Source organism: Punica granatum, chromosome 1 (genome assembly GCF_007655135.1).
Source record: "Punica granatum isolate Tunisia-2019 chromosome 1, ASM765513v2, whole genome shotgun sequence".
In the NCBI taxonomy this organism is placed as follows: Eukaryota; Viridiplantae; Streptophyta; class Magnoliopsida; order Myrtales; family Lythraceae; genus Punica; species Punica granatum.
This window is the reverse complement of record NC_045127.1, coordinates 37673740-37745828: the sequence shown is the minus strand read 5'-3', so window position 1 is coordinate 37745828 and position 72089 is coordinate 37673740. Positions and strand designations below refer to the sequence as shown.

At 43.0% G+C, this 72089-nt stretch overlaps 2 protein-coding genes across 2 annotated transcripts; one reads left to right on the top strand and one right to left on the bottom strand.

The window, feature by feature from the left end:
- Window positions 1-28496: 28496 nt before the first annotated feature.
- LOC116205681 lies at window positions 28497-50505 on the top strand. Its single transcript, XM_031538317.1, has 7 exons — window positions 28497-29032; window positions 29642-29892; window positions 30025-30471; window positions 30667-30970; window positions 31235-31505; window positions 31578-33291; window positions 50408-50505. Exons 1-7 carry the CDS (start codon window positions 28497-28499, stop codon window positions 50503-50505), a joined length of 3621 nt encoding a protein of 1206 aa, XP_031394177.1.
- Window positions 50506-54927: 4422 nt separating this feature from the next.
- Window positions 54928-55941, bottom strand: LOC116205673 (pollen-specific leucine-rich repeat extensin-like protein 3). The gene has a single exon (XM_031538304.1). The coding sequence runs from the start codon at window positions 55939-55941 to the stop codon at window positions 54928-54930; it is 1014 nt and encodes a 337-aa protein (XP_031394164.1).
- Window positions 55942-72089: the final 16148 nt, after the last annotated feature.

The following is a 72089-nucleotide window of genomic DNA, read 5'->3' as shown; positions in this document are numbered from 1 at the left end:
AAATTGAAAGGGATATTGCAGTCTGATTTGCCCAGTTGCGTATTTCTACTGGGGTTTTCAGGGTAATATATGGCTAATTTCGTTTGCCAATGTTCTGTCAGACCAGTTTTCGGATATGACTTTCCGTTGAAAGGTATGCTTGTTCTGTCGCTTGGGAGTCATTTGAGGAGTCATTCGATGCTCAAGTTATGGTGTGAATCGCTGTTGATAGGCGTTGCTTGAACTAGTGAGCCAAAATGGGGTGCTGACAGCTTGTCCCTCTTTGAGTGAGTGCTCGGGTAGATGATGCAGTCAAAGATTTTCAGAAGCACCCTAGTTTGATCGCAGTGACCAACATGGCACGCCTCCAATGGCCATCTTCTTCTCCTTTCTTTGGATATGTAGGGAATGTTATACCTTATACGAAGTAAATGGATAAGAAATGCGTAAGTTTACTTGCAAGAGAAAATAAATGCAAAATCGACAGGGATGACCTTTAGATGTAAGGTAAGAACGTCCATTGAATCAAAAGGGCAAGGCCCGGAGAAAGAAATTTCGCAGGATTACGAAACAGAGTGATGGCGGTAAGGAGAGAAGAGAGGATCAAGCCCCCAAAATAACGAACGAACGACCCGAAGAACCTTAGGAATTCACCTAAATTATTTGAAGTCAGAGAAGAGCAACTCAAAGAATGAGTTACTCTAGAATATAAATTGATTGCTTTGAAGATGACTTGCCCATATCCTTACACGATCATCCTATTTATAGAACAAGGACACAAGGACTTTTTAGCTTCCCAAGACATCTCATTAACTTTAATTCTATCTTCTCGGATTTTTTCTGGACACAACTCACGAAAATGACAATAACTTTTCCTAGACAATTCCAAATTACGAACAGTTTGATTCATTGGAAACTAGACTTCTAGGGCTTTCCAATGATATCTTATTTGACCCTATTTAGTGTAGAAAAGACTCAGAAAACTAAGCACGAAATGACTCTTCGGTTTCAGTCCAATAGCCTTTAATTATATTCTAGAATCATCATATGGTCTTCTCGTTTTCTCCATCATTCTCCCCCGGTTGGAAGAGACTTGTCCCCAAGTCGGACCCTTTGTCTTCTCCAGCATAGGGCAATAGGTCAAAGACATTGAAAGTCGCAGAAATTCCATAGTCTCCTGGTAGCTCAACCTTATATGCGTTTTCACCCACTCTCTTCAAAATACGAAAAGGTCCATCAGCTCTAGGCTTGAGCTTACCAAAGCGACCTTGGGGAAACCGCTCTTTGCGAAGATGAATCCATACCAAGTCTCCTTCCTTGAAAGTTGCCAGCTTCCTGAACTTGTCGGCTTGCTCCTTGTAATTCTCATTTTGCCGGATGATCTTCTTGCGAACCTCTTCATGCATACTCCGAATTTGCTTCACTCTCTCTTAAGCATCACTATTGAAAGAGTGATTAATTAGAAGAGGGACCAAATCCAACGGACCAATAGGATTAGATCAATAAACAACCTCGAATGGGCTCTTACCGGTAGACTTGCTTTGAGACCGGTTATAAGCAAACTTCGCTTGAGGTAGCACCATGTCCCATTGACTAATATTTCCTTTCAAGCACTCCGTGATAGGAGCGACAAGAGTGCTAAACCCCGCAATGAACCTCCGATAGAAAGAAGCTAGCCCATGGAAACTCCGGACCTCTTGGAGAGATCTTGGAGTCGGCCAATTTACGATCGCCTCCACTTTACTTGGATCCATGCGAATGCCTTCTTGAGAGACAATATAACCCAAGAAATTGACACTATTTGTGAGGAAGTGACACTTCTTGAGGTTGGCATATAGGCGTTGCTCTCGAAGCATCTTAAAGAGCTCTTGAAGATGCTCCAAGTGCTCCTCCACGCTAGTACTATAGATCAAAATATCGTCAAAGTAGACGACCAAGAACTTGCTGATGAAAGCTTTCAACACATGGTTCATGAGGCGCATGAAAGTACTCGGGGCATTAGAGAGGCCAAATGGCATAACTAGCCACTCGTAGAGACCATCTCTCGTCTTGAATGCCGTCTTCCACTCGTCTTCGGGACGCATTCGAATTTGATGATATCCGCTCCTAAGGTTGATTTTGGAAAAGACCGAAACTCCATGAAGTTGATCAAGCAAATCATCAAGTCGCGATATTGGAAAGCGATACTTGATGGTGATCTTATTCACAGCCCGACTATCAATGCACTTCCTCCAAGATCCATCCTTCTTTGGCATGAGAAGAGCGGGAACCGCACAAGGGCTCAAACTTTCCCGAATCAACCGCTTATGCAAAAGTTCGTCAACTTGGCGTTGAAGCTCCTCATGTTCCTTTGGACTCATTCAATACGTCGCCTTACTTGGGATAGCAGCCCCGGGCACCAAATCAATATGATGTTGGATATCCCGCATGGGAGGAAGTCCCGACGGAATCTCATCGGGCACCACATCCCGCAATTCTTCGAGCAAAGACTTCACTACGGGTGGAATATCCCCTCGTTCTTCATTCTCCTCCAAGAGCACGAGTGCATAAGCCTTCGAAGAACGATCCATGACTTGGAGAAATTGAGATTTGGAGAGATAAGAGCTCCCTTCTCCCGTGACGACCTTAGACTTGTTCTCCATTCTACAAGGTGCTAGAATAATCTTGATACCTTCCTTTACAAAGGAGTAGGTGTTTTTAAAACCATCATAAATCACCCATCGATCATATAACCACGGCCGTCCAAGAAGTAAATGACACGCATCCATGGGAACCACATCGCACATAATCTCATCCTTATAATGCCTGCCAATAGAGAATTGCACCAAGCAACGTTTATTGACATGAACGTCGTTACCTTTCTTGAGCCAAGAGAGCTTGTACGGATCCAAATGAGGCTCCACCTTGAGATGCAACTTTTCCACCATGGTAGTGGAAATGACATTCTCACAACTCCCACTATCGATAATGACCGTGCACACTTTGCCATGGGAAGTGCATCGGGTGTGGAAGATGTTATGCCGCAACCACTTATCGTCCTTAACATGTGCGGACTTCAAGATGCGTTGAACGACGAGAGCCTTTCCTTGATCACCATTAGTGACCTCTTCTTGCTCAACCTCATTCTCCTCATCGTCGTAAGTGTCGTACACCGGCTCATCATTAGCTTCCTCCACTAAGGAAATAATCTTCCGATTCAGGCACTCAGAAGCGATGTGACCAAATCCTCGACACTTAAAGCATTGTTTTGATATCGTGCTTGAAGTGTTGCGAGAAGTGCCACCTTGTGCGGGTGTAGCCTTGGAAGAAGAAGCCTTACCAGTCGATGATGACTACGGAGTCGGAGCACTCCCCCGGTTAGAGACCCCGTCTCTTCCCAAGGTCTTATGAGTACTCTTCTCCTTCGATTGCTTCTCCACACAAACGACCAGCTTGCAAACATCCTCGAAAGTCCAATAAGGTTGCAATTGGACCACGTTACGAATCTCGGATCGAAGACCGCCAAGGTATCGAGCAATGGTTTGTTCCTCGGGCTCTACGAGATCGCACTTCATCATGTGGTGCTCAAACTCCGCGGTGTATTCCTCTATAGTCAACTCCTCTTGCTTGAAGTTGTAGAGCCGAGAGAAAATATCTTGCTTGTAGCTTGCAGGAACAAACTTCTTCTTGAGCTCCCGTTTCATCTTTTCTCACGTCACAATCCTCCGTTTTCCTTCATGTTCTCGACGCCTCTTCAAGTTCTCCCACCAAACTGAAGCATTTTTTTTCAATTTGATGGCGACTAACTTCACCTTCTTTTCTTCGAAAATGTTCTTGAAGTCGAAGACTCGTTCAACGGTAGCCAACCAATCAATGAAATCTTTTGGGTGCATTTGACCTTCAAAGTCGGGAATGTCGACTTTGATGCCATAATCCTCAAAACGATTCCTCCTGCCAAGTCGAGAAGAAGCCCTTTCGGTGGACGAATCAGAATCTTCGTCATGGAAAGGGTTAACCTCCCCAACCTCGCCAATATCCAAACCATGACATGTCTCGTCACGGTTTCTAGCTTGGAGATGCTCAAGTTGCTGTTGGAGTTGTTGCACTTGCCTCCTCAGCTCATCCATCTCGACATCACGAAGGTCACACTCCGTGGGAGCCACGTTGACGTTAGGTACTCTACGTCAACTGTTCGCCATGGAAAGAACCGTGGCTCTGATACCAATCTGATGGCGGTAAGGAGAGAAGAGAGGACCAAGCCCCCAAAACAACGAGCAAACGACCCGAAAAACCTTAGGAATCTACCTAAGTTATTCGAAGTCAGAGAAGAACAACTCTTCGAAGATGACTTGCCCATATCCTTACACGATCATCCTATTTATAGAACAAGAACACAAGGACTTTTTAACTTCTTAGGACACCTCATTAACTCTAATTCTATCTCCTTGGATTTTTCTGGATACAACTCACGAAAATGACAATAACTTTTCCTAGACAATTCCAAATTACGAACAGTTTGATTCATTGGAAACTACACTTCTAGGGCTTTCCAATGACATCTTATTTGACCCTATTTAGTGCAGAAACGACTTAGAAAACTAAGCATGAAAGGACTCTTCGGTTTCAGTCAAACAGCCTTTAATTATATTCTAGAACCATCATATGGTCTTCTCGTTTTCTCCATCCCAGAGCCGAAACAAGCATTTAAAATCAGGACGATCCCGGAGCAGAAATTTAAAAGTCGGGAAGGACTCGGAGGACGGACCCCTAATAGGAATATTAAAAGTCGGGACGGACCCAGAACAAAGATTTGAAGTTGGGACGGACCCAGGGGACGGTCCCTTGACAGGAATTTAAAAGTCGGGATGGATCCGGAGGACAGACCCCTGACAAGAATTTAAAAGTTGGGACGGACCCCTTACAAGAATTTAAAAGTCGGGACGAACCCTTGACGGGAATTTTAAAAGTCGAGACGAACTTGGAACAAAGATTTGAAGTCGGGATGAACCCCTAACAGGAATTTAAAAGTCGGGACGGACCCGGGGGATGGACCCTTGACAAGAATTAAAAGTCAGGACGGACCCCTTACAAGAATTTAAAAGTCGGGACGGACCCCTTGCAGAATTTAAAAGTCGGGACGAACCCGTGGGAAGGACCCCTGACAGGAATTTAAAAGTCGGGACGAACCCAGGGGATGGACCCCTGACGGGAATTTTAAAAGTCGGGACGAACCTGGGGGACGGACCCCTGACAGGAATTTAAAAGTCGGGACGGATCCGGCGGACTGACTCCTGACAAGAATTTAAAAGTCGGGAAGGACTCAGGAGATGGACCCCTTACAAGAATTTAAAAGTCGGGACGGACCCCTAACAGAATTTAAAAGTCGGGACGGACCCGGGAGACGAACCCTTGAACATAATTTAAAAGTCGGGATGGACTCCCGACATGAATTTAAAAGTTAGGACGGACCCCTGAACATGATTTAAAAGTCAGGACGGACCCGGGAGATGGACCCCTGAGCAGGAATTTAAAAGTCGGGATGGACCCCTGAACAGAAAGATAAGTCGGGATGGACCCCTAAACATGAATTTAAAAGTCGGGACAGACCCGGGGGACGAACCCCTGAACAGAATTTAAAAGTTGGGACGAACCCCTTAATAGAATTTAAAAGTCGGATGGACCAAGGGGACGGACCCCTGAACAGGATTTAAAAGTCGGGACGGACCCCTAAACAAGATTTATAAGTCGAGACGGACCCGCGAGACGGATCCCTGAACAGGATTTAAAAGTCGGGACAAATCCCTGAACAAAAATTTAAAAGTCGAGATGGACCCCTGAGCAGAAAGATAAGTACTAGGGAGTTGCGCAAAGCGCAGAACAGGAGTGGTTTGGTTTGCTGCTCATCGCATGACTAGGGCACATGCCGAATGGCTTGCATTGCATGCTTGACGAGGCTGCCCATATTGTTGTGTTAACTGGGGATGCCCCAGTTGCTTGTGAATGTCGCTTGTAGGGCTGCGGTGTTGTGGTCGTGTGGGACAGATGCTTGTTGGTTTTTAGGAAACCGGTCTCGTCGTTGGGGCGATTTTGAATTGCTGAGGGCCGGCATCTTGCGCTGTGGGACTCGAGCTCTGGGGAAGGAGCGCCTACGTATCCCTTGGGACCAAAAATCAGAGTCTGCCATAGTTTTTGCCTCGTGAAATACATGTGATCCTGACATTACTAGTAAATTGTGTGAGAAATACTAACGTAAGATAAGCACAGTTAAGCACTAAAAGAGGGTCGTTGTGACGCGCAAATCTTCAGTTTTGGGTCGTCTAAGCGACCCATGAAGAATTTTGTTTTGACAGTGTAGGTGGGGTCCCATTCTCGGAGGCCTAGTTGCAAGGCCTGCAGGGACTTTCGTTGACCACGCATGGGCATGTCAAGACATCCCCGACGATTCCTTAAAGTTCTATCTGTTGATCGGCACGACCGTCAGCTTTAGATCCTTATCATCAGGATACCGTATGGTGGTTGTGCTTGCAGCTTGCGGGGAGATTCTGTCTAGAATTGGTCAGACCTCGGTTTAATCATTTCCAGAGTGCTATGACTAGTCCCCGGAAAGGAATGTTTGGGATTTTGGATTTGTGGTAGTCGATTGAAGGGTGGCTATGACCCATTTGGAGTTATGAATTTGACAAAGAGAAAAGAAAAAGCTTGGGGAGCACGTTGCCCCAAGTTAAAAGGATACACGGGTTCACGTCTGCAGCAAGAGGTAAGCCCCTTCCCCTCTGTCTTTCTGTTGTGTAGGCTATCTTGAACTGCTCGGAAGGCATGCTCAATTGCCTATTGTGCTTGAGGAAGGCTCTGCTTTGGACGGTTGGGTAATGCCGGAGAGCCGATCGAGGATCGTGTTAGAGTAAATAACATGGCCACTACCCTTGGGAATCTTTTACCCGCACGATGTGTGAGGGACTAGGGGGTCAATTTTATCTATCTCTCGCTTTGCTCTCCTTTTGCTACGGTCACCCACCTCGGGGCTGCACCTGTCAACCTAAAAAGGATGAGCTCTTCTTTTACCATGATCGCCCACAAAGGGTTTTTGGTCGTGCCTCTCTTTTCACCATAGCTTTTGTCTAGGCCGCCCCCTTTAAAGGGGTTTTCAACCTAGTAGGCTCAACTCTTTTATCTCTCGAATTTGCAAGGGCGAAGGGTTCAAAGGCCTCGACCTCCAAGTGCATTGTGTTTTGTCTCTGTCAAGGAGTTTTGTCTACTGCTTCCCCTTTTTGTTGGGGTTTGTTGATTTCTTTGGATTGGCGGCACAAGTGCTTTTGGTGAACATCGACATTGCCTTGCTTCGCTTGTTGGCGGGTTTTTCCCGCTTCTTTTCTCTCTCTCTTCATTGGCATGTTTTTTCCAGTTCTTTTCTCTCTGTTTTTTCTTGCAGCTGGGGTTTGTTTTGTGCCCCTTGGATTTGCTTGAAAGTCTTCGGCTTTGCATCGCCGAGATTGCTTTGGTATGCTTCTCCTCGTGGAGACTTGTTGCGTGTTGCTTTCCCAGCCCTATTTTTTGAGGGCCGGCTTTCTTGGAAGTCTGACTCTTATGCACTTGGAAGCCGAACTTTGTGTCATTCGTTATTGTAAACTTTACAAATGAATTCCTCTATCGTTTAGAAAAAGAAAATGCAAAACTGCCCTAGGGAAACTGTGGCCGGGGTTGTCGTGGTGCTTGTTGTGGAAGAGGCCTAGTCTTGACGGAAATGACCCGGAGCATTCCAACATCGCTTGCTGGAGTGACCCACTATAGCAACCTCGGGACGAACTTCAACCAAGGAGACCCTAGTGTACATCACTTGGAAATGCTCATCATGTATGAATGATGTCCGAGGTGGTCTCGGTGCAAGCGTTGAACGCGAATGCCCCGGTCTTCATTGTCAATGTGACCCGTGATGGGCGGTTTATGCAATCATCGCCCCTGACCTTCTTGTGTCGTCAATGTCAACTGAAATGGTTGCGTTGATGGCATATGACTCGTTCACTTGCTTTTGTCTTTAGCTTCGTAGGGGGTACCTCGATGCCGAGCCCCTTCCTTGTCAAAGTATAAGGGAAGAGGCTCGAGAAGAATTCTCGGAAAGGCGTGAGCCCGTGCATCGCTCTTCGCCTGTGGCAAGCGTGTCCCTGTGAAATATGACAAAAAAGATTATGTATTAGGCGATTATGTGGTGGAATATGCAGTAAAAAATATGGGGTGGACCCATGGAAAAATCCTTTTATGTCCGGCGCGTGACCCATGAGGTGTCACGTGTGGATGACATTTGTTTATGGGAATCTGGTCATCATCACCCTGTAATTGTTAGATTGTGGCTGGGGACCACCTAAGCATATTTTCTGGTTGTGAGTAGACATACGCAGCCATCCTAGGGGGGGACTTGACGAGCCGGGTCCCCCGAGGACAGTTGAGTCGAACAGACCCGACAGAACTAATAGGGGCGTCCTTAGGACTGTCCTAGTACCCCTCAAGAATTTGCTCATGCTGGAAGCTTGCTCAAGAATGCATTTGAATGAAAGTAACAGAGAGTTTAAAGAAGAGTGCGCGGGTTGCTCCAATGTTTAGTTGGCGGCCACAGCGGAAGGCGGGTGGGACCCATTCTTTTGGCCCGAGGCACGATTGTTTCCGTCTTCTGCGATCGAGGATTTGGTCATGCTCTGCTTGTGTAGCTGTCACTTTCAGTTTTCGTAGTAGAAGGATTGGATTTATCCTTTGCAGTATCACATGGATGAATTCGAGTCTAAGTCAATTTTGGATTTAAGATGATCCTAGAAATAAAAAGTGTTTTACTTCAGAATGCGGAAATGTTGTGAGAAAAATTAAGGATAGTAGGAATTCAAAATATGTGCAAGGGATTTTATTAAAGTCAGTATTACAACAAAACGATCCATCTTCCGCCGTGTGGCTTATAACTTCACCAAGACGCAGGGAACACTTATATACATAGGTAGCCTCATGGAGAGGGTAGCTACTCTTCCTCGATCTATTTCTTCCCGAGGAAGTAGGCACCGATCATGTTGACGGTCGGGCCGGAGCTGGAGCCGTGGTCAGGCAGAGGATTGGCCTGGACGGTTGGTGGTTTCACCGCATTGAACGAGATTTCATTCTTCTCGATCATGTCTTGGATCTTCTCCCTCAACTTCCAGCAGTTGTCGGTGGTGTGGTCCGGAGCACCTTGGTGGTACTCATAATGCAAGTTCTGATTCTGCGTCACCGGATTGAAGTTGGAAGCAGGTGCCACTAGTGTGATTTTCCTGCTTGTAATGAGCTGTTGGTATGCCTAGGAGAGCATAACTGACAGGGAAGTGAACTGTCTGCGCTATTGGGGTTGTGTTGTATCTCCCTACTGTTGCTGGGTCAGGGCCTACTGCGTCGGCTGAGGAGCTCTTGAAGCTGGCGGATGGTTTTGTTGTATCTGAGGAGGAACAAGAGCATTATGTTATGTGGTCGGCGGCAAGATCGAGTAATAAATCGGCTGCTGATACTGCCCTGGAGGCGGGGTGTGCACCTGAGCGATTGGTAGCGCGGGCATGAAATTTATCGGGTATGTTGGGTGCCTTGACGTCCTGGATTGACGGCATTGATAGATGCCTCTTTACCCTTTTTACCATCGGCGGAAGATGTATTCTCCCGAGCTTGATGCCCATGTCCACTTGCTTCCCTGCCATGATCATCTCAGAGAACGTGGCCTTGTGGCCCATGAGATGCGAATAATAAGCACCCTTGAACGTCCTGTGAAACGTTTGTATCTGCTGAGCTTTGTAGATAGGGGGAAAGTGCTTCGCCGCTTGAGTTCGCCAGTGAGTGGCATATTCCTCAAACTTCTGCTCTTATGCCATTTCCATGGTGCTTAATTCAAGGAAAGATGGAGGTGTCTCTGTGTTGTACTGATATTGTTCTATGAATTTCTTAGACAGCTCAGTCCAAGAAGGAATGTCCTCCACTCGGAGCGACATGAACCAGTTCAGGGCTGGTTCGGATAGACTCTCCTGGAAAGTGGCAATGACGAATTGCTCATACTCCCAGTATTGGCGCATCCTTCCCTGATAATGTCGAAGATGGTGCCGCAAGTTTGATGTTCTGTCATACTTCTTGAAGTCGGGAACTTTGATCTTTGGAGGCAGCGCGACATGTCGGGGAAGAGGTTTAGGTCCAAATAGCTGGTGCTGTGATGAGAGTTACCAGCCTAGAGGGCCTTCACAATCTCCTCTATCTTCTTGAACCTCTGCTCCTGTTCAGTCTCCGCCTCTATGGGGAAATTTGCTGGTAAAGCTGCAGGGGCTGCATGAGTTGGCATGCTCGGTTCAAGGAAGAGCATATTTAAGAGCGGTGGGGCTTGGTATGGAAGGCTTGTATTTGGTTGTGAAGTTTGGAAGATGAAAGGCTCTGTTGGGTGAGCAAGAGCAAAGGCACTTGATGCCGGGAAGATCCTTGGCGAAGGGACTGTGTAGACCGGAGGCGAAACCGGCATTGACAGTGATAGTGGCGCATACCTGGTCGGGTCTGACATTAAGAAAGCCACTGGTGGGGGAGGGACGTCTGTTGGGGCAGGCAGTGGCGGCAAAGGGTCGTTGATCGGTTGGACCATTGACGCACGTGTTGGAGGAGGAATGGGTACCAATTGGAGTATTGGTACGGGGGCAGTCACATTGTCGCTCTCTTGCATATGGGTCGGCGAGATCCAGAGAACGGGATCAACCATTGACCCGTACGCAGGGGGCGGAGTGGAGCTCGAGGCGGCACGGTTTGGACACCTGAGCAAAGACATCATCTCAGCCATGTTAGTGGCCACCTGTCGATCGTGCTCTAGAGTGAGGTGACATTGCCTTCGAGCGCAACCACACGAGTAACATCTTGGATAGGCAGTGGTGCTAGAGCTGCCAATGATTAAGAATGAATCGGCAGTGGCGAATTAATTTCTTCAGAGATTTCAGGCTGATTCTCTCCGGCCATCCTTATGCAGAAACGAGTGGGGTATTGATGAGGATTAGCTAGCTGCGGTTACCTGTACCAATGAGTGTGTTACTGCTGTTGCAAAATGCAGCTGAAAAGTTAAAGTGCTGATCCAACGACAAGTAAAATGCATGAGATGCATGAATTTCAAAACGCTAATGCCATTGCATCGATTTGATTTAAGTTTCTTAATTTACAAAGATAGTTAGTTTGAAAAATAAAAGAAACTTAAACATTAAACCGACAAAATATTACGCTCGGTAGCCAAGTGAGCTCTATGTAGATCCGAACGTCACAAAGACGCTGCCGGCAAACTACGCCTAAGGATGGGAAAACTGTCCGTTTTTGCCTGCGCTCAGTTCCAGCGTGACGCTCAAGTGCGCCGTCTTCCTATCTGAGCTCTCCTCACACGTGCACGTGCCTGAGCTATCTCCCGCTAAAGTTCTCTATGTTCTGTAAGCTCTATTCCGACCTCAGCGATCTCTTGGTGGAGTCGGTCCATCTCCCCCTGAAGAGACTGTAACTTCATATGCTTAGCTGCTTGGTTGGAGCTCTCGGCTTCAGGAGGGGCTATTGGGGCTTGAGGAATGGATTTAGGGTCTTGTCGGTGAAACTGGGCCACTTATGCTGAAGTGGCGCTGTATGCTCGCTCTTCGTCTGTAGGGTGCTCCGGAAAGTAAAGATCCTGCATGAGGCAAGTATCCCAGAGTTGACGAATCACCCTAATTCTCAAGAACCTTTCTGAAGCTGAAGGTGCGGATTCTGTCCATACAATCTGGTAATGAGTACGGTTCCTCTCACCGAGAATGTCCTGCAAGCCACCAAGCTGTCTGATCACTCGGTTGAGGAAGACAAGCGTGCAGCCGTAATGGCTGATGAGGGGAAGCCCTGTGATCGCTGGACATCTAATGGCCATGGGACCGTCAGGGTTCCATGGAGCGCTCCACGAAAATTGTTTTGGTGTAAATTGCTGCATGAACCTTCTCCAATCAAATTCATTGCGCTTATTGTAATCTTCAAACATATGAGCATCGACAAGATTCAAGAATGGACGGTACAAGCTGAATGGTCGGATATGCTCTAGGAGCCACATTTGTAGGTGATGCGGGGATCCTATCATTGTACCGCGTCAATTCGCTTGAACGTAATCAAGAGACCTTATGGTTTCAGCCACAAGGGCTTCCACATAACTACGACCTTCTACCACTTGAAGGACAACGTGGCCGAGTGCCCCGTCTATTAGAGTCGACATGTTGGGAAACAATACGATCCCGAAGACAAGGAGGAGAAACCCATGACAAGCATCGCGTTGATAAGTGTGTCCTCTGGCGTTAAGTGCACAGACATGTGTCCAGTCAAGGAGCCAATTAATCCAGATGTTATGTTCCCACCCATGGAGGAGCTCTTGTTAAATTTCCTCGATTTTAATGCCTAAGAGGACAGATAACCGGTTGGATGTTGTGGCAAACGGATTCGGTACCACGATGTCTTGAGTGGCACCGGGCCTTTCAATGAGGGCTGTGTATTCCTCAATAGTAGGGGTCAACTCAGTCCCATGAAAGTTGAACACCGCATGCTGGGGATCCCAGAACCCTGCAGCGTCCTTAAGGAGGTTCCAATTGATGGGCATTTTGGAGTACTCGTGTATCTCCCCAAGATATCAGAGATGTAAGCTTGGTCGATTGGGCGAAGAGCATCCCAGATGCGCCTGATCTGTCGACCTGGTGGATCGAAGCGGTAAAGCCTAGGATGGGAAACCGAGTGATCCATCTTTACCTAGACGGAGAATATGTCGGTTTAATGTTTAAAATCAAACTGATGAAATGTTCAAAGTTATTTGAAAACATGCATGCAGGTGCAGAAAAATAAACTATAATCGTGTCTGTTACCGCTTAAAAAAATGACTAAAGGCCGACTCAAAGACTCGACTTTGGGTCGGTTGACGGCATGAAGGCAATTTTGGTCCAGCATGATGGTCCATGTTTATTCATGGTTTCAGTGCTATTGGGAAAACCGCTAGCTAGGGATGAGGACTCCCGATTCAAGGGTGTGAATTTCTTGAATTCGCCAAACTTGTATTTTGACAATAGATTTGGAACCTAGAGTTCCACCTAACCATTATCTAGTGTTTAGTTAGGTCGAGTGAAAGGTTAATCAGCATTTTGCATGTTTTGTGACAGAGATAACCATTCTAGTTAACTGAGTTTACAATAGGATGATAAAAACTCATCAGTTAAATAAGAAAAGGCTTTGCAGATGAACCTACACCTGAATAAGTAGCCTATTCTTATCATAATACCGTAGCGTTTTTGTCAAGCTAACCCTAGGGGTGTCTCTAAATTGTAAAAAGACGATTTTACCATTTACTTGAAAATTGTTTCCAAAAAAGGGAAACATCGCAGTGCGGGCCACATCGGCCTGTAACCGGTGTCGACTAATTCCCTGGATCGTCCAGGGTTATGCAAGAACACCAAAAAAGCCAAAGAACTAGTCGATCTAATCGGAAGTGATCTAGAAAGATCTTCTGTATCCCGACCTGAGTTACTTAAAATCAGGTAAAAACTCAAGTTGAGACACATAAGTCCTTTCTAAACGTCCGTGCTATATCGAACCGCTCCTTTCGAGATTTGAAATACACAAGTTTTGAAAGGGCGTTAACGTCAAATGACAACTCACTGATGCGAGTTATTAGTTAATTGTCAATTCATGCGAACTTATCAGTGCCAAGTGGGTTTAATCATGTGAGTGTCCCGATCAACCTGTTTGTGGATTTATTGTTTTTAAATTATTGCCGAATGTAATAAATATGCAGGTTACAGACAATCAGACAGATCATGAATTGATCAACTAAATGAAGTCTGAGTACCCAAAAAGTTTAATTTAATGAAAACAATTCGTGAATCGGCGACCAAGACGGTTCCAGAAAGGTCAAGGATAATTTGGTAAAAATGACCAAAATGCCCACGAGACCCAAATGGCTCTGAAAGAGTCATCAACTTCTGAGTCCATGCATTTTGCTTAAAAAAAACAACGTTTTGAAGGCATTTTAATGCGGGATTTGCGAAGATATTGAAATTGTAATTTGCACAAAATCCGAGAAATAGATTTCATTGAGGTCAAAGAACTCTCGGCTCTTTCCGCTTAGGGATAGCCGTGAGCTCTCTTGGCCCGTTTTAGGTTTCAAGCGGTCTCTTTAACCCAATTTTGATTATTTATCGCATGCTTAAACATTAAACACGATGAATAACATGATTTTGCACAAACCGATATCGCCATGACTTAGAAAACACATTTAACATGCAAACATGCACAAATAAATTATTTAGGGAATTGATAAAATGATACCGGTTTCATTGATGCGGGAAAAACATAAAGAAATTCAAGAAATGACTTAAATCGAGGCAAGGAAACCGGTTATAACCCGAAAAACCAAAAAAGGCTCATGGTCACCTTTACTCAAAGGGAAACCGTGAGCTCCCTTGGTCGTTCCGATTAAAAACGGTTTCCCCGACTTCGATTTAAATATTTCCCGATATGCTAGCACGTCACACGATGATAAATATGCATGATATAACGTAAAAATGCATAAAAATATGAACTTTGCATGCAAACCGGTCTAGGACCGCCTTATAACCCCACAAAACGTAAAGAAAATGTAAAAGTCCTAACTCCTCTAAGTCGGAAATTGTTATACCTAGTCTTGGGATACGGGATGAGATTATTGGAAGTTGAGTCTGGTGAATAGGAGTCGGGTTGAGGTCGGATTTGGGCTAGTTTTGTGGAACAGACCCAAATGGAGCTGGACAGACCCGATCGGATGCTGGCAGACTCAACTGGCATCCGGGAGAAAACAAGTATGTTCGAGCGACTCGAGTGGCTTCTCGGAGAGTGCTCGGAGGTTCCAGAAAGCCAAGAGTATGCTTAACATCTCTGTAGTAGTTTCGGGAGGAGAGCACGCGTAGATTTTTTGAAAATCAATAGTAAAGTTAGGTTAGCAAAACAAAAGCAGACTGGATTGGATCAAAACAGACCCGACTGGCAGTCCGGAAAGAATCGGCTCTCCCGGAGGCTCCTTATGGTATTTTGTTGCAAGGTCGGTGGCTCTTGACTCCTAAGAGACCCCCGGAGGTGACTGTGGTGGTCGTTTGGTTCCACAGTTGTCGGGTTGACCCGTATAGTTCTACAAAGATCACGGAAAACAGAGCACCACCAGGAAATAGACCCGATTGGGCAGTTTTCGGGTCGGATGTCACCAGGGTGGTTCCCGATGGAATTTTGATGCAAGGCCAATGGCTGCCGACTCCTAAGAGACCCTCGGAGGTGACCGTGGTGGTCTTTCGAAGAAAAGAGTCTCGGATCGATCTGATCTGCAAAGAAAATGCAAAGATAGTCAGAAAATCCGACCAAACTTGGCAATCAGGCTATTTCTTCTTGCTGGACCAAAACTAGCGGGTTTTTCCGGGATCTCTTGACTTCTGGACACCCTTAGGTCATGTAGGGAGGTGGTTGATGGGTTTTGGTAGCTCAAACCAACCCGAAAGGCCTTGAAACCCGGGTTGTCAATTTTGACCTGAGAAGGACCAAAAGAGGATTCGGTTCTGTGGTGGGCTGGTTCTATGGTTTAGAGGCTTCAAACTTAAAATCTAACTTCGGAAATGGACTGAGAGGGTCGAAAAAATGTGGGATATAGGGTTTGGTCAAGTTTGGATTTAAGCCGGGATGGTGATCGCCATGATTCCGACTTAAGTTCTTGAGGGTTTTGGTTGGTTTTCTCCTTGCTGAATCTTGCTGCGGTTTTCTTCAAGTTCTTGAGAGCATTTGAAGAGTGAGAAAGCTTGAGAGAGAGTGCTTGAAGGTGTGTCTTTAAGTTAATGACTTAAACGATATATATAGGTGAAGAGGATGGGGGTGAAGACTTCTTCAAAATGCATTGATGAAGAAGAGCCAAATGCATTGATGAAGGTGGAGTGTTGAAGAAGATAAGGCAAGTTGCTTGGAAGAAGAAGCCAAAGGGACGAAGTTTGGGTCTTAATTGATTGCGCGTTCGAGGTTCATGGCTCAAACGAACATCGAATTGTCAATGGGCACGCGAAAACTGTTCAAACGAGCCCAAAATTGTCGATTTTGCCTAAAAGAATGCTCGTGTGGTGTTTAGGCTCGGAAGCCGATTTTTACTCATTTCAGGCGACCAAAGAAAAGTTAGCCATTTCTGAGAATGTATCTCATGTCTGCATTTTGACGTGCATTGTCAATCAGACCAAATAATTGACCAATAAGCCGGTATTGCCAATGTGAGGTCGAAGGCGTCCCAGGAGTCCGAAGCCGGATTTGTCAGAATGCTTTCTGAATTGCTTGGATGATCCGGAGATCGCTACGATCTTTGTTCGTTGAGAACAGGCCTCGAAGGATTGAAAAATTGCATCTGAAACCCTAAAAGCACTGTTCTGAGGGCCTAAATGGATTGTAGAATTCCATCTGAGGATTTCACATTGAGCCCTGGGATAAGCGGCACTGGGTTGGCCAACCATCCGTTGTCCAGTTTTCGCGAAAAGGATATTCAGTTATGAATTTACGTTGAAAATAGTCTTTTCTGCTCTTCAGAGGTCAGTCGGGAAACTAAAAGGATATTGCAGTATGATTTGCCTAATTGTGTATGTCTGCTGGGGTTTTCAGGGCAATACATGGCTAACTTCGTTTGTCGATGTTTTGTCAGACTAATCTTCGGATATGGTTTTCCGCTGAAAGGTATGGTTGTGTTGTCGCTCGAGAGTCATTCAAGGAGTCTGTGTGATTTCCGAGAGACAATTTGAAGCAATGCTTGTGATCTGTATAATTGTTGGATGTGACTGTATCTGACATCGGACATTAACTTTTCTCTGACGAACTGGCGCTTTTGGACTCCCACTGAAAAGTTGTCTGTATTCAAAAAATTACTCTGTATAGAGCAGATGATCTGCGAAATGTGATTGAAGACACTTTTCATCTGTTTGGCACCGTAAGGATTTTTTGAGTCCAATATTGAATATCTTTTGATGGTCGAGCAAACTAGCGGAAAATAGCGATATCAATGTTGTATCATGAAAACACTGATTTGGATGTTGTCTGAGCTACCTGTTTGCTCTGTATGTTACGGGATGATTCTGTAAGTTCTTCTGTCGTGTGCTTGAATCATCTGCCTATTTCTATTGACATGAGAATGAATAGCAATTTGTTGCTCTTTTGAGCCTTCTTCTGTATCGATGCTCAAGTCATGGTGTGAATTGCCGTTGATAGGCATTACCTGAACTGGTGAGCCAAAGTGGGGTGCTGACATCCCTGACTTGGCACCGAAGGTACACTTTGTCGAATTAAGCCAAATCTAGTATTTCTTGAGGCAGTTGACGAGACGCTTCAGATTGACGAGGTGATCTTCTCCTTATTTCGACTTGGCGATCATGTCGTCAACGTAGACCTCAATCTCCTTGTGCATCATGTCGTGAAAGAGCGTGACCATAGCCCTCTGATAGGTTGTCCAAACGTTTTTGAGATCGAAGGGTATGACCTGATAACAAAAGGTGCCCTACATTGTGATGAAAGTTGTCTTGGTCTTGTCCTCTTTGGCCATCCGGATCTTATTATACCCAGAGAAACCGTTCATGAAAGAGAACTGCGTGTGGCGTGCGGTTTTGTCGACCAAGACGTCGATGTGGGGTAGTGAGAAATTATCCTTAGGGCTGGCCTTGTTGAGATCTCAGTAGTCGACGCATACTCTAACTCTTCCATCCTTTTTCTCTACAGGCACAATGTTCGCCACCCATTCAGAGTAGTTGCAGACCTCCAAGAAACCCGCATTAATCTAGTTGACGACCTCCTCTTTGATGCGGAGGAGAAGGCTGGCTCACTGCCGTTGCAAGTGTTGCCGTTTGGACGAGAATTTTTTCATGTTGAGCAGGAGGAAGTGCTTGACTATTCAGGGGTCTAGGCCTGACATGTCGGCATAGGACCAGGCGAAGACCTCTTGGTACTCCTTGAGAAAGTTGATCATTGATCCGCTGCGAATATATATAAAGATAAACGCGAATTCTACCAGCAAGTGCACTGGGTCTGATCAAGTAATATAGTAATGAATAGAGTGTCAATTCTATGAGGATTAATTAAGTACTAAACCTATATTAGATTCTATTATTATTTAGGCAATCAAATTGAGAGAATTAACTAATTAACTACTAATCAACCTAAATCGTCACAAAGAGCAGAAATATAATTGTATGAAAATATATCAATTGAAAGTGGAAAAAATAGAATCCACCCTAGTTTCACTAATCAGATTGCCATCATGTTATATAGATTAATAGCTATGTGGTTATTCAAGTGAGTTTATCAAGCCTTTAAAATTAAAGTCTTAAACCCCTAATTAATCAATCAGCCCCTGCATCTCTAATTACTAGTAGACTCTAAATTACAATCATACACCTTCTAGTGCTATGATTGTCTAATGCCCTAAATTAATTATCCCTAATGTGTTAGCGAATAACTAACTAGAAACATTGCATTAATCCCTGAATAATCTCTAATTAAACTAATTAACGCAGCTTCCGCATTTAACTAATTAGTCTAATCAAGAATTCCTAACAAACCCTATATCAACTCCCGTATCAATAGTGTTTCTAACAATTATAACCAATTAAGAATTAAAATTGAAATTATAGGAATTGCAATTATGAATCATCCACAAATCTATTAATCATATAACATGGCGACAATCATCATATTAGCTACCTAGGGTTTCATCATATTCCCACAAGAGAAGCTTAGAACATCATGGAATTGAAAACACAATTATAATTCAAAAGAGTCATTGCAATAGAATTCATATTCAGCAGTAAACTCAAGATACTGAATCCTAAAACAAAAACCTAACAATTCATTCAAGTAGTCTCTTCCACAATGCTTTGCTTCCAATCAATTGATCAAGGTGACGGCTTAAGAACAAGACTTTCTCCCCCCGGACTCTCTCCAGGACTCTCTAGGTTAAAAGAATGGTAAAATATAGCTAAAAATAATGGTCCTTTCAAAAATTGTCATCAGGAATATTTTATATCCAAAACAAAGAAAGATTTTCGAAAGGTATAGGCTAGCTCCAAATTGCGCAAAACTCCTCAATATTGCTCGTAATTCCATCCAAGTCCTCAAAGACCTACAATATCAAACTACACATAATTAAGTACCAACTTCTTATAATTTCTATCAAATTAATAATAATTTAACATGAATTGCACGATAAAATATGAATATAATATGCCATTATCAACTTCCCCACACTTGAACTTTTGCTTGTCCTCAAGCAAAATAAATAAGACCAAAGAAAGAAATCTATCATAGAAAGTACAAATTTTCATATTCACTGATTCAAGCATTTGATTTTCACAATTTATGACTCGCTATTTTGTGGCGCCCACTGCTCAAACCAAACTGGAAGCATGTGATCAGAGTACTACAGTTGAAATTAACCAGCTATTATAGAGAAAATAAATTTTAATCCAAGCGTTTAACCTAAGATTTCTATTTCAAAAGTAGATACTCAGTCCTAGAATGAAAAATACACATTTAAACTTCACAGCTGTTAGCAGGCATATGATCCCTCTAATTATCCCTCTAAGCAAGTCAACAAGGTAGTGAAAGCATATGTATCTTCTTCATCCCTAGGTTTTCTTCCTTTTTATTACAAGTCTTAATTCATTTTTTTGTTTTTGCATTCAATTTTTCCTTTCTGTTTCTCAAGCAATTTTTTTTTTCAAGTCCAATTTTTGTTTGAACTTTTGCCTTTTCGCCCTTCTGGTTATAGTGAGTTCATTGAGTTGGCACATCCCGAGCTCATTACCGAAGTGACCGGGTTTTAAAGGGACCCCTACGAACTCTTCCTCCCTCTAACATTCAAGTTAGGATACTCATAACTCAACTCTTGAGTCATTGGAGTAAAGGCTATGCTTGCTTGTTTTTTTTTTTTTTTGAATGCTCACTAAACTTTTCAGACTTCTTTTATAGGAATCGCTAAGTACAAAACTTTTTCTACCTCTTTCACTAAATGTTAAAGTGCTATTAGAACAATTAAAAAGAGGATATACTAACTAACTTTTCCTAGAAGTAGACCTGTTTATTTTTCACTTAAGGACTTGACCGGCTCTTAAACTTCAAACTCTAGGGCTAAAAACTAGGTAAATTTGATTTCTAAAGATTTGACTAATTAATTTTAACTAGGTACAAAAATCACAACAGTGGTGAGTAGGGCGGGCGTCTAAGTGAGTCAATTTTTTCTAACAATTCCTAAACAAATGCTATCAACAGTATTCTTTGTACAATCTCTAGGTTTCAATAAAAAGATTTGAAAAAAATTTGGCCTAACAATTGCCATATAAGTTAAGGACAATTACAGTTCAAGGTGACATGGAAGTATAACCATTTATCAACAAAGACAGACATCATATGTCATGAGTAACAAATTAAATCACAGAATTCTGACATCAACACTATACTCAATTTCATACTCCATCTATTTAGTATCTCCCTTCCCCACACTTAGATTAAACAGTGCCATCCTGTTCCTAATGTAGCTCCAGTAAAATGAAAATAAAAATAAAGAACATAAGAGAAAAAGAGATACTAGTACTTCCCCGGTTTTGAAAAATTAAGCTGAAGCAATTGGAGTTCCAACCGATATAGCAATAGAGAGAGTTAGCAGTTTTTATCCACCCTGGCTTCAAAAACAAAAAGAAAACAACAAAAAGAACAAAAATAGCAGATAATACATCTTAACTAAAATAGTCAAACAACAAATATCCCAAGTCTACCCAATGAGTGGGTGCTTGATAAAGTACAGACCAACAACAAAGCAAAATAAAACAAAAGAAGCAAAAGAATTGAGAGCCAACGGGGACTTTAGCTCTCAGACATGGGCTGCCTCCCATGAAGCGCTTAGTTTATAGTCACTAGTTCGACTTTTCCAATTCTTCAACCGGATTTGCTAGATCTACCATGTTTTCCCCTTCAAAGTAATGCTTGATAAGATGACCGTTTACTTTAAAAGTGCAGTCGTCTTCTGACTTCAGCTCAACTACACCATAGGGAAAAACATTAGAAATAACAAATGGTCCAGACCATCGAGATTTTAACTTACCTGGGAACAACTTCATGCGAGAGTTGTATAATAGGACTTTTTGACTAGGCAAAAACTCTCACTTTAGGATGTTCCTATCATGCCATCGCTTGGCTCGCTCCTTGTATATCCTAGCATTTTCATATGCTTCCTCTCAGTCATCTGATTCAACTGGAGCAATCTCTTTTCACCTGCAGCTTGTAAATCAAAGTTAAGGTATTTTATGGCCCCATATGCTTTTTGCTCAAGCTCTACTAGTAGGTGACGTGATTTACCATAGACAATCTTGTATGGGGACATTCCTATAGGGGTTTTGAAAGCTGTCCTGTAAGCCCACAATGCATCATCATGTTTTAAAGACCAATCTTTTCTAGATGCATTGACTGTTTTCTTTAAGATACGCTTTATTTCCCTATTGGACACCTCAACCTGTCCACAAGTCTGTGGATGAGTAAATCCATATTTTGATAATAATTTTTCAAACTGCCGATTGCAAAAATGCGATCCCCCATCACTTATAATGGCTCTAGATACCTAAAATCTTGAAAAGATATTCTTTTTCAAAAATCTGATTACAACTCTGGCATCATTACTTTGTAGAGCAACTACTTCTACCCATTTTGAAACATAATCAATAGCCACAAGGATATATTTATTTGAAAAAGAAGAAGGAAAATGACCCATAAAGTCTATTCCCCACACATCAAAAAGCTCAATTACAAGAATGTTGTTTTGTGGTAATTCATGTCTCCTAGAAATATTGCCAATCCTTTGGCATTGAGCACAAGACATAATGTAATTCCTGTAATCATGAAATACTCTAGGCCAATAAAATCCACAAGATAAGATCTTAGTTGCAGTTCTTTCCACACTAAAGTGGCCTCCTGCTTCCTTAGAATGACAGTGCTGTATTATACTAAGTTGTTCAGTTTCAGGCACACAACGTCTAATTACTTGGTCAGCACAACATTTAAACAGATATAGTTCGTCCCAAAAATAGTATTTCACATCATGCAAAAATTTCTTTTTCTGTTGAGATGACAAACCATATGGTGTGATTTTGCTGACCATGTAATTGACTATATCAGCATACTAGGGTAATCCTTGGATTTCTACTGCATGCAATTGTTCATCGAGGAACTTTTCATTAATGGGTGGATCTAAACAATCAGATTCCAAACGGGATAAATGATCAGCCACTACATTTTCAGTTCCCTTTGTATCTCTAATTTCCAGATCAAATTCTTGCAGTAGTAGAATCCAACGAATTAGCCTAGGTTTAGCATCAGCTTTAGCAAACAAATATTTTAGGGTAGCAAGGTCTGTGTATACTATGATCTTAGAACCTATCAGATAAGGCTGGAACTTGTCACATGCAAATATGACTGCTAAAAGCTCTTTTCCAGTTGTGGCATAGTTTCTCTGGGCCTCATTTAAAGTTCTATTAGCATAATATATTACATGAAATACCTGACCTCTCCTTTGTCCAAGTACTACTCCTACAACATAGTCTCTGCCATCACACATAAGCTCAAACGGAAGCTCCCAATTAGGTGCAACGATCACTGGTGCAAAAGTGAGTTTCTCCTTCAATAAATTGAATGCCTGCAAACAACTGTCATAAAAAACAAAAGCAGAATCCTTTTCAAGTAAATTACAAAGAGGTCTAGAGATTTTAGAAAAGTCCTTGATAAATCTCTTGTAGAAACCAACATGTCCTAAGAAGCTCCTGACTTTTGCTGAAGTGGGTAGTGGCAACTTCTCTATTATCTCCACTTTTGCTCGATCAACTTCAATCCCTTTCTTTGACACCTTGTGACCTAAGACTATTCCCTCTCTTACCATAAAATGACATTTCTCCCAGTTCAGAAGTAGATTAGTCTCCTTACATCGAATTACGCGTTTCGGATTTTGAAATAAACAAGTTTTGAAAAGGGCATTAACGTCATTTGACAACTCATCAATGCGAGTTATCAGTTAATTGCCAATTCATGCAAACTTATTAGTGCGAAGTGGGTTTAATCATGTGAGCGTCCCGATTAACCCGTTTGTGGATTTTTGACTTGTAAATTATTGCCGAATGCAGTAAATGTGCAGGTCACAAACAATCAGACATATCATGAATTGATTCACTAAATGAAGTTTGAGTACCCGAAAAGCTTAATTTAATGAAAACGATTCACGATACGGCGACTAAGACGAGTCCAAGAAGGTCGAGGATAATTTGGTCAAAATGACCAAAATACCCTCGGAACCCAAATGGCCCCGAAAGAGTCACCGATACATGAATCCATGCATTTTACTTTAAAAATAATGCTTTAAAGTTATGCGGGATTTGTGACAATGTTAAAATTGCAATTTTATACAAAATCTGATAAATGGATTTCATCCAAGTAAAGAGACCATTCTTGACTCGAATAAGGTCAAGGAACCTTTGGCTCTTTCCTCTTGGGAATAGCCGTGGGTTTCCTTGACCCGTTTCGGGTGTCAAGCGTTCTCTTTAACCCAATTTCGATTATTTCTCGTATGCTCAAACGTTAAACACGATAAATGACACGTATTTAACAAAAGCCGGTATTGCCATGATTTGGAAAACGCATTTAACCATACAAACATGCACAAACACGTTATTTATGGAATCGATAAAACGATACAGGCTTCATGGATGTGGTAAAAGCATAAAATTTGGGAAAGAACTTAAATCGGGGCAAGGAAACCGATTATAACCCGAAGAACCAACAAAAGGCCACGGTTACCTTTCCTCAAAGGAAACCCGTGAGTTTCTTTAGTCGTTCGGGTTTAAATCGGTCTCGTCGACTTCGATTTAAAAATTTCTCGACATGCTAGCATGTTAAACGATGATAATCATGCATTATATAATATGGAAATGTTTAAAAGAAATGATCTTGAAGATAAAACATGCTTGAAACACCTTATAACCCCGTAAACGTAACGAAAATTTAAAAGTTCTAGCTCCTCGAAGTCGAGAATAGTTATACCTAGTCCAAGGATGCGGGATGGGACTGTAAAAAGTCGGGTTGGACCGTTGGTGGGTCGGGTTTGGGCTGTTTTGGCTTGAATAGACCCGGCTGGACGTAGTTGACCCGACTGGAGCTGTTTCGACCCGACTAGACACCTGAGAGAAAACGGGTCGGTTCGGACAGCTCGGGAGGCTTCTCAGAGAGTGTTCAACTATTCTTGAAAGCCAAGAGGATGCCTAGCGTCCCTGCAGTGGTTTCGGGAGGAGAGCAAGCGTAGATTTTCTGGAAATCAAGAGTAAAGTCAGCTTAGCAAAACAAAAATAGACCGGATTGGGTCAAAACAGACCCTATTGGCAGTCCGGAAAGAAACAGCTCTCTCGGATGCTCCCGATGGTATTTTGATGCAAGGTCGGTGGCTCCCGACTCCTAAGAGAACCCTGGAGGTGACTGTGGTGGTAGTTGGGTTCCAAAGTAATCGAGTTGACCCATACAGCCCTACAAAGATCACGAAAAACAGAACATATCTAGGAAACAGACCTTACAGGGCAGTTTTCGGGTCGGACATCACCACGGTGGCTCCTGACTCCTAAGAGACCCCTAGAGGTTACTGTGGTGGTCATTCGAAGAAAAGAGTCTCGGATCGACCCGATCTGCAAAGAAAACCACGGATGAGGTAGAAAATCCGACCCGACTTAGCAGTCGGGCTGTTTCTTCGTGCAAGGTTAAAAGTAGCGGGTTTTTTTTTTTATTTCTCGCCTCTTTGACACCCTAGAGTTATGTGGGGAGGTGTTTGATGGGTTTTGGGAGCTCAAACCGGTCCGAAAATGCTTGAAACCCGGATTGCCATTTTTGACCTGAGAAGACAGTTTTCTGAGTTCGGTTCTGTGGTGGGCTATTCCGATGGGTTGGAGGCTTCAAATTTATAATCTAAGCTCGGAAATGGATAGAGGAGGTTGAAAACATGTGGGATTTGAAGTTTGGTGAAGTTTGGATTTAAACCGGGAAGGTGAATACCATGATTCCGACTTAAGTCTTAAGGGTTTTTGCTTGGTTTTCTCCTTGCTGAATACTTGCTGCGGTTTTCTTCAAACTCTTGAGAGGATTTGAAGAGTGAGAAAGCTTGAGAGAGATGGCTAGAAGGTGTGTGATTAAGTTAATGATATTTGGGCAATATATAGGCGAAGCTTAAGTGCAATTAAGTAAGAAAAAGTGCAATTAAGGGCAAAGATTAGGGGGATCTGAAATTTTAATCAAGATAGGGATGAATACTTCTTCAAAATGCATTAATGAAGAAGCGATGGGTGCATTGATGAAGATGGAGTGTTGTCTTGGAATTGTAGGCTTGATATTTTGAATAAAAGACAAGGCAAGTTGCATGGAGAAGAGACCAAGGAGATGGGCAGCATTGGGCAAGGTTACGGCTGCCCTAGGGCAAGCCGTGGGTCCCACGGGCCTTGAGGGATGTTCGGGACAAAGTTCGGGTCTCGATTGATTGCATATTTGAGGTTCGTGGCTCAAATGAATGTCGAATTGTCAATGTGTGTGCGAAAACGGTTCAAATGAGCCCAAAATCATCCATTTTGCCCAAAAGAATGTTCGTGTGATTTTTGGGCTCGGAAGCCGGTTTTGCTCATTTAAGGCAATCAGAGCAAAGTTAGCCGTTTCTGAATGCGCATCTCGTGTCTGCATTCCGAGTTGGCCATTTTGACGTGCATTGTCAATCAAACTGCATATTTGACCAATAAGCCGGTGTTGTAAATATGAAGCCGGAGACGTCCTAGGAGTCCGAAACCGAATTTCCTAGAATGCTTTGTGAGTTGCTTGGATGATCCGGAGATCGCTGTGATCTCTATTCGTTAAGAACAGACCCCGAAAGATTGAAAAAGTGCATCTGAGACCCTAAAAACATTGTTCTGAGGGCCTAGATGGATTATGAGATTCCGTCTGAGGATTTCACATTGAGCGTTGAGATAAGCGGCATTGGGTTGTGTGAGGCTAGTGTTTACTAAACATGCATATATGCACATATACATATACATATGCACATGAATGGTTACATAACATACATGTATATAATATACCATAATTTGTGGCTGGATCTTTAAATGTATATAATATACTACCACTTGTGGCTGGAATCTTTATCTATCTGGAAAAAAAAAACGAAAAAGTGTGAAGTCAGATAGATATGAGTGTAGAATGGGCCAAGTGGCCTCCCTTCAGTAGCCCTTTTCTTCCCACCGCCTTTGACCATCTTTGACCACTTTATTTTTCTTCTTTTCTTTCTTATTTAAGCCATACTTCTCCTTGCTCTATCCCTAGCTTAAGGAAAACGAACATGAACCAGGAGAAAGAGAGAGAGAGAGAGAGAGAGAGAGAGAGAGAGAGAGAGAGAGAGAGAGAGAGAGAGAGAGAAGTTAGCTGAGCTGAGCTGAGCTGAGAAATTCTGGAGAGGAAGGTCCGAAATATTGATTGTAAGTTGATTGTTTATGATTGAAACATTTATATTCACTAGGTTCGGCATAGATTAGGGCTCTCCTTGTATCCCTTTCAGCTTGTTTAGGTTTGAGACAAGTGTGTGTGCATAGGTATATATATGCATATATTTTACTCTTTGAGCTGACTATGGATTAGAGAAGGGATCTGATTTGAGAATTTATCATGCATTATAATGATACCATGTGATGGATTGATTGAATAAGCTCTTGTTTATTTGTATTTTGGAACCAAAGAAGTACTTAGAATTCCTTGCACTCTTCTTGAATTTGGCTGATCGAATTGGTCATCCATTTGATATATATTGCAACGAATGCTAAGTTGAAATAATTTGAGGAATACACGTGTATATCATTTTGCATCGTTCCCTATTTAGAGAGTTAGTCAGAAACCGAAAGGGATAGGGAAGAAGCATTTGTTAATTATAAACATCTTATATTATAGCTACATCCAGGAAATAGCATGGGAGGTAAATTGATGCATACTTTTACTCTTATTTAGTATATTATCTAACCCTTATGTTTAAACTTAATAGGGGCTGAGGAGACCGAGACAATACACCTGGAAAGCTCGACTCATTGAGCTATTATTTTCGGGGGTCTTTGTGAGTACTTTCTTCCATCGTAAAATGATAATATATATATATATGTATGGTTATAGAGGTGATCGTAGCTGAATGATTGCGGAACATAGTTGATGTGCATGCTTTGTATGATTGTGATTGTTGGACTATAGCCATGGGACCGCTGGACCCGGGGGATTATAAAAGGGGCCTGATCGGCCGCCGAACCCGGCGGAATACAAATAGGGGCATGATCGGCCGCTAGACTCGGCGAAATACAAATAGGGGCCTGATCGGCCGCTGGACCCGGCGGAATATAAGTAGGGGCATGATCGGCCGCTGGACCGGCGGAATATAAATGAAGGTCAACTCTTACCGCCAGAGGTTAATGGGCGGCCCCCGCTGATGAGATATGATATGTGAATGAACAGATAATTCTTTGAGGTATGCGGGTCACGGTACCGTCAGAACTTGTCGCAAGGCAATGCGACCCCATGGCTATATTATTGTTGTTTGGATTTGGTTGCCAAATGAGTTGTGTGAAAGTATGATCTTGGTATTGGATTCTATATCTGGTGGAATGCGGACATAAGTAGATACATGATTGATTGTGATGAATTGTGATGTTAACATATTAGTTCATTTTTTATTGGAATATCGTACTCACTGAGTTGCAGCTCACCCCTTGCATACATTTTTCTAGATGAGCTAGAAGCTAGACTAGCCGCATAGGAGGACTTTTGGATAACGGGGATCAGCGCAAAGGATTTTGGCAAGTAGGCCCACCCATAGTATAGGTAGTAAGTGTTCGTAAATGTTACAATTCTGTTACGACCTGAACTTTTGTTTAGTTGGTTTAGTGGTATGGTTGTAGCTGAACACACTATTGAGAGTATCTATGTACATTAGAATCCGTTAGATTGATTATATATTCATGTAGAGCATGCCGAGTTGGCTTAAAGGTTGGATGTGTTATAGAAGTATACTATATATATATATGAAAACTTTCGTTCAGTTTGTGTTACAAGATGGTTGCAACTGAGTACTCTTTGAGAGTTTTATGCATATATCAGAATTAGTTGGGTGGTTATATGTTTATATCAAGCTTGCTGGGTTGGTTCAATGTGTTGAGAGTTCGGAAAACAGATTATACATATATGAGTTGCGTATATTACAATGGATACTAAGGAATAGAGGGGAAACTCTGCTATATGTTTCGGGTCGTGACATTTTTGGTATCAGAGTCTAGGTTATAGGATTCTGTAGACTTAGTACGCCTGATCCCCATTTTTTTTTATTAGTTGCGGCCCCAAGACGGGATATATCTTATAATTTGTGTTTGTTAAATGCTTGATTAACTTGTGTATTGCTTAGGAAATTAGCAATGGGACCCAAATGTGCGAGGCGGGGTCGACGTAGGTACCGTACAGCCGGGAATTTAGCTGATCAGAATGAGCCTATAACAGAAGATCAAGTGTCTCAAGCTCCTCAAGAAGCTGCTGAGGCTCCCAGGAATCAAGATCCGCCAATCCACCAAACATTAGCCGCCATGACTCGCCTAGTTGAGCAGCAAGCGCAACTAATTGAGCAACAAACGGCTTTCTTCAAGAGGCAAGCAGCACAGCCGAGTGCATCCACATCTCACATGGAGCAACAACTGACGCCGTATGAAAGGTTTAGGAAATATGGTCCATCTAGTTTTTCGGGAAGTGCTGATCCTATAGAAGCGGAGAATTGGATAGCTGGAATGGAAAGAATTTTCTCAATCATGGAGGTTTCAGACACCCAACGTGTGGCACTCGCAACATTTATGCTAGAAGGGGATGCTCAGTACTGGTGGGAGGCTACTCAGAGACGACTGGACCCGAACTCCTCACACGTTATCACTTGGGCTGAGTTTACGCAAGCATTTTATAACAAGTACTTTCCAGCCTCGTTTCGACGTACCAAGGAGCGGGAATTTTTTAATTTGAAGCAAGGGGACCTCAGCGTAGCTGAATAAGAAGTAAAATTCACCAAGTTGTCACGTTTTGCTCCGACATTGGTAAGTGATGAAACTTTCAAATGCAGTAGGTTCTTGGATGGATTGAACCTCAATATTAGGTCGCGCGTTTCCGATCTGGAGATCCCATTATTTTCAGATTTGTATAATAAAGCCATCATTGCTGAGGAGGACTTACGAGAGGAAGTTCTTCAGAAGGAACAAAGTAGAACTCGGCCTAGTAGCTCAATTGTAGAGGGTTCCTCCCGACCCCCAAAAAGAGGCGGGTTTACGTAGGGCTTCAATAGAGGGAAATCAACATATCAGCAGTTTCCGCAATGGTCTCATGAAGATAAGGGCATGAGAAGTCAGAGTGGCGGGAGTTATGGTGGAACTAACCTTCCAAGGCGTCAAAATTGTCAGAATTGTGGTCGATTTCATTCCGGTGCTTGTCAAGTGCAGTCTGGGAGTTGTTTTCATTGTGGACGTCGTAATCACTTGAGAAACAATTGCCCACAATTAAGGAGTGAAGGGGTTACTTGTTTTAGATGTGGCATAAAGGGACATGTACAAAGGAACTGTAAGCAGCTTATAGTTGCGGCATCTAGCAGTGCTAGTGTGGGCAATAGGCCATTGGTGGTGAGAGGCCGTGGGCAGATGAGTAGCAATAAAGGTGTGCAAAGCCAAGGGGGCGGATCGATGGTGAGCTCAGCAGGCCAGACAAATAGACCAATGACGCAGGGTAGAGTGTTCACCTTAACGAAGCGGGATGCAGAAGCTACTCCTACTGTTGTGACGGGTATGTTAAATCTCTTTAATAAACTTGCTCATGTACTTATAGACCTTGGGTCCACTCATTCATATATTTCATTGTCATATGCCATGCATTCTGATAGACCACGAGAGTTATTAGATAGTCGTATGTCCATAGCTACACCGATCGGGGAAAGTGTGGTAGTTGGGGAAGTGTATCGCAGTTGTAGGCTACAGTTAGGGGATAAGGAAATGTTAGTAGATTTAATACCCTTAAGCATTTGGGATTTTGATGTTATCCTCGGGATGGATTGGCTTGCTTCTCACTATGCTTCGGTGGAGTGTTACAAGAAGGAGGTTATCTTTAGAATACCGAATGAGCCTGAATTTAAGTTTCATGGAGATCAGTTGGGTGTTCCATTCAATGTTATATCATCCCTCGAGGTGACGAAACTTTTGAAAATGGGGTGTGAGGGATATTTGGCACATGTGGTTGCTACCAAGGTCGACTCACTGAAACTTAGTGAAATTCCAATAGTCTGCGAGTTTCCAGATGTTTTTCCAGATGATTTGCCTAGCCTTCCGCCTGATAGAGAGATTGAGTTTACTATAGAGTTGGAGCCCGGTACTGCCCCCATTTCTCGTGCACCGTATCGTATGGCCCCAACAGAGCTCAAGGAATTGAAAGTCCAGCTGCAAGAATTATTAGAAAAGGGGTTCATCAGGCCTAGTGTATCTCCTTGGGGCGCTCCAGTTTTGTTTGTGAATAAGAAGGATGGTTCGCTTAGACTGTGCATAGATTATCGACAGTTGAATCGAGTTACGGTGCGCAATAAATATCCTTTACCTAGGATAGATGACTTGTTTGACCAGCTCCGAGGTGCTACCGTCTTCTCGAAGATCGATCTTAGATCGGGATACTACCAGCTGAAGATCAAGGACTCTGATGTGCCCAAGACTGCTTTTCGCACACGGTATGGACATTATGAATTCCTTGTGATGCCTTTTGGGTTAACAAATGCTCCAGCAGCTTTTATGGATTTAATGAATAGAGTCTTCCAGCCATATCTTGATCGGTTTGTGGTGGTTTTCATCGATGATATATTGGTATACTCGAGGAACCGGAATGAGCATGAAGAACATCTCCGAGTAGTGTTGCAGATTTTGAGAGAAAGAAAACTTTATGCTAAGTTTAGCAAATGTGAGTTTTGGTTAGATCGAGTGGGATTTCTCGGGCATGTGATTTCAGGTGATGGTGTATCAGTGGACCCCACGAAGATTGAAGCTATCTTGAATTGGAATCGTCCTACAAGTGTAACAGAGGTGAGGAGTTTCCTAAGATTAGCTGGTTATTATCGAAGATTTGTGGAAGGATTCTCCCTTATTGTTGCTCCCCTGACTCGGTTAACGCGGAAGAGTGTGAAGTTTGAATGGACAGATGAGTGTGAGCAAAGTTTCCAGGAGTTGAAGAAGAGATTGACTACTGCCCCGGTGCTCATTATTCCGTCCACGGATGAGGGATTTGTGATCTATAGTGATGCATCCCATCAAGGCTTAGGCTGTGTATTAATGCAATGTGGCAGAGTGGTGGCTTATGCATCTAGGCAACTAAGGAACCATGAGAAGAATTACCCAACGCATGATCTTGAATTGGCAGCTGTGGTATTCGCTTTCAAACATTGAAGACATTATTTATATGGAGCAAAGTGTGAGATTTATACAGATCACAAGAGTTTGAAATATTTGTTTACTCAGAAAGAACTCAACTTGAGACAGAGGAGATGGATGGAACTAATCAAAGATTATGATTGCACGATCAACTATCATCCAGGAAAGGCAAATGTTGTGGCAGATGCACTGAGTCGGAAATCATCAGCAAGATTAGCTGGTATGTGGAGTGTTCACAACACACTTATTAATGAGTTGAGGTCATTAGAAGTTAAATTAGAGGCGACCAGTTCTGGAACATTGATGGCTATTTATGATGTGAAACCAGTGTTAATTGATCGAATTCGAGAAGCGCAACAATTAGATCCATTTTTGGTAGAGATGAAAAACAAAATTAAGGAAGGCAGAGTGAAAGAAGGCAAGAAGTTTGAATTTCTTTTGAAAGAGGATGACACACTCATGTTTGGGAATCGAATTTGTATACCTGATGACGTTGAGTTAAAGAGAGAAATTCTAGCACAGGCTCATAGCTCACCGTATGCGATGCACCCCGGAAGTACTAAGATGTATTATAATTTGAAGAGAAGCTATTGGGGGTATAACATGAAAAAGGAGATAGCTGAATTTGTTTCCAAGTGTCTAGTATGTCAACAAGTTAAAGCGGAACATCAACACCCATCCGGGTTATTACAACCTCTTCCGGTACCTGAATGGAAATGGGAGAAGATCACCATGGATTTTGTCTCGGGACTTCCACGAACACGAAGAGGGCATAATTCTATATGGGTGATCGTTGATAAACTGACTAAATCTGCTCACTTCCTACCAGTTAAAACGACATTTTGTGCTGACCAATTGGCGCAATTGTTCATTAAAGAGATTGTGAGGTTGCACGGTGTGCCGGTATCTATAGTATCAGACAGAGGTTCCTATTTTACTTCCAAGTACTGGAATAGTTTTGTTACGGCTCTGGGCACGAAGTTGAATTTGACCACTGTTTTTCATCCCGAATCAGACTGGCAAAGCGAAAGGACCATTCAAACATTGGAGGATATGTTAAGAGCGTGTGTTATAGAATTTCAAGGCAGCTGGGATGACTACCTTCCTTTGATGGAATTCGCCTATAATAACAGTTATCAATCTAGTATTGGAATGGCACCATATGAGTCGCTTTATGGTCGGGCTTGTCGAACACCTTTGTGTTGGAATGAAGTTGGAGAGAGGCAATTAACTGGACCGGAAATAGTCGACTTAACAGCTGAAAAGGTCAAGGTTATCCGAGAAGTATTAAAGACCGCTCAAGGGCGACAAAAAAATTATGCAGATAAACTAAGAAATGACCTCGAGTTTCAGCAAAGAGATCGAGTTTTCTTAAAAGTATCACTGTGGAAGGGTATTCTAAGATTTGGCAAGAAAGGAAAGCTTAGTCCCAGATATATCGGGCCATACGAGATTCTGGAGCGCATTGGGAAGGTGGCATACCGGCTGGCTCTACCCCCTGAACTATTCCGTATTCATAACATGTTTCATGTGTCAATGTTGCGTAAGTATATACCAGACCCATCCCATGTTCTGAGTTATCAACCGGTGGAGCTAAATGAAGACTTGACATATGAAGAAGAGCCAGTGGAGATTTTAGATAGAAAAGAGCAGGTCCTTCGAACCAAGAAAATTCCCTTAGTAAAGGTGTTGTGGAAGAGTCATTCGAGAAAAGAAGCCACTTGGGAACCCGAGGATTCTATGAGAGTCAAATATCCATATCTTTTCCCGATATCAGGTAAATAATTTCGGGGACGAAATTTTTATTAGTGGGGGAGATTGTGAGGCTAGTGTTTACTAAACATGCATAGATGCACATATACATATACATATGCACATGAATGGTTACATAACATACATGTATATAATATACCATAATTTGTGACTGGATCTTTAAATGTATATAATATACCACCACTTGTGGCTGGAATCTTTATCTATATGAAAAAAAAACGAAAAAGTGTGAAGTCAAATAGATATGAGTGTAGAATGGGCCAAGTGGCCTCCCTTCAGTAGCCCTTTTCTTCCCACCGCCTTTGACCATCTTTGACCACTTTATTTTTCTTCTTTTCTTCCTTATTTAAGCCATACTTCTCCTTGCTCTATCCCTAGCTTAGGGAAAACCAAAATGAACCAGAAGAGAGAGAGAGAGAGAGAGAGAGAGAAGTTAGCTGAGCTGAGAAATTCTGGAGAGGAAGGAGAGGGAGGAGGCTAAGTCTGAAATATTGATTGTAAGTTGATTATTTATGATTGAAACATTTATATTCACTAGGTTCGGCATAGGTTAGGGCTCTCCTTGTATCCCTTTCAGCTTGTTTAGGTTTGAGAAATTTAGTTGTTGTAATTTAGTTAGTTTTCCTAGCTGATATAAGTTGAGTCGGATATAATTGGAGTTAATCTCATGTTGTTTTAGAATGAGTTGGTCACTCATAGAGGAGCTGAATAATTCGGTTGTAAGGCAGGAGGACAAATTTCTTAGTTGAGTTAGGAGGTTTCTAAGACACATAGCTATGTCATTCTGAAAATATATATATATATATATATAGATGTAGACAAGTGTGTGTGCATAGGTATATATATGCATATATTTTACTCTTTGAGCTGACTATGGATTAGAGAAGGGATCTGATTTGAGAATTTATCATGCATTATAATGATACCATGTGATGGATTGATTGAATAAGCTCTTGTTTATTTGTATTTTGGAACCAAAGAAGTACTTAGAATTCCTTGCACTCTTCATGAATTTGGCTGATCGAATTGGTCATCCATTTGATATATATTGCAACGAATGCTAAGTTGAAATAATTTGAGGAATACACGTGTATATCATTTTGCATCGTTCCCTATTTAGAGAGTTAGTCAGAAACCGAAAGGGATAGGGAAGAAGCATTTGTTAATTATAAACATCTTATATTATAGCTACATCCAGGAAATAGCATGGGAGGTAAATTGATGCATACTTTTACTCTTATTTAGTATATTATCTAACCCTTATGTTTAAACTTAATAGGGGCTGAGGAGACCGAGACTATACACCCGGAAAGCTCGACCCATTGAGCTATTATTTTCGGGGGTCTTTGTGAGTACTTTCTTCCATCGTAAAATGATAATATATATATATATATATGTATGGTTATAGAGGTGATCGTAGCTGAATGATTGCGGAACATAGTTAATGTGCATGCTTTGTATGATTGTGATTGTTGGACTATAGCCATAGGACTAATGGACCCGGGGGATTATAAAAGGGGCCTGATCGGCCGCCGAACCCGGCGGAATACAAATAGGGGCATGATCGGCCGCTGGACCCGGCGGAATACAAATAGGGGCCTGATCGGCCGCTGGACCCGGCGGAATATAAGTAGGGGCATGATGGGCCGCTGGACCGGCGGAATATAAATGAAGGTCAACTCTTACCGCCAGAGGTTAATGGGCCCCCCCCCCCCCCCCCCTCGAGCTATTATTTTCGGGGGTCTTTGTGAGTACTTTCTTCCATCGTAAAATGATAATATATATATATATATATATATATGTATGGTTATAGAGGTGATCGTAGCTGAATGATTGCGGAACATAGTTGATGTGCGTGCTTTGTATGATTGTGATTGTTGGACTATAGCCATGGGACCGCTGGACCCGGGGGATTATAAAAGGGGCCTGATCGACCGCTGGACCCGGCGGAATACAAATAGGGGCCTGATCGGCCGCTGGACCCGGCGGAATATAAGTATGGGCATGATCGGCCGCTGGACCGGCGGAATATAAATGAAGGTCAACTCTTACCGCCAGAGGTTAATGGGCCCCCCTCCCCGCTGATGAGATATGATATGTGAATGAACAGATAATTCTTTAAAGTATGCGGGGTCACGGTACCGTCAGAACTTGTCGCAAGGCAATGCGACCCCATGGCTATATTATTGTTGTTTGGATTTGGTTGCCATATGAGTTGTGTGAAAATATGATCTTGGTATTGGATTCTATATCTGGTGGAATGCGGACATAAGTAGATACATGATTGATTGTGATGAATTGTGATGTTAACATATTAGTTCATTTTACATTGGAATATCGTACTCACTGAGTTGCAGCTCACCCCTTGCATACATTTTTCCAGATGAGCTAGAAGCTAGACTATCCGCACAGGAGGACTTTTGGATAACGGAGATCAGCGCAAAGCATTTTGGCAAGTAGGCCCACCCATAGTATAGGTAGTAAGTGTTCGTAAATGTTACAATCCTGTTACGACCTGAACTTTTGTTTAGTTGGTTTAGTGGTATGGTTGTAGCTGAACACACTATTGAGAGTATCTATGTACATTATAATCTGTTAGATTGATTATATATTCATGTAGAGCATGCCGAGTTGGTTTAAAGGTTGGATGTGTTATAGAAGTATACTAGATATATATATGAAAACTTTCGTTCAGTTTGTGTTACAAGATGGTTGCAACTGAGTACTCTTTGAGAGTTTTATGCATATATCAGAATTAGTTGGGTGGTTATATGTTTATATCGAGCTTGCTGGGTTGGTTCAATGTGTTGGGAGTTAGGAAAACAGATTATACATATATGAGTTGCGTATATTACAATGGATACTAAGGAATAGAGGGGAAACTCTGCTATAAGTTTCGGGTCGTGACAGGTTGGTCAATCATCCGGCGTCAAGTTTCCACTAAAAAGACCCCCGGTTATGAATTTCTGTTAAAAACGATTTTTTCTGCTCTTCGGAGGTCATTCGGGAAACTGAAAGGGATTCTGGAGTCTGATTTGCCCAATTGTGTCTGTCCGCTGTAGTTTTCGGGGCAATGCATGGCTAACTTCATTTGCCGATGTTCTGTCAAACCAATCTCCGGATATGGTTTTCCGTTGAAAGGTATGCTTGTTCTGTCACTCGAGGGTCATTCGAGGAGTCTGTGTGACTTCCGAGAGACAATCCGAAACAATGCTCATACTCTATATAATTACTGGATGTGACTGCATCTGACATCGGGCATTAACTTTTCCTGGATGAATCGACATTTTTTGACTTCCACTGAAAAGTTGTCTGTATTCAGAAAATTACTCTGTATAGAGCAGATGATCTACGAAATATGATTGAAGACACTTTTCATCTGTTTGGCGTCGTGAGGGATTTTTGGAGTCCAATATTTGATATTTTCTAATGGTTGAGTGAACCAGTAGAAAATAGTATTGTGGGCAATGTATTCTAAAAACACCGGTTTGGATGTCGTATGGGCTCCCTGTTTGCTTTGTATGTCGCTGAATGATTCTGTATGTTATTCTGTCATGTGCTTGATAACCTAACTAACAACAATCAAAAGGGAACAATATATAAGCAAACTTAGAAATCCACCTAGCGGTTGTCAAGCACGAATAATTCCCCAAGAATTCGTCAACATACATCTTCAATCCATATTGGAATCTTCAATAATTTCCTTTACTTGTCCAATTATGCAATCTTCCAACTCGTCCTTGGAATCATTGCATGTGAGGAAATAAATATCACCAAATATGGACAAAATGTTTCTTTAGCTTGGAAATACCTTGCAGTCGCCACTCATGAAGTCAACCCACGTTGCTGCTGTGCAAGACGGGTTTTGCCGCACGTCTTGGGTCGGGTCTTCTATCAGGCTTTAGTCATGGGTTATTCTCCTTATTTAGGCTCTTGTTGCTTGATCCAATTAGTCGTGGGTTGTCGTTCTCTATCCTAGTCTCGTGGGCTTCAATTTGACCATGTTAGCATTTACCGCAAGGTGCGGGAAATGAATGTAAATAATATTGCATAGAGAAAAATTGGCTCAGCAGTAGCAATTGTATGAATTCGACTTGGAACCAAAAGTCTTTTAACTCAATTTTCATCAATGGAACGTCTTGTGATACTTTGATTATTTCCCCTTGTCTCTTTTCTATTACGCTCATTTGCCTCCTTCTTAAATCATAACAAAAAGAAAAGGAGTGCATAATGCAACATGTTGTAAAAAGTTCTCTCTGTCTCTTTCCTATTAAGCTCCATTAGCCTCCTTCTTAAATCATAACAAAGAAAAAAAGCATATTGATAATACTGATGACCACTTTTATAATATGCTTATATAGGTAAAATCAAATATCTGTAATCACTTAAGCAGAGATTCGTCCACGACCATCTTACCAGAGATTCATCCCCTAAAAACTTATTTTATTATTTATTTATTTTTAAAATTTATGACAACATTTTTGGTTAAAGTTTATATCATATATATTAATCATATTTTGGACCTTTGATTAATGTTTTGCTTCATCTCATATAACTTGATATTTTACAAAATAGTGAGCTGATATACATTTTTGTGCGTAGAGCAAAAATTGGAGCTCCTCGCGGGTGGTGGGATTATGATATTGTTTGGTCTGTTGGTTGATTTATCATTTGCTTTACATGTTAAGTTATCTTGAATGTGATTGACACCGAACTATAGTGAATAGTGGCACTGAAAGTTAAAGAGATCGATCATTTGGGATAAACGCATTAGATATTTCAAATTTGGTAATCACCTTGTCCTGGTTTGCTAATATGTTATTGTTAATGTACTTTTTGATAGGCACTAACCATTGGTTGAACTGGTTTTCTTACTTCTTTTTGAAGAAGCACATAAGAGTTACCTTATTCTTGTGGATTAATTTAGAGGTCAACATGTTGAATATTAAAGGGTTTATATGCGAATACTATCAAGGGGATACCTCCTTATAGTAAATCAGTTCCTGCTCAAATCTGGAAATTATTGAAGTTCATGATTAGATGTGTCTCATTTCTTGAATTTCATTGCCGATGTTCAAACCAGTAAAATCTGTTTATTGTAATCAGTTAAAGTTCTTATTATGTCATATTCATTGTATACGTTCGATTTGAAACTTCTCAAATTTTGAATCAGCACAAAACATTTTGACTAGCCGAAGGTTATTTCAATTTGAAAGGCTTTCTTAAATAAACTTCAACCATATCAATGCCTCTAATAAGCTCAAACGTAAGTGAAATTAGTTTCACTCTCTCTAGCGATTACATATACATACATAACAAACCGATTGCTATTTTAATATATTTTCTAAGTTTGAAATAATAACAAATTGAAAAATTGAAAAGAACTTATGTAACTCTTTAGCATCATAATTTTTTCTTCGAAAACGTGAACTGTCTCAGTACAGGTTCGTTAGGTAAAACACTTTGGTACGTACATGATGACATTACTTCAAGGACCCTCAAAATCTTAGGTTGCGTTTGGTTTCATAGTAGGATTTTAAAATCAGATTTTGATTTTGATTTTGAGTGGAATAAATGGGGCCCACCATTTGACTTTATATGAGTTATGTTGTTTTGTTGTGGAAAAAAGTGGTACAAATGGGACCCACTCTTTGATTTTGTATGAGTTATTTTGTTTTGTAGTGGGTAGAGTTAAGTTAGAATTGTGATTCTAAAATATAATCTTGAAACCAAACTGGCCCTTAAGTTGACATCACCAGTTTTAGTAAGACAATTTACAAATCGTCACATTTCTAAAAATTCATATAACTGAAAACGTTTGACCAGGACAATCGATGCTATTTCTAAATACTTGTTTAGTTTGCCGACCTGGGGTGTTCAAACTTTGCCCGACTAAACCCCGGGGCTTTCTAAACCCTTGGCGACGCACAGAGCAGGTAATCACGCTAAAAGAGCTCTGGTAGCCCCCAAGGGTTTTGAATATGGAGATCGGGTGGATAGCTCCTCTTAACCTCTAGGTTGAACCCCATGGGGTTTAAACACTTCTTTAGTGGTGTTACACAATATGAAGAAATATTTGAGATTAACATAAAGACAAGAAATTAAATTACGAATGGTTTGTTTCCTTAACATGAGAAGTCATTGAATCAACTTGCATTATTACAATAAATAAAGAGGAGAAGGATAGGGATCCGGCTAAGGAACAATAGAAGAGAAAAAGGATGAGGACATAAAATTAGGATGACAAATAAAAATAAGAATGACAAGGTAAATTGTGGCTTCCTAAATTTCAACGAAATAGGGGTAGATGCTCCCTCGAGCTGCTCCTTCAATCAGCCAATTAGAGCAAAACTTACTAAAAGATGCAATCAAAATTAGAAGTACAGCTATGATAGGAATATAGTTCCACCTAGAATTGATATTTAGAGATTGTGGGTTTAGTATACTTCCAAATTAATATTGGTAACCGATGGATAACTTCTCTACAAAGCTGTATTTTTTGCGGTCAATAAGGGACAATAATCTAGCAAGCTAGAGCAAGTTAAGTTTAAGTTAGAATTTTTCACAAATTGATGCTAATTGTGTTATGAGCGTATGCACATAATTTCAAAATGAAATCAAGCATGAAAAAAAGTTTATTTTTACTAGTGAACAATGTTTTCTACATGAGATTAATGTATTTTTCTATCAATTTAATAATCGACAAACATTATACATTTGCACTTGTATAATTCAAAGCCACAATAAATACACTCAAAATATAATGTCACTTATATGCAGGAGCATTTTCTAATTATTTTACTTATTAGTTACCTTTATTTTATACATTTTTTCCTCGTGGACTTGTTCGTTTTAGGATTAATATAATAAGAATTTGAATTGAGTTCATTAGGATGTGTATTGCTTGAAATATGGAATACCTTATATGGTATTCATTTTAAGACAATTTTATTCCTAAAGATTAGTGGTTTAAACTCATAAATCTATTTTCTCATGCTTGAACTTCAAAATTTGCTGTCAATGTTAATTTTTTGTTATTATAGTGTGCGGACCCGAATTTCGTCTCGTCGGAGCCCGCATGCGTGCGGAATCGCACGGTTTGGGAGTGTCCACCTTCCCGTGGGGACGCATAACGGACACGCGTGAGAATGAGTCGCCACTACCTGTTAACGACCCGAAGGTCGAGGGCCGGTGAGTTGCTCGAGTCTAGGGGTACGGGGTACACCTAATTACTAAGGCATATGGTCTTGCGGAACCCGAGATTCCGAATTCGGGGGTTCTGTTACGTGCGGGCCTATATCCCGCACGCCCTATTGGTACTCTAGTTTTTCTAGGGTTTGCCATTTTTTACTTATTTACTGCTTGATTTAAGTTTCGCTCATCTCACTCGTTTTGACACTGTAAATTCGTAGAAGTGATCGATCCAGTTTAAGAGGCCGAGAGAAAAGCGGATTCCCGAGTCAAAGGGTCGGTCCACCATCCTTGCATCTCAGCTAGCCGAATTATGATGTTTGGTTCGCCGTGTGGATCGGACCTGTGAATCGTGTGGTTCCGCTCGTCTAAGGGACTCATAGATCGAGTCGATCGATTCCGACTCTCAGACTCTACGTTCGCCGACCGGGATCATTACATAAATGAATGTACAAATAAATACCTCACAATGTACTCTCAAATAATAAATACAAATTACAATAAAACGAATCCCGGTCGAATCACGTTCGGCCAAGATTCCACTCGCGCTCACCGTGTGTTCAAATGACCGAAACCGAAATTAAAGCAATGCAGGCTCAGAGAGTTGGGGGTCGGGTCCAACCGAACCAACGGATGGCGAAAGAGTCACGTGACTCTCTTGATAGCCGTAGGATCGGTCGAGCTCTCGGATCATGTCCGGCCGCGACTTACTTACCCTATCCGAGTCGTCTTCCTCATCGACAATACTAGGAGCAAAGCAATAAATCAAAACAAGACTCGATTCCGCACTCGGGTTGCGCGCGCTAGGTGTGCGGGGCGTTAGACCCCGTGATTGACAAGAGAAGGTGTTGGACCTCGTGTATATCGTATCCTAGGGATTCGGGCTCGACTCGCAATAAATAAACAGAAAACAGACAAAACAACGAAAGTAGACAAAGTAAATAAAATCTGATGAACATGTGAATGCAAGAGAGTTGTGTCTTTTAATGCCGTGTTTACGTGATTAGCCGATTTTTGCGGGATTTCGAACAAAGCATATCCAATTATTCACATGTGCACACGAAAAAGCAAAAATTAGTCACGACGGAATTTAATTTTGTCAAATTTTTAGTCCGAATAATTAATTAAACCAGTTTTGATGTATTCAATCGATTTAATTCCCTTAAAGCCGAGTGAACATGAGATTGATTCGTGTGAATTGGTTCTCGCTTCAAATAACCTGTTTTAACGTCGAGTAATTAAAAATATTCCAATTCGTGCTTTCGTCGGTTTAATTAGAACAACAATTATTTATTTATTTATGTTTTGTTCATCTTTTCCTTATTCCCAATTTTCAATTTTTTTAACACAACAATCACAAATTATCACCACAATCATCAAATTTATTCACAAAATGAGCCTTACACATGCCATTAAGTCGGAATAATATGCCTAGTATCGGTTTAAACCGGATTCAGGGCGGCTGGACCGGGCCGGAGGCGGTATGGACCGAACAGACCAGCAGCACAGGCTCTGGACCGCGAGGAGCAGGCCGGAAGTGCGGATGGGCTGGGCCGCGAGGGGGGCTGGGCCACGGAGGGAAGCTGGGCCGCGAAAGGTAGTTGGGCCACGGGGGGGCAATGGCTGGGCCGGATCTGCGGGCGAGCTGGGTCGATGCGGGGAGTTGGGTCGTGCGTGTGAGCGAACTGGGTCGCCCGTTCCGGGCCGAATTCCAGGCAAAACGGAACGGGTCGGGCGTCTAGACTGGGTTGAGTCGTCTCAGCTAGATTGGACTGGGCCGAATCAACTGGGCTGGACCTGCAAAAATGGAATGAAGATGGGCCGAGCCCGTGAGAGAAGGGATGGTCAGAGAAGATGAAGTTGGGCAGAGAAGAGGAGTTTGGCGGCCGCGGACAGCGGTTCCCGCCTCTGGGTTCCGCGGCGACGGCACAGGAGACGGCGGCGAGCACCGCCTGGGCTACACCATGCTCAGGAGGGGTGTCACGAGGCTCGGGTCGGTTGGGATCAAGGAGAATTTTTCGGGTTTTTGGCTAGGTTTTCGAGTTTTCCGGCGAGGGATTTTCCGAGTTCAATTGTCGAAAATCGGGGGAATTAGGAGGGGGAAATAGAGGGGTTCTGCTCCGAGGAGTGTCGCGAGTCTGTTCCCGGGGAGAAATCGGAGCGAGAGGGAGAGATTTCCAGCGTGAGAGGGAGATCTGAACGTTGGGAGTTGAGAGAGAGAGCGAGAGCGGGACCATGAGGGAGAGATAGCGGTTGAGGGAGTGTACTGGGGAAGCGAGCGGTGCCGTGTTGAATGAGCGTGTCAGTTGTGGCAGGCGATCGCGATGGGTGGGCAACCGCGGCGTGTCGGAGGTGGCAGAGGGACGTCAGTGAAAGAAGAGGAGAAGAAGAGAGGGAGAAGAGAAGAGAAGAAAAGAAAGCAGGGGGGTGGAAAGGAAGAAGATGAAGAGAAAAGGGGGCGAAGTGGAACGACAGAAAGAACAAGGGCGAAAATGAAAGGGTCTGTCTGCGTGAAATTTTTTTTTAAACAGATTTAAGAATTTGAATTTGACGCGCGTAAAAATTAAAATTCTTGTCTTTTCAATTGAATATCGAAAAAATGATTCGAGACCGCCATTGCTTTCAGAAAAATTTAGGGATCGATATTATGTAGAAAATTATTTTTTGGCCTCGATTTTCATGATTTTGAAATTTGAATTTGACACGCGTAAGGCTTGAAACGCCCCGTAGAGCATTTTTCCTAAAAAAATGTCAAATTAAATTAAAAAAGCCCCCTAGTTTAGAAATCGTGAATTCTTGGGCAATTAATCAAAATACTTCCCTCCAATAGTGACAAATGACAATTTTGCCCTCTTTTTGCTAGGGTAAACCAAAATGGGGTGCTGACATATAGTTTCACCCTGCACCATATGCCAAAGACTTATGCTCTCACATCTTTCTTGGATTATTATTCATGCTTCCTATATTCCCATATAGAGGTTCTCACATCTCTATTGCCTCTTATTATGACTAAATTCCGATAGGTTGATTTCTTGAGGAGATTGAGGCTCCACTCTTAAACTACTATAACAAACCACAACTTAAACAATTTTAGTCCTTCACATTTTCATATAAAGTTAGGTACATTATCAATTTCAATCCTTTAATTTTCCATATAAAGATAGGTTGTTCATGTTAAGAAGTTTCTAATTTAGAGAAGTATTGTTACTATATGAGAGAAAATTTGTTGCTAAGGTATGGGATAATCCGAGGATTCATAAAGCCAAAGTTAGTTGGGACTCGGCCTTGCAGAATATTGAAGATGGGACTCGACCCTGTGGAATAGTAAAGATGGAACTCGGCCCTGCATAAGAGTGAAGATGGGACTTGGCCCTGCATAAGAGTGAAGATGGGACTCGGCCCTGCAGAAAAGTATAGATGGGACTCGGCTCTGCATAAAAGTAAAGATGAGACTCAGCGCTGCAGAATAGTGATGATGGGACTCGGGCCTGTAGAAAAGTAAAAATAGAATTCGGCCCTGCAGAAAAGTAAAGATGGGACTCGGCCCTACAGAATATTGAAGATGGGACTCGGCCCTGCAGAATAGTAAAGATGTGACTCGGCCCTGCATAAGAGTGAAGAAGGGAATAGGCCATGCATAAAAGTGATGATGGGACTCGGCTCTGCAGAAAAGTAAAGATGCGACTCGGCCCTCCATAAAAGTGATGATGGGACTTGGCCTGAAGAAAAGTAAAGATGGGACTCGGCCCTGTAGAAAAGTAAAGATGGGACTCGGCCCTGCATAAAAGTAAAGACGGGACTTAGCCCTGCAGAAGAGTAAAGACGGGACTCGGCCCTGCAGAAAAGTAAAGATGGGACTCGGCCCTGCAGAGTAGTGATGATGGGACTTGGCCTTGCATAAAAGTAAATGTGCGCACCCGAATTTCATCTCGTCGATGCACGCGCGCGCGCGTGAATGCAATGCGGCTTGGGAGTGTCCACCTTCCCGGGGACGCGCGACGAACACATGTGAGAAGGAAGCTCTGAGTGTGTAAATTGCAGCGCAAACGAGTCACGTTTAAAATAAAAATGTGTGGAATAATAAATAAAGGGATGACGTGCATAGGATGCATGGATTTTGAAAACTAATGTTGTCACTTGCATTGATTCAAAAGAGTTCCAAGATACAATGCAATTTTTAAAAACAAGCCCTAAGTCGTTCTTCCACCACGCTCAGGGTGCGAGTGACTGTGGCCGTAGAGAGCACCGATCCAGGTGAGGACCTGGTGGAGGCGTCTAACCTAAGGGGTGCGTGGACCTCCACGGGCTCTCTTCCTGAACCTCTCCATCGCGACATTCGCTCGTGCCAACTCCTGCTCGCGCCTCTGTAGCTCGGCGCGGGCCTGGGCGAGCTCTCTCTGTAATTGCCGCTGATTCACAAGCTGCTCGTCTTTCTCTGCGACTTCTCGACGAAGACGATCTCTCTCGGTCCTGAGGTTAGCAAGCTCCGCTTGGATGGCCACGTTCGAGGTGAGAGACGCTCCCGTTGGTCCGCTATCTTCGACTCGTGGAGAGTCGGCGGAATCCTCCTGTGTTTTCGGACCCCACTGATAGAAGCAGAGGAGATTTTCCTCGGTAGCCTAGAAATCCCGTTCCTCGAGGGTTGGATGCTGGGGGAAATAAGGACGCTCGATGACCACGGTTCGCCACGCATCCAAGACTCGTTCGATGTCTCTTTGACGATCCACAAATGTCTGATCATTCCGCCAAGTGTGTTCGAATCCAGCCCGTGTCGTGTCTTCGGGGACTATCTGCAAGCTGTCAAACTGCCTCATCACTCGCGCAGAGAAATATGTGGTGGACCCCGCATGACTTACGAGTGGTACTCCGTTAAAATCAGGGCACCTAAGGGCCGCGGGTCCAGGTGGCATCCACGCGGCTCACCACTTAAAGCCCCTAGGTGGTATTTCGCGAAAAATTTTGATCCACTCGGAAATCTTGCGTTCTTCCACGCGCACAAGGGACAGCAATTGAGAAATGATCGACTCCGGACCATTAAAATACATAACCGGGCGCACTAGACCGAAGGGGTTTGCGTGGCTTTAAAACCAAATTTGTAAGAGGATGGGGGATCCTCTTATTCTTCGGTCACGTGTTCTCAAAATACGGTCGAGGGACCGAACGGTCTCAGCTACAAGAGCTACCTCGTAACCGCGCCCTCTGACCACTTGGAGGACAACGCTAGCCAAGGTCGCATCGATGAGACTATGCGAGTGAGGGAATAAGAGAGTTCCAAAGATTAGCAATAGAACAGCATGACATAAATCCTTTCAAAGAAAATCCCCCTGGACCCTATGCGCTCGGGACTCAATAAAAAGGATGAGTTTCTCGATTGCAATCTCCGTGCTGCCGGAGTATGCGAGTTCAGCATTCAAACGAGTCGTAGGAACCCTGAGTAGGCGTGAGACTAGGGTTGGTCGGGCGGTGTGGAAGTTGGGTTCTACAATGCCGTGGACAACTGCGGTTCGACCGAAGAGTGTCCGGTATTCTTCGATGGTTGGCGTGAGCTCGGTACCTTGTATGTCGAAGACGGCGCGACTTGGGTTCCAGAATGCGATGGCGGCCTCGAGGAAATTCCAGTCTACGCGTCGGGTGGCCAACAAGGGAACATCTCCTACGAACGCAGCGATATAGTGGCGATCGACCAAGTGCAGCTCCGTTCATATGCGAGCAATCTCCTCGAGTGGCTATGTGACTCTATCGAGGTGCGGACAGGAGAATGAGTGCGCCATTCCTTACCAAGATGAAGGAAAATCGATTTAAGACTCATCAATGCGAATGACATCCTAATTTTGAAAATTTACATGATGCATGCTTGCGGAAATGTAAATGCCCACAGCTTAATTCATTATACAAAATACATGTACATGCACAGCTTACATGATGCACGTAGGCCGACTCGATGGACTGTTGTCGGAGTCGAGTTGGAGGATGGCATGGAAGCGTAGCACGATGCATGGGTTCGGTACGACAGGGACCGTGCTACGTAAGGATGGGTCTCCCGACTCAAGAGTGTCAATTCTTTAAAATCGAGCGGGGATCTTTGGGGGCCTAATCGACGGTCCAACCGTGCGACGTACCCTTACTCGGAACCCCTATCTAACCTATGCTCCTATTACCGGTCGTGGGACGCGACCCATAGGTACCTAGAAGCTAGTATGATATGCAATGCGTGTGCGGAAAATAAAAATGCGTAAAGTAGATAAGCGAAAAATTGCGGAAAGCGGTAAATAAAAAAGCAAACAAAGCAAACGAGTACGAGCCCAAACCCTCTAAGTGTCCCCAGTGGAGTCGCCAAGCTGTGCGCACCCGAATTTCATCTCGTCGGGGCACGCGCGCGCGCGTCAATGCAACGCGGCTTGGGAGTGTCCGCCTTCCCAGGGACGCGCGATAGACGCACGTGAGAAGGAGTCGCCACTTGCCATTTTACGACCCGAAGGTCGAGAGCCGACAAGTTACCCTGGTCTAGGGGTACGGGGTACACCTAATTGCTAAGGCATATGGTCTGCGAAAACCGAGGTTCCGAATTCGGGGGTTCTGTTACATGCGAGCCTATATTTCGCATGCCCTATCGGTACTCTAACTTGTCTAGGCTTGCCATTTTAATTTAATTACCGCATGATTAAGTTCCGCTCATCTTACGCGTTTTGACACCGTAAATTAGAAGAGACACTCCAACCGTCCACTCTCCGATCGGGATTCTTACATGAATAGATGTACAGTATAAATCCTTACATTGTCCTCTCAAATAAATAAAAATTATAACAACTGAATCCCAATCAGTTCGCGTTCGGTCATTATTCCACTCGTGCTCACTGTGTCGTTTGAAAAGACTAAAACTGAAATTAAGATGCGCACTCAGTGTTTAGGGATTAGATCCCGTAATCTACGATTGGGGCGTTGGACCCCATGTGAATCATGTCCTAAACGATCGGGCTCGACCCGCATAACAAACAAGTGTAGAAATGTAACAAGTAAGCACAAATAATCAAATAATGGGGTTTTGTTATTGCCGAATTTATGTAAGTTAACCAATTATTAACCGGAGTATCTTGACACACAAATCCTACCCTAAAGCAAACAAACGGGTGATGGAGAGGGGATGTGGCATCCGACATTATTTTTTTGTGGACCCGACAAACACAACGTTTGTAATCAAGTCTCGGATGTGTATGTTGTTTTTTTAGAATTTCTTGTATTGTGACAATGTGGCTTTTTACAGATTGTGACAAGAGTGTTTTTGCCTGAAACCCACAACCTAACCCTTTTACTCAACTATTTGCCCATGTTTAATTAAGCCGAGTTTGTGATTAATTTGTTTTCCCATGTTTTGACCCATTCTAGACACAAACCTACGCTAGAATGACGGCAGGACAAGAACCGGTAGTCATGTCCTTGAATCGGGAAATATGTGTGTGCATGTAAAGTTAAGATTGCGTGGTACGCATCTCGGTGCTCTTGAAATTGTAAATTTTAAAAGGGCATGATCAACAATTCTTGAACTGTCGACGCGATTACAAATTGTTAATCAATTCATGCAATTCATTTAAAAGAGTCAAGTGGTTTATTTAGCCGAGTTTAGCATCCCGATCGTCTTGTGTGTTGAATTTTAAGTTGGTTAAAATTTATGGATTTCGAGCCGTTGGAATGGCCATTAGTGAGCCGCCCGATAAACTCTAATTTCCGACTGTCTTGAAATTTTTTAAAAAAATTAATTTTAAGCTGAGTTTACATGATTAAACTGATTCGCGTGAGGTTTCGAATTAAACAATGAAATAAAGCATTTAAACACGGATTAAGAGCACATCATCACGTCAAGCACGATAAACATACATATTTTACACAATCGGTGCCGCCATGATCACGATAAACGCATGCAAACATACACACACATAATATTAACGGAATCGATAAAACGGCACCGATTCATGCAAGCGAAAAATCATAAAAGAATACACATTGTCATGTTATATACATACAATTACAGAAATAAAAATACTTAAGCGGGGTACACATGTTGTCGGTCGGGAATCAAGTAGGAAGGGGTTAGGTATCTTTAAAAAATTGTCCAGGGACTGAATTGGATGATTTTAAAAGAATAGGGACTGATTTGAAAATTCGGATAAAGTTTCAGGGGACTGTTTTGAAAATTCTGAAAAAATCCAGAACTGTACAAAAATTACTGAAAATGTCTCAGGACTTTTTGAAACGAAAATTGAAAGTTCGGGCTGATCTGAAAAGTGAAAAATGCCCAGGGACTTAACTGAAACAACGTAAATAGTTCCCGGAACTGGTTTAGAAATTCTAAAAAATCAGGGACTGATTGGAAAATGCTAAAAATGGCCGGGACTCAACTGAAACGAATTCTAAAATTCAGGGCAGATCTGAAAAGGGGGGAATATAGTCCCTGGACAAAACTGAAACAATTTGAAAAGTTCTTTGGGATGATTGAAAAATTCTGAGAAATTCAAGGACTAATTGGAAAATATTAAAATGACCGGACTTGACTGGAAAAGAATTTTAAAATTCGGGGCAGATCTGAAAAAGGAGGAAAATAGCCTCTGGACTGAATTGAAACAACTTGAAAAGTTCTTTGGGATGATTGAAAAATTCTGAAAAATTCAAGGATTGATTGAATAAGGCTAAAAATGGCCAGGGCCTGACTGAAATGGATCGGAAAGCTGAGGGCTGATTTTTTTAGAGACGAAAAGGCGCCCTCAGGACTAAAATGGAACAAAATAGAAAGTTCATAAGATTGAGTTCGGAACAAATCCGACCATGCACGCAACCCAATAACGCTCATTTCGCATCATATTCATCAAGTAAACATAAACATTCAGAAATGGAACCCTAAACATGCCACTAAGTTGAGGATTTACCTAGTTCGAGAAGTTGAGGGGTGATTCTGTAAATAAAAAAAATGAAAAAAAGTCAAAAATTTGCTGGGCGAGATGGGCCGGGCCGTGGCGGGCTGAGATCTGGTAGGATGGACTGGGCCGAACTGGGCCGAGGGAACTTGGACGGGCTGCGATCAAACTGGGCCGCTGCTGGACGGACCGGACCACGGCTAGTGGGCTGGTGGACACAGGCTGGGCTGGGCCGCTGGATCTGGACTAGGCTGCTACTTGTGCTGGCCCGGAGAGGAGTTGACCCGGTTAGCAAAAAAAAAAAACGAAATAAAGGAGAGGAAGGGATCCGGTTCGGGGCGGCCGAGCGGCTCGGGTGGCGGCGAGAGGTGAACTGGAGGCCGGACAAGGAGCCAAGGGAGCCGAGGCGTGGGAGAGCGGGAGAGTTCCGAGCTGAGGTGTCCGGACGAGCCGAGGGCGAAGTCGGTGAGGGATTCGAAGGTCGCGGGTGAGCTGGGGGCAAGGAAATCAAGAGGAAGAGAGGGCGTGAGGGAGCCGAGAGGTTCGAGGTTGAGCTGAGGGAGTCGTTCTGTGGGCGAGTTGTGGGTTTCAGATCCGAGAGAGAGCGTCGAAGCTCAAGGTGAAACGGGCGTCCGAGTTGGGGGAAATTCCGGAAATCAGGCTCTGGAAGAATCGGTGTAGTAGATGGAGTTTTCGGGAGTTTGAGCTGTGGGGGGAATCCGGGTGAGCTTCGGGAATTCGCCGTAGTCGAGCTGTGGTTTTTTTTTTGATTTTCGGGAGAATCCGTGAGAGAGTGAGAGAGAGCCTCTAGGGTTTTTTTTTTCGTTCTTTTCGGGAGTGTTCTGAGTTGAGAGTGAGTGTGCCAGCCGGGACGAGGGAGTTGGAGCTTAGGGTTTTTATTCCTAGGGTTTCTGTTCTTGGCTCAGCTGAGGGGATTGAACGGCTAGGGTTTCGGGCCGAATGAGCTGAGGGAGTGAGCGGCTAGGGTTTCCGTTCTTTTTCTTTTTTCTGTTTTTGGTCCAGGTTCCTCTTTGCTGCCCTGGGAGCTGGAAGAAGAAGAACAGTGGCTGAGTTGGGCGGGAATGGCAGGGGCAACGGTCAGAAGCCCTGACCGGTCCTGACCAAATTTTTTTTTTTGTCAACAGTCAGAAGTCCAGACCAACTTCTGACCGTTGCTGACCGACCCACAGTTGTCTTTTTTTTTGTCAACGGTCAGAAGTCCAGACCAACTTTTGACCATTGCTGACCGACCTACAGCTGTCTATTCTATTCTTTTTTTTTTCCAAAAATTCGTTTAATGCGCGTAGAGATTAAAATTATTATCTTTGCAATTGGGTGTCGAAAAATTAATCCGAGATGGGCATCGTGTTCAGAAAAATTTATGGATAAATATTATGCAATAAAATATTTTCGGCCCTCATTTTAGTCTCGAAATTTTTAAAAATTGACATTGACGCACGTGAAATTCAAAGACTACCCATGGAGTATTTTTCGAAAAAAAAATGGTAAATTGGCTCTAAATTGAGGAAATGTTATATCTCCAAAAATCGTGAGTGCTCAAGTAATTAACCAGAAATACTTCCCTCCGATGGATGGCAAAAATGACGATTTTGCCCCCCTGGAGCCGGTGGACCGAAATTGGGTGCTGACAGTAAAGATGGGACTCGGCCTTGCATCAGAGTAAAGATGAGACTCGGCCCTGCATAATAGTAAAGATGGTGAGGATTTGTGCTAACTATGGTAGAGAAATGATTTTGCCTGGCGTCGGAATAGATTTTCACTAGGGGTGACACAGGATCCTCTCGCGCAGCAGGGATGACCCATTCGCTTCCGAGTGTTCCCGTAGGGTGATGGTGTTGTGGGTTGGACTGGCTCTTGAGATCACAATTCGTTTTGTGATGAGGAACTCGAACTTTGGGGGCGAGCGCCTATGTATCCCATGGGACCGGGTATCAGAGTCTGCCATAGTTCTTGCCGCTTGGAATCTGTGATCCTGACATCCTGACGTTATCTTCAATGCTATGAAGATAATGTCATTGTGACGCACGATGCTTCAGTTTTGTGTCCCTTGGGTGACCCGTGAAGAATTTTTCTTTGACAAATACGAATGGATCTCGCTTTCGAAGGCCTAAATGCGGGGCCTCCAGGGGCTTTTGTCGGCCATGCATGGGTATATTAAGACGTACTCAGTGATGCCCTAGCGACTCTATCGATTGTTCGACGCGCCCGTCGACTTAGGACCCTTCTCGCCAGGGTACCGCAGGTCGACTGCGTTTGTGACCCGCATTGGGAGATTCTGTGCAAATTTGGTCAGACCTCGGTCTAGTCATTTCCTAAGTGTTATGACTAGACTCCCAGAAAGGAATGTCTGGGATTTTGGCTAGGTAATAGCCGATTGTAGGGTGGCTGTAATCTGTTTGAAGTTATGAATTAACTAAGAGAAAAGGGAAAGTATAGGAAGCACGTTGCCCTAGACTGTAAGGATACATGAATTCACGCCTGTAACGAGATGTAACCCCCCTTTTTGTCCTTTCGTGGTGTGGGCTGCGCCAAACAGCTCGGATGGTGTGTTCGGTCGCCCACTATACTCGAGGAAGAATCCACCTTGGAGGGTTGAATTGTGTTGAAGAGCCGATCGGGGATCGCGTTGGAGTAGATAACCTGGCCATTTCCCTTTGGGATCCCTGGTCCGCACAGTGTGCGAGAGACTAGGGTGACTGTTTTGTTTATCTCTCGTTTTACTCTCCTTTTGCCACGGTCACCCACCTCGGGGCTGTATCTCTCAACCTAAAGGGGATGAGCTCTCCTTTTGCCACGGCTGCCCACAAGGGGTTTCCGGTCGTACCTCTCTTTTGCCCTAACTTTTGCCTAAGCCGCCCCTAAGAGGGGTTTTCGACCTAGTGGGGTCGATTCTTTTATCTCTCGAGCTTGTAAAGGCATATGATTTGAAGGACTCGACCTCCGAGTGCATTGTGTCTTGTCTCCATCGAGGAGTTGTGTCTGCTGCTCCCTTTTCGTCGGGGGTTTGTTGATTGGATTAGCGTCGTTGGTATTTTCGGTGAACCTTGGCGCTGCATCGTTTCTTTTATTGGCGAGTTTTTCCCGCTTCTTTTCCCTCTCTCTTCTCTTCTTTGTTGATGGGTTTTTCCCACTTCTTTTCGCTCTTTTTTTTTTTTTCAGCTGGGGCTTGTTTTGTGCTTCGTGTCTTTGTTTGAAACTCCTCGACTTTGCATTCCCGATGCCGCTTTGGTGTGCTTCACCTCATGGAGACTTGTTGCGTGTTATTGACCCTATCCCATTTTGTGAAGGCCGACTTTCTTGGAAGTTTGAGTCTTGTGCACTCGGAAGTTGAACTTCATGTCATTTGCCCTTGCAAGCATTACAAGTGAACTTCCCCTACTGTCTAAGAAAAGAAAATATAAGATTGCTCCATGAATAAACAACTGATGTTGCCACTGTACGAATGTTGGATGAGGATGCCCCGGTCTTCATTTGTTAAATTGGCCCGTGGCAGGCGCCTGGTGCGATGTCTCCGATTGTCTCTTGCTGTTTTTTTACAGTGCGTGCCTCTTGGAGGGTGCACGCTGCTGAAGTTGTCAGATGTTCAAGGAAGACGCTTGCATCGATGCTGAGTGATTCGCTCGATTGTCCTCGTCTTCGGCTTCGTAGGGGGTACCTCATGGTCGAAACCTTTCCTTGTCGAAGTAAAACGTGAAGGGCCCGACAGAGTTCTCGAGGAGGTGTGAACCCGCGCATCGCTCTTTGCCTGTGACCGGCATGTCCCTGTGAATGATGACAAAGAGGATGATGTATTAGGTGATTATACGGTGAAATATGCGGTAAGAAATGTAAGATGAGCCCATGAGAAAATCTTTTTCGTCCAACGAGCGACCCATGGGCTGTCGCGCGTGGGGGACACTCAATTTTGGGAGTCTAATCATCACCATCCTGGAGTGGTCAGATCGTGAATGGGGGCCGCATAGGTGTACTTTCCCCAATTGCGGGTTAGCATGCGCAACCGTCCTAGGAAAGGCTCGAAGAACCGAGTCCCATGAGGATAGACAAGTCGAACAAGCCTAACAGAACGAATAGGGCGTCCTGAGAACTGTCCTAATGCCCCTTTCTTGCCAGGAGTCCATTTGGGAATGCATTAAGATAAATGTAAAGAGGGAGTTTAGGGAGGAGTGTGTGTTTGCAAGGTGCATGGTACTCCGGCTGTTGGTTAGTATCTGCCGTGGTGGGTGAGTTGGCCCTCTTCAAATCGTGGCTCAGAATAATATAAGTCACTGTGTTGGTTGGTTGCGTTTGAGTGGAACTTAGCAATGAAGATGATTCCTTTCAGCAGGCGAAAGTGCTTGAAATAAGTGAGGAGAAAGAATGTACAGATGCGACAATTTCAAAAACTTGCGAAGGTATTTCATTAAGATCGGCATTTGCGTTACAACAAAAATCCATCTTCCGCCGTGCGGCTTATAGTTTCGCCTGCACGCAGGGAACATTTTACGTAGGTAGCCTCATGGGGAAACCAGATTTTCCTTTTCGGCCTTGTCCTTGCCCCTAGGGCAAACACCGATTATATTGATAGTCGCGTCAGAGCTTGATCCATGGTTGGGGAGGGGGTTGGCCTAGACATTTGGTGGATTGACTTTGTTGAAAGAGAGTTGGTTTTTCTCAATCTCCTGCAACTTGCCCCGAAGGGTGTAACAATCGTCTGTCGTGTGCCCCGGAGCACCCATATGATATTCACAACGGAGATTTTGATCTTGATTGGCGGGATTGAACTGAGGATGAGGGGCTACGGGTCTTATTTCCTTAGCTGCCAGAAGTTGGTGATAGACTTGTGACTGAGAAATCGGCAAATGTGGGTATTACGGATGCGGGCCGGCTTGCCCCCCTTGTTGAGGTCGTAGGGTTGGGGCTCGTTGAGTCGATGGTGGAGCTTCTAAAGCTAGGGGCTTATTTGGAGATGCCCAATGAGGGGTAGGCGCGTAATTATGATCATATGGCTTTGTGGCCCGTGGTGGATGATAAGCTGGTGGGGCCGAGTAGTTAATCGACAGGGCCGGGTATTACTGCTGGTACTGCATGGGGGGCGGAGCGTGTATCTGAGCGATCGGCGGCGCTGGTGCCAAGTTCATAGAGTACGACTGGGGGGCTTGGCGTCCAAGGTTGACGGCATTAACGGACGCGTCTCTGCCCTTTTTGTTACTCGTTAGTGATGGCGCGACAGTAGCATTCTTTGAGGACTGCCCCTCCTTTCCAGTCGAACCTTCTATCTTCCCAAACTTGATGCCCATGCCAAGCTTCTTCCCAGCGTCGATCAGACTGGAGAATGAGGAAGTGTGGGCCAATAGGTGCAAGTAGTAGGCCCCTGTGAGAGTGGAGTGAAATAATTGGATCTGCTGCGCTTCACTGATTGGGAGGACATGCTTCGCCGCTCTAGCCCACCACTTCACTGCATAAGCCTCGAAGTCCTGGTCCTCGGTCATCTCAATCGTACTGAGCTCCAACAGAGTTGGGGGTGTCTCCGCATAGTACCTATACTAGTCGATGAATTTGCTCGAGAGGTTCGCCCATGTGGAGATATCCGCTGCTTTCAGTGACATGTACCAGTCAAGAGCTGCTCCCGCAAAACTGTCCTGCAACGTGTGGATGACAAGCTCTTCATAGTCCCAGTACTGCAGCATTTTTCCTCTATAGTGACGGAGATGGTGACGAGGGTCTGTTGCGCCGTCGTACCTTTGGAATTCAGGCACCTTAATCTTCGAGGGTAGCCGCATACCCGGGAAAAGACTCCAATCGCCGTCGCCGGCATCTAGGCGGGAGCCGTCTGATTGTAAAGCTCTGATGTTCTCTTCCATCTTCTTTAATCTCTGCTCCTGCTCGGCCTCCGTCTCTAAGAGACAGTTTGTTGGTGGAGCAGCGAAGGCCGCCTGAGTTGGCGTGCCCGGTTTAAAGGCAGGGATATTTATGGGAGGTAGGGCTGGGTAGGAGAAGCTGATATGGGGTTGTGGAGCTTGGAATGGGAGAGGCTTGAATGTATGAGCAGGAGCGTAGGGGTTCGGTGCCGGGAAGACCATCGGCGGAGGAGCTGCGTAAATTGGAGCCGGAACTGGTATAGACATCGGCGGCGGTGCTAGCATAGTTGGGTCCGACGGTGGGGGAGGAACGGCCGCCGGGAGCGTCACCGGTGGCGGAGGAATGTTGACCGGGTGGACTGCCGGTGCGTGCATTGCGAGCGCTTCGCCACTCTCCGGAGCATGGGTTGGTGGGACCCAAGGGTTCAGGTCGACTGTTGGCCCGTACCCCGGAGGTGGAGTAGAGCTCGATGAGGCTCGGTTTGGGCCCCTGAGCAAGGCCATGATGAGCTCAGTCATGTTAGAAGCCATCCGGTTGACCGTGCCCCTCAATGTGGTGATGTCACCTTCCAACGTGACGATACGGGCACCATCAGTGGAGGTGGACGGTGCTTGGACTTCCGGCGATGGGACTGGGGGCGGAACTGCTCCCGAGTGCGCCGGCGGCGAGCCCGCAGGGGGTTGGTGGTGGCGGTGCATGAGTAACGGGCGGTTGAGAATAAACCGGCGTCGGTGGAGTGTTTTCCTCGGAACTAGCAGGCTGGTTGTTTTGCGCCATCCCCAATTGCTGACGAGTAGGATAACGATGCAGTGCCAGTTATAGTTACCTAGTATCCATAAATATGTAAGTTTCGGCACGAATCATTTCCATAAAAAAATAATAACTGTACGAGACAGTTAATTTGCGGTCAATGTTAATTTTTTGTTATTATGTTGTGCAGACTCGAATTTCGTCTCGTCGGGGCCCGCATGCTTGCGCAAACGCACGGCTTGGGAGTGTCCACCTTCCCGTGGGGATGCGTGACGGACACGAGTGAGAAGGAGTAGCCACTACCTATTTACTTCCCGAAAGTCGAGGGCCGGTGAGTTGCTCGGGTCTAGGGGTACGGGGTACACCTAATTACTAAGGCATGTGGTCTTGCGGAACCCAAGGTTCCGAATTCGGGGGTTCTGTTACGTGCGGGCCTATATCCCGCACGCCCTATTGGTCCTCTAGTTTGTCTAGGATTTGCCATCTTTTACTTATTTACCGCTTGATTTAAGTTTCGCTCGTTTTGACACTGTAAATTCGTAGAAGCGATCGATCCAATATAAGAGGCCGAGAGAAAAGCGGATTCCCGAATCAAAGGGTCGGTCCACCATCCTCGCATCTCGACTAGCCGAATTATGATGTTTGGTTCGCCGTGTGGACCGAACTTGTGAATCGTGTGGTTCCGCTCGTCTAAGGGACTCATAGACCGAGTCGATCGATTCCCACTCTCAGACTCTACATTCGCCGATCGGGATCATTACATAAATGAATGTACAAATAAATACCTCACAATGTACTCTCAAATAATAAATACAAATTACAATAAAACGAATCCCGGTCGACTCACGTTCGGCCAATATTCCGCTCGCGCTCACTGTGTGTTTCAAATGACTAAAACCGAAATTAAAGCAACGCCGGCTCAGAGAGCCGGGGGTCGGGTCCAACCGAACCAACGGATGGCGAAAGAGTCACGTGGCTCTCTTGATAGCCGTAGGATCGGTCGAGCTCCCGGGTCGTGTCCGGCCGCGACTTACTTACTTGATCCGAGTCATCTCTACATAGATACTATTAGAAGCGAAGCAGTAAGTCGAAACAAGACCCGATTCCGCACTCGGGTTGCGCGCGCTAAGTATATAGGGCATTGGACCCCGTGATTGACAGGAGAAGGTGTTGGACCCCGTGTATATCGTATCCTAGGGATTCGGGCTCCACCGGCAATAAATAAATAGAAAACAGACAAAACAGCGAAAGCAGTTAAAATAAATGAAATTCGATGAACGTGTGAATGCAAGAAAGTTGTGTCTTTTAATGGGTGTTTACGTGATTAGCCGATTCGTGCGGGATTTCGAACAAAGCATATCTAATTATTCACATGTGCACATGAATAAGCAAAAATTAGTAACGACGGAATTTAATTTTTTCAATTTTTAAGTCCGAATAATTAATTAAACCAGTTTTGATGTATTGAATCGATTTAATTCCCTTAAAGCCGAGTGAACATGAGATTGATTCGTGTGAATTCGTTCTTGCTTCAAATAACCGATTTTAACGTCGAGTAATTTAAAATATTCCAATTTGTGCTTTCGTCGGCTTAATTAGAACAACAATTATTTATTTATTTTTTGTTCATCCTTTCCTTATTCCCAATTTTCAATTTTTTTAACACAACAATCACAAATTATCACCATAATCATCAAATTTATTCACAAATTGAGCTCTACACATGCCACTAAGTCAGAATAATATACCTAATATCGGTTTAAACCGGAATCAGGGCGGTTGGATCGGGCCGGAGGCGGTCTGGACTGAACAGACCAGCAGCACAGGCTCTAGACCGCGGGAAGCAGGCCGGAAGAGCGGACGGGCTGGGCCGCAGGGAGCGGGCCGGGAGCGCGAGTGACTTGGGCCGGGAGCTGGAGCTGGGCTGGGTGCGTTGCAGCAAGGCTACAAAGGGGGGTTGGGCCGCGGAAGGTAGTTGGGCCTCGAGGGGGCAGTGGCTGGGCCGGATATGCGAGCGAACTAGTTCGCGCAGGGGAGTTGGGCCGTGCGTGTGGGTGAATCGGGTCGCCCATTCCGGGCCGAATCCGAGGTGAGGCGGAGCGGGTCGGGCGTCTAGACTGGGTTGGGTCGTCTCGGCTGGATTGGACTGGGCCGAATCAACTGGGCTGGACCTGCAAAAATGGAATGAAGATGGGCTGAGCCCGTGAGAGAAGAGATGGTCGGAGAAGATGAAGTTGGGCGAAGGAGAGGAGTCCGGAGGCCTTGGACAGCGGTTCCCGCCTCTAGGTTCCGCAGTGACAGCGCGGGAGATGGCGGCGAGCATCGCCTGGGCTACGCCGTGCTCGGGAGGGGCGTCACGAGGCTCGGGTCGGTTGGGATCGAGGGGAATTTTCGAGTTTTTGGCGAGGTTTTCGAGTTTTCCAGCGATGGATTTTCCAAGTTCAATTGTCGGAAATCAGGGGAATTAAGGGGGGGAAATAGATGGGTTCTGCTCCGAGGAGTGTCGCGAGTCCGTTCCCGGGGAGAAATCGGAGCGGAAGTGAGAGATTTCCAACGTGAGTGGGAGATCCGAACGTCGGGAGTTGAGAGAGAGAGCAAGAGCGGGACCATGAGGGAGAGATAGCGGTCGAGGGAGCGTGTCGGGGAAGCGAGCGGTGCCATGGTGGACGAGCGTGTCAGTTGTGGCAGGCGATCGCGGTGGGTGGGCAACCGCGGCGTGTCGGAGGTGGCAGAGGGACATCAGTGAAAGAACATGAGAAGAAGAGGGGGGAGAAAAGAAGAGAAGAGAAGAAAAGAAAGCAGGGGGTGGAAAGGAAGAAGATGAAGAGAAAAGGGGATGAAGTGGAACGACAAAAAGAACAAGGGCGAAAATGAAAGGTTCAAAAAGTTCTGACCCGCGTTAGAAATTCCGACGGGCATCAGACCGGTCTGATGCCGATCTGACCACGTGAGAATTTTTTATTTTTTTAAACCGATTTAAGAATTTGAATTTGACGCGCGTAAAAATTAAAATTCTCGTCTTTTCAATTGGATATCGAAAAAATGATTCAAGACCGCCATTGCGTTCAGAAAAATTTAGGAATCAATATTATGTAGAAAATTATTTTTTGGCCTCGATTTTCATGATTTTGAAATTTGAATTTGACGCGAGTAAAGCTCGAAACGTCCCATAGAGCATTTTTCCTAAAAAATGTCAAATTAAATTAAAAATGCCCCCTAGTTTAGAAATCGTGAATGCTTGGGTAATTAATCAAAATACTTCCCTCCAATAGTGACAAATGACTTACCCTCCTTTTGCTAGGGTGGACCAAAATGAGGTGCTGACATATAGTTTCACCTTGCACCATATGCCAAAGACTTATGCTCTCACATCTTTCTTGGATTATTATTCATGCTTCCTATATTCCGATATAGAGGTTCTCACATCTCTATTGCCTCTTATTATGACTAAATTCCGATAGGTTGATTTCTTGAGGAGATTGAGGTTCCACTCTTAAACTATAATGACAAACGACAACATAAACAATTTTAGTCCTTCACTTTTTCATATAAAGTTAGGTACATTATCAATTTCAATCCTTTAATTTTCCATATAAAGATAGGTTGTTCATGTTAAGAAGTTTCTAATTTAGAGAAGTATTGTTACTATATGAGAGAAAATTTGTTGCTAAGGTATGGGATAATCCGAGGATTCATAAAGCTAAAGTTAGTTGGTGTCAACTTGTCTAGTACTTAGGGAATATTCCGAGGTATTCTTTCACTACTTGGCTAGCTCATGGATTGGCGATTAAGGAAAGAATGAGCAAACAGGGCTACCCTATGTCCTTTGTGTTCTTTTCATGCATTAAAATGTAGATAGTTGGGATGGGAAATTCCAAATTGCTTCTTGGTTATGGAAAGGAAGAAAGCTGGAAATGATAATCGATAAACTTTGTCGGTCAAGCTAACATGTTGAAGTTATTGAATTCTCATAATTAAATAACAAACTTAGTCTGCTTCTTTAAAGTTCAACCTCATAACAAAATGTTTTCCGTTCCTAATTTAGAGTTTAAGTCTAGGACTTCATAAGCTGTTCAAGCGTTTATGAGTTAGGGGGCTCATTTGCTAGAATTGGTTGGTAATAGTTGTACTTGGATAAGTGCTTGAACCGTGTAAGTATTTTGTTGATTAATGAGAAACAAAGATCACTAAAAAGAAAATCTGTCTGTTTCTTTGAATGTTCATATTGTTTTAAATCACTTTCTAATTTGAGTAAGATTTTTCATATGAATGGAAGTTCACCTTGCAATTGGTATTGTATGTAGCTTAATGTGATAAAAAGAAAAAGATGAGAAGTCTAAAATAACAATGTGGCTGCTACGTGGATACATAAAATTCCATGATCATGTTTAAGTTCTCATTCCTAGTTATGCTTATTTTGGCCATGTACTCATCAAATAGTGTAATATTAGTTTCATTACACGTCTATTATTTTACTAATACATTTCAATTGAACCGAATACATATTTTTTAATTAACAAGGGGTGTCATTTCATCCAGTTAATGCCATGACTCACACAACTTTCACGTGCAACGCATAATTCTCCTAGTTATAATAAAAATACAATGATCAAAGCCTGCAATTAAATATAACTTATTTTAACAAATAATTTTCAGTTGATATATATATTTTTGAATTATATTCATATTATATTACTACAATTTACCCTTAATGCATAAAATATAAAAAGAATAGATTTTAGACTCCTCCAGCACAAGAACAAATTAAATTTCAACTTCTTTGATTTATTTGCTCTTGTTGGAAGCTTGGTATAAGTTTTGTTGTTAATTAGTAGTAGAGATGATGTATCCATTATGTGTGCGTATCCTTCGAGGATCGAGAATAAAAACATACCTGGAGCTCGTGAAGGGAGGAGACGACTCTTGACCAGTGTAACACTAGTAGAAGGTGGTGGTAGACGACACTATAGCAGCCAATGCTTATAGAGAGAAGAAAAAGAAAAGAATATGAATAGGGAGAGAAAAAGAAACCCGAAAGAAGAGAAAAGGAAACAAAAGAAAAAAGAAATAGATAATAAGGTGTCCTTCTCTCTTTTTGTATCTTCCTAATGCGTACTTTTGTATTCAGGAAATCTGATAATAAAATTACGTTGGTAATTTCAAAAGAAATTATTGATGGCAGAATGTCTGTTAGCTATTTCATGAGAAAATTTTGGTATATAAAATAAATTTAAAAATAAATCAATATAAATTATGAATAACTTGTCGGAAAATTGTTCTCATTGGTAAATATCCGTTAGTAATTCATCAGAAAATTTCAGTCTCAAAATAATCTTTTACAATATTTTTAACATAAATTTAGAAGATCAAATAACTTTTTTTCTTATTATGTACTTAAATAGCAATGAAAATGTTACAGACTAGAAAATTGGGCCAAATCCCATCGGCTGGATTAATCATCCTGGGCCCACCTTGATACACCAAATCGGAAAGTAAATCCTATTAAAGATATTTCTCTCATATATCTTATAATATCTTTCATATTATCTCTTGAATAGTCTACTGATACATATCCTATATATTTACGAGATATTATACTATCTATAATCCTATATTTAGCAAGTATATCTACTTATTATTTGTTATCAGATACTCTACATTGATTACAATATTCTAATAGAGATTTCGCACAGTCTCTATAAAAATCATCCAGGTACACCTAAACCCATAAGTTGGATCGTCTTCCTTTCTTTTACATGCTCTCATTTAAGCATCGGAAATGAAACTCGGGATTCTTCCCCGTTCTTTCCCTTTATGCTGGTCACTAGAAGCTCAAGGCTCGTGGCTTGCACGTGATCAAGACTGGATTTTTCCAGACCTCAACATTGGCGCTGTCTGTGGGAAACGACATGAAAAGTTATTTGCATCAGATGTTTTCTTTTGAGAAGAAATAGTGGTTCTGGCTAGAAGTGCGACAAGCTCTCAGGCCTGAAACAATAGGTCTGGGGGGCTCCAAACTCTTCGCAGCAGGCCATAGCAAACATATTCGTGCAGTCGGCTCTGCAAGATCCGCCACCACTGCACGACCCAAACATGGTTCCGTTGGATCAACTAGCACTAGACGTTCGAGCAGCGATGGAAGAGATTTTCAGTGGTCGCATGGCCTCTCAGGGCACTTGGATTGGCTCAAAGAATGATACGACTATTAATCGAATGTTGAACCAAGAAGAAGATGACGCTGCCTCCTCCAAGCGTTAGCCCAAACTCCTTCGCAAAGGGAACTCTAAGAAGCTGCCTAGCAACTTGGCCTCGTTGATTACAACCTCTTTTGGATCAGTTGCGACTTTCTACCTGGAAGAAGCCCAATGCCTCATCAAAAAGAAGGTTGCAAAGCCATCCAGGCTACTGAGTGAAAGCAGCTACACCCTCCATTTTCTAACAAAAACCTTAAATCCCCTCTGTCGCAAGATATCCTCAACAACAAGGTATCTCGTAAATTTAATTTTCCTCAAATAACTCTTTTTGATGGAAAAACGAATCCAGTCAACCATATGAGTAGTCATATCACGTCGCTTTTCGAAAAAGGTGCTTCCGACAACTTCCAATGCTTGTTGTTTCCTAGGACCCTCACTAGGATTGGCTTCGACTGGTTTCACTCGCTAGCTCTTGGCTTTATCACCACCTTCGAGCAATTGTAGGAGTTGTTCATCCAGAGATTCGTGGTAACTCGGTGAGTGAAACGCGATTTCAACGAGCTATTCACCATGGAGCAGAGGGAGGGAGAGACGCTTCGAGCATGGTGTGAGCGCTTTTTCAATGTCGCCACTGAGATAAAGAACCCGACCCCTCGCGAAGTGATGTCTACTTTCCAAAGAGGCCTGAGGAAAGGGGGTCCAAAAAGAGTCTCATCGTTACACCTTCGCGGGACTTTGTTGTTCTTGCAGTTTGTGCCCAAAAGTTCATAACCCTTGAAGAGTCTCTTTTGAGTCAAAATGAACGTGTGGGAGAGAAGTGAAATGAACACCTTGGAAGTGACAGAAGAACGGAGCCACGCCCACCTCCATAATCTAAGAGATTCACGCCCCTCCATGAAATCGAGAAGCTCGGGCTCACAAAACCTCCACAAGTGAATGAAATGGGGGACGTAAGAAAATTTTCTAACCAATATTGCAAGCACCATAAAGCTTGGGTACACGACATTGAGCACAAACAAATCTTGAAAAAGGATATGGAGAAGTTTATTCAACGCGGCCAGCTCAAATGATTTGTCCAACATAGCAGCCAACAAAGAAGTATTGCACCTCATCGAAGCCGCGGCATAGGTGATGGTAGCGAAGATACCTTGCAGGGAGTAATTCATTAACGCAATCAACTAAGAATGGGCGGTTATTTTTATCTTTTTGTAGAAGGTTCACTTTTCCTTAGGGTTTTAGTTTTTGGCAGCTTAAATGTTGAAATCTATGCTTATCATGAAATATGTTTTGAACTTGTCATTTTTTGATTGTCACTTAAGCCTCCTTGCTTATAGGAGAACCCTTCACTTAATTAACAACAAATGTCCATCCTTCAAGCCTCCTTATTTAATAAGAGTACCCTTGCTTATTTAACAGTGGAGGCCTATCTTTCAAGCCTCTTTGCCTATCCAAGCACCCTTTACTTATTTAACAGTGAAGGTCATTTTTAAGTCTCCTTGCCCAATAGGAGCACCCTTCGCTTATTTAACAACGAAGGTCCACCTTTGAGCCTTCTTGCATACAAGAGCACCCTTCACTTTATCTAACAATGAAGGTTAAGTCTTTTCTATAGGCTTCTTGACTACGTGTCTTAAGACCATGATGACAATCACGTGACACTAGTCCACTCTCACGACCTCTCGAGCTCGCCGAAATGGGGCTATGCTAGAGACCAAAATTTTGGCCCAAATCCCATCGGCTCGATTTACCATCCTGGGCCCACTTTGCTACACCAAATCGATAACTAAATCCTATTAAGGATATTTATCTCATATATCTCATAATATTTTTGATATTATCTCTTAAATATTCTACTGATATATATCATATATTTTTATGAGATATTATGCTATTTTTAACTCTATATTTAGCAAGTATATCTACTTATTATTTGTTATCAAATATCCTATAAAAATTAAGATATTATAATAGAGATTTCCTACAGTCTCTATAAAAACCCTCAAGGTACGCCTAAACCCATACGCTACATCTTCTTCCTTTCTTCTACATACTCTCATTTAAGTATCGGAGAGGAAAATTAGGATTCCCTCTCGTTCTTTCCTTTTTTACAGGTCGCTCGTGGAAGCTCGAAGCTCGTGGCCTGCGATCAAGACAGGATTTTTCCAGGCCCCAGGTGAAAACATGTTGAAAAATTTCTTAAATTTAGTCAATATTTTCGAAATAATAATCAGAGTTGAGATGGCATAGGCTTTTAAAACCTGAGTGGTTATCAATCCAGTAGAGCTCAGTATCCAGTCCGATTAATGAAAATTCGGCAAAATATATTATAAGAGTGTTGCTTTTTAAAATTTATGGAAGAGGCTTTGCTCGAAGCAAGAGTCGACCTAATTAATGTGTTTAATTTCGCAACAAACCCAATTTGACCAGCCAGACCTATTTGGTTTTGAAGCTGAGAGCAATCTTATTGAGTTCGAAATATTCATTTAAGTACAAATATGGGCGATCATATATTTTTAATCTCAGACAAATTTTATTGCTACCGGGTAACAAAATGGATGTTGAGAAAAGGCCGAGGAGCAACAATGGGGACCTACGACACCCTCCTATTGCCATACGATATGGATCAGAGAGCACATGAGGTCGAGTCCCTTTGTGATGCAAATCGTAGCATGACTTTAAGGGATCCAGTTCAAGTTCCAATTAGACTGATTACGCAAGCACGAGCAAAGAAGTTTAACGATGAACTCAACGGCCTGATTCAAGAGGTTTGGGCTCAAGCAAATTCGTGGAGGCCCATTGGTCATGAACCATGTGATCAACAAAGATCCATTAACATGATTCAAGTTATAGAAGATTCTGGACAATGCTAAATTCAACAAATGTTTGAGGAAATTTCTAGAATATTTGAAGATCAAGAGAAGATATTATAAGATTTGTTTGAAGTTTAAATCTCATGGAGATATTCTCGGGATATTTAGATTTCTTATCTTTATAGATTATGTCATATCTCCATCGATATTTTAGGTTTTATTTTCCTTATCTATAAGATGAGATATGGCCAGATTAGGATTAGTTTATGTCTATATATATTCATCTTAGTGAATTTTTAATAAAAATGAACATTCAGAAAATTGTGAGAGTATTCTCTTTAGTTCTTGAAGAACTAATTCGAACTTATTGAAAATTTCCGTGACGTTCATCATCGACATATCAAATGGCTTTCCACCACCATTCATGACGTCTTTATCGACTTATCAAACAACTTTCCACCACTGTTTGTGGCGTCTTCCTATACCGAGGTTCTTGTTTCGCAATAAACAACGGGTTGAGGTCAGTTATACTAAGGTTTTTGTTTATGTCGTAAACAACAGGTCGAAGGTTTGTCAATCAAATATGATCGTGGAATGATCTTGGGTTCCATTAGTTGTCGAGGTCTCGTCATTCTTGGCGAGAATTGCATCATTTGATATCAGAGCATCAGGCTCCAAATCAGGTTTTCGTTTCAATTTGCTGAGCTTCATTTCATCAAGTTTGTTCTTTCTGGATTGTTATTAGTCAAAAAGAAAAAATTGGCAAAGGGGGTGATCCAAATTCTTTGTATCAGACCATTCTAAAGTTGTTATTTCCCTTTCATTGTGATCTACATTGATTATGTTCCCAGAATTACATATAACATTCTGATATATTTAATCCTTCATAGTAGTTGTCTTCTCTCTTGTTTCCTTTCTTCCTTAAATTTCCTTTGACCATTAATTTCCCTTGATAAGTTCTTGGTGAATTGCTGCTGGAAATTTTGGAGAATTGTTTCTTTAGTTTCAAAAGAACTGAAAGAGACTTATCGAGTGGAAAAAGGTAGGAGTGGTGAGAACATTAGAGGGTTAAAAGCCACGTTTGTTTGAGTGAAAACACAAGTGTAGAGTGATTCACATTCTTGAGAGTAAACACGTAAAGTAGAGAATTGTGAGGTCATTTCTTTCTAACTTTATTTTGCAGCAGTCATGTCTCACAACAATATTAAGAGTATTCATGAAGGTGCTACGGAATTGGCTGAATCGAAAGTATTTATGAAGGCCATGATGAGTAAGATGAGGCGTGTGATGAGGTTGGAGTTAGAGCAAGTTCATGAACGGATAGATCAGATAGAGAACACATGTGTGGAGCAGCCACGAAACGCTCCTAATGTGCGTAGGAGGGAAAGAGTTTAACTGAGGGAAGTAAGGGTTGAAGATGAAGAAAATTATGGGGCTGGTTTTGATGAAGAAGATGATCGAGATTCGGTTGTTAGTAATAGAAGATATGGAGGGCGGTTTAGAGAAGCTAGGAATTAGGAAGACAATAACTTAGGTAGTATTAAGATGAAAATTCCATCGTTCCAAGGAAAGAGTGATCCTAAAGCATACCTTGAGTGGGTGAAAAATGTGGAGTTTGTATTTGATTGTTATAGTTATTTCGAGTTGAAGAAAGTCAAATTAGCAGCAATTGATTCTTGGATTATGCAATTGTCTGGTAGGATCAATTGGTGATAAACAGGCAAAGAAATAGACAGCCACTTATAGATACATGGGAGGAAATGAAAAGGGTGATGAGGAAGCGATTTGTTCCTAGTTATTACTACCGGGAGTTGTATAATAAGTTGCAAAGTCTTAGGCAAGGTAACCGGAGTGTAGAGAAATATTTTAAGGAGATGGAAGTGGCCATGATTAGAGCAAATGTAGAGGAGGATCGGGAGGCTACTATGGCAAGATTTTTGGCTGGATTGAACCAAGAAATTAAAAATGCTGTGGAATTACAACATTATGTGGAGTTAGAGGATATGGTGCATATGGCCATCAAGATTGAGAACCAGTTCAAGAGGAGAGGCAATACACGTGCAAGCCAAAGTCCAAGCACATTCACTTGGAAACCGAATCAGTGGAAGAAAGATGAGAAGCAATCCACGTCGAAGTCGAAAACCGAGCAAAAGCAAGATGTAACCAGCCACGTTCCTCAAGGTAAAACCAACATTTCTACCTCTAGGAATCATGATATTATGTGTTTTAAAGGCCAAGGCAGAGGACACATAGCAAGTCAATGCCCGAACAAGCGGGTCATGGTGATGCAAGACAATGGTGACATTGTGACCGACACTAAAGATTCTGTCAACGATGACATGCCCCCATTGGAGGACGTTCCTGAGGAGAAATATTGAGCTCCAGATGCATTGACATTGGTGGCAAGGAGAGCATTGAGCTTGCAAACAAAATGAGTTGAAGAAGTGCAGCGGGAGAACATCTTTCACACTAGGTGCTACATCAAAGACAAGGTATGTAATGTGATTATTGATGGTGGTAGTTGTACTAATGTCGCAAGCACAACAATGGTGGAAAAATTAGGACTGCCCATGTTGAAGCACCGTAGGCCGTACAAGCTACAATGGTTGAATGATAGTGGTGAGATAAGGGTGAGCAAGCAGGTGTTAGTTGCATTTCAAATCGGTAAATACGAAGATGAAGTGTTGTGTGATGTAGTACCGATGCAAGCAGGACACTTGTTGCTAGGGCGTCCATGGCAGTTTGATAGGCATGTAAAGCATGACGCCTTTACGAACAAATATTCATTTGTACTTAATCAACGATCGATCACTCTTGTACCATTGACATCGCAGCAAGTATATGAAGATCAAGTGAGATTGCAAAAAGAGAATGATCAAAAGAAATAGAGTGAACAGAAGAAAATGAGTGATAATCAGAGAGAGGCCGAGAAAAATGAGAGTGAAAAAGAAAATCAAAATTCGGCCATTAAGAGAAAACAAAAGAATTTCTATGCAAAAATGAGTGAAATTACGCGAGTAATGTTTTCAAATCAGCCGATGATTGTATTTTTGTACAAAGAGGCATTTTTCAACACTAACGAACTTGACATCGCTCTGCCTAGTTCTGTTGTTTCTCTTCTACAGGAGTATGAGGATGTCTTTCCCGAAAAAACATCACATGGGTTACCTCCAATCCGAGGGATTGAACATCAAATTGATTTTGTTCCTGGTGCGACAATTCCAAACCGACCAGCCTATAGGAGCAATCTTGAGGAGACAAAGGAGCTTCAACATAAGGTAAGTGAGTTGTTGGAGAAATGGTACATGAGAGAGAGCATGAGCCCATACGCTGTTTCGATTATACTTGTACCTAAGAAGGATGGGACGTGGAAAATGTGCGTTGATTGCCAAACAATCAACAACATAGCGGTAAAGTATCGTCATCATATTCCTTGCTTAGATGATATGTTAGATGAGCTGCATGGTTCTTGTGTATTTTCTAAAATTGATTTAAAGAGTGGTTATCATCATATTAGAATGAAAGAAGGAGATGAATGGAAAACTGCCTTTAAAACAAAATATGATTTGTATGAATTGTTAGTTATGCCTTTTGGTTTGACTAATACTCCAAGCACTTTTATGAGACTTATGAATCATGTTTTGCGTGCATTTATAGGTAGATTTGTTATTGTCTACTTTGAAGATATACTTGTTTATAGCGAAAACTTAGATGATCATAAGGTACATTTGAAATCTGTTTTAGATGTGCTTAGGAAGGAAAAGTTATTTGCTAATGGGATAATAGCACCATATAGCCTAACGTTTGAAGGAATTCTTAGTTCTAGCCCAAACTTGATTTTTTACCTGAGATATCCCAACGTTGACGTGTTGGTTTCAAATCTATCCCGACGCTAACTTTCCGTCTAAAATTAACAGAATTGCACACGTGGCACGTTAATTTTGTAACAAGTGTCGGGATAGATGTGAAATTAACGTGCCACGTGTGCAATTCCGTCAATTTTGGACGGAAAGTTAGCGTCGGGATAGATTTGAAACCAACACGTCAACGTTGGGATATCTCAGGTAAAAAATTAAGTTTGGACTAGAACTAAGAATTCTTTCAAACGTTAGGCTATATGGCGCTATTAACCCTTTGCTAATTTGAAGAAGTGTACTTTTTTCACTGATAAGCTTGTATTTTTGGAATTTGTTGTTAGTGCACAAGGTATACAGGTTGATGAAGAGAATGTACGTGCAATCCAAGAGTGGCCTAGTCCTACAAGTGTAAGTAATGTTCGTAGTTTTCATGGACTTGCTAGTTTTTACCGGCTGTTCGTGAAGGACTTTAGTAGCATAGCAGCACCACTTACTGAAGTGATCAAGAAGAACGTTGGATTTAGATGGGGAGAAGAACAAGAGAAGGCGTTTCAGCTAATCAAAGAAAAGCTTACCAACGTCCATTTATTGTCTTTACCTAACTTTTTTAAAACTTTTGAGATTGAATGTGATACTTCATATATTGGTATAGGTGCAGTTCTTACGCAGGAAGGACGACCAATTGTTTACTTCAGCGAAAAATTAGGCGGGGCAGCCTTAAACTATCTAACTTATGACAAGGAGTTGTATGCATTGGTTTGGGCTTTAAAGACGTGGCAGCACTACCTATGGCCTAAGGAGTTCGTGATTCACACCGATCATCGATCATGAGTCCTTGAAACACTTGAAGGGCCAATACCAGCTAAACAAAAGACATGCCCTATGGGTGGAGTTCATTGAGACGTTTCCATACGTCATTCGGTATAAGCAAGGTAAGGAGAATGTGGTCGCCGATACACTTTCTCGCAGGTATGCATTACTCTCTACACTTGATGCAAAATTGCTTAGTTTTGAGCACATTAAAAATTTATATGCTGATGACCATGAATTTTGTGAGGAATATCAGGCTTGTGAGAAAACCCTTGTGGTAAGTTCTTTAGGTATTGTCAGCACCCCATTTTAGTTCACCGGCTCTAGAAGGGCAAAATCGTCATTTTTGTCACTCATGTGAGGGAAGTATTTCCGGTTAATTGCTCCAGCATTCACGGCTTCTGAGAATGAGGGATTTTCCTAATTTGACACCAATTTTACGATTTTCCAAAAAAAAATACTCCACGGGTCGTCTATGAATTTCACGTGCGTCAACTCCAATTTTCAAAATTTTGGACGAAAACTTGAGGTCGAAAAATATTTTTGTGCACAATATTGATCAATGAATTTTTATGAACACAATGGTAGTCTCGGATCAATTTTTTTTTACCACAATTGAGAAGACGAGAATCTTACAGTTTACGCGCGTTAATTTCAAATCTTTTGAAAAAAAAGTCAAAAATAAAAAATCATGTGGCAACGGTCAGATCTCGTCTGACCGTTACCCCTACCCTCCTCCTCTTCTCTTTCCCGCCCACGTCTTCTTCTTCCTTCTTCCTTCCTTTCTTTTTTCTTTTCTTTTCTTCCACTTTTTCCCCTGCAACCTTTCTGCCCGAGCTTGCAACCCCCCCTGCATCGTCCTCTTCTTCCTCTGCACACACCAACTCGACCCTACTCCTCTGCCTACCATCCTGCCGCCCCGATGACTTCCCCAGGAGGACCAACCTCACCCATGCCCCAACCTCTCCTCTGTCACGTCTTTTCCTCCCCTACAACAGCTCCCGTGCACGCCAACTCGATCTACTGTTCGGCTTCTTCCCTCTCAGCAGCAGGGGACATCACCATCACGGTCCTGTTATCTCCGGGAAAAAAAATTAAAGGGTTCGGAACAAAACCCACAGCTCAATCTTCTATCGGGGGCCGGCTTGAAAAAAACTCTCAGCTCGCCCGCACACTCTCCTTTAGCTGGTCTAGATAACTCCCTCTCCCCTTTAGCTCCTCTTGAACCCGAAACCCTCGGCTCGCTCATTCTCCTTCACGGACACCCCCCAGCTCATCCTCTCGACCTCTCCCTCAGCTCTCGAACTGGCCTCCACCTCACGGATTGATCTGATGCACTCCTTCCTTCAGCTGGCGCCCGAAATTCCTTGAGCTCACAGCCCCGTCAACTCCATCGACTCACCTTAAGGCTCATCCCCTAACTCCCATGGCTCGTAGACCCGCGACCTTCGAGTCACTTCCAGCAGACCACCAGGGCATCCTAGGAGTCGGGAGACAGCCGCTAAGACAGCCATCTGAACCGCCCAAACCACTCTTCATAACCCCCCCCCCCCCGGTTCCATTTTAGTTCTCACGGGTTATCATGTTTCTTGCAGGTTAAACCAGGTTTCCGGTGAGTGCTAGCCATGAACGACCACCTTCGGCAACCCACGAGGAGTCCAGAGCCATCTCGCCATCCCGAAGAAGCCGCTCGAACCGCCCGAGCAAGCCGGCTCCTCTCTTGGACGCTTTTCCCCTTAATCGGGTCCGCCATACCCGACTCGTCTCGTCCGGCCCAGTTCAGCCCAGCAGCCTAGTCTGGCCAGGTCCAATCCAGCTCGGCCCAGCAAACTATTACGGTCCTGCAGCCCAGCCCGACATTCTACCCAACAGACCTGAACTATCCTTTCCTCCCGAATCTAGGTAAAATCCCCGACTTAGTGGCATGTTTAGGACTTTATATTCATACATCGCGTTTGCTTGGATGGTGCTGATAAGAAATGAATGTTTGTGGATCGTGTGGATAAACGAATTTATCCCGAACCCGATTTTATGAACTTTTTAGTTTGTTTCATTTCAGTCCTAAGAATGCCTTTTTGATTCTTTTTATATCAGCCCAGAACTTTCCAATGCGTTTCAGTCAAGTCCCGGCCATTTTTAACATTTTTCAATCAGTCCATGAATTTTCCAGAATTTTTCAATCATCCCTTGAAACTTTTCAATCTGTCTCAGTTTAGTCCCTGGGGCATTTTTCACTTCTCAGATCAGCCTCGAACTTTCAAATTCGTTTCAAACAAGTTCTGGACCATTTTCAATAATTTCTATGCAGCCCTAAATTTTTCTAGAATTTTTAAACTGGTTCCGGGAACTTTTATGTTGTTTCAATTTGGTCCCTACGGCACTTTTCATTTTCCAGATCATCCCCTGAACTTTCAAATCCGTTTCA

Excerpts from the sequence above, each read along its gene's own strand:
- LOC116205673 (XM_031538304.1), bottom strand. The coding sequence starts at position 55,941 with ATGCACCGCCACCACCAACCCCCTGCGGGCTCGCCGCCGGCGCACTCG.
- LOC116205681 (XM_031538317.1), top strand. The coding sequence starts at position 28,497 with ATGGGACCCAAATGTGCGAGGCGGGGTCGACGTAGGTACCGTACAGCC. Across the intron at positions 30,472-30,666 it reads TACTATAGAGTTGGAGCCCG|TTACGGTGCGCAATAAATAT; the intron begins GTACTGCCCCCA and ends AGTTGAATCGAG. Across the intron at positions 30,971-31,234 it reads TTGGTATACTCGAGGAACCG|TGCTCCCCTGACTCGGTTAA; the intron begins GAATGAGCATGA and ends CTCCCTTATTGT.